At 41.7% G+C, this 58,025-nt stretch overlaps 1 protein-coding gene across 1 annotated transcript; it reads left to right on the plus strand.

The window, feature by feature from the left end:
* The first annotated feature begins 9,359 nt into the window (after nucleotides 1–9,359).
* RGCC (regulator of cell cycle) lies at nucleotides 9,360–23,096 on the plus strand. Its single transcript, XM_079136545.1, is given in 9 exon segments — nucleotides 9,360–9,581; nucleotides 10,113–10,304; nucleotides 18,252–18,277; nucleotides 18,279–18,285; nucleotides 18,288–18,349; nucleotides 18,351–18,354; nucleotides 20,210–20,226; nucleotides 20,228–20,273; nucleotides 22,824–23,096. Coding segments are annotated over 9 exon segments (555 nt in total). The 5' UTR covers nucleotides 9,360–9,538; the 3' UTR covers nucleotides 22,982–23,096.
* The last annotated feature ends 34,929 nt before the right edge of the window (nucleotides 23,097–58,025 follow it).

Here is a 58,025-nt window from a genome sequence, read left to right on the forward strand (position 1 = left end):
CTTTTGGCTTAAAGATGATGATTTTGGGGGTCTGGAAGCAATGGGGGGCATGTGCTTGCTCTTGAAGAGGGAGATTGGTGCTTATGAGTAGAAGATACTAATAACCAAGGAAGGCAAACTGCATAGCTGCTCCTGCTTTTTATAAAAAAAAAAAGAGTTATTATTATGTATATTTTACATAAGCGCCTTCTAGAGGACAGTTCAATGGATTTTGGCAAATGTGTACTCCCATCTATCAATCAATCATCCAAATCAAGACAGAAAACATTTCCTGGAAGTTTCCCTTGTGCTCCTTTTCACTGGGGTGTGCTCTGCTGTACAGGCAGCCCTGAATCTGACCCATATACTTCCTTGGATTAATTTTACATGTTTTTGGACATGCACTTCCATTAGTGTTCTAGCTGCTGCTATAACAAATGACCACAACATAGAGGCTTAAAACAACCATAGATTTGTTTCTTACAGTTTTAGTGTTAGAAGTTCAACAGGATCCAGCTGTTCTAAAGTCAAGGTGTTGGGAGAGCAGTGTTCTTTTCTAGAGTCTCTGGGGGAAAATCTGTCTCCTTGTCTTTTTCAGCTTTTAGAAACCACCCACATTTCTCGACCCATGGCCGCTTTCCTCCATCTTCAAAACTGGCAATGTTAGGTCTCTACTACTTTTCTGTAGTTACATATTCCTGGGGCCATAGCCAGGAAAGGTTCTCCACTACTGAGGACTCAGGTGGTTAGATTGGGCCCTGCTGTGGTTTGGATGTGTTGTCCCCACAAAAGTTCATGTGTGGGACCTTTGTCCCTCATGTGGTGTTGTTGGGAAGTAGTGTTACCTTCAACAGGTGGGACTTAGTGGGATATAGGTCATTGGGGGTATTACCCTCAGAAGGGATTAATACTGCTCTCTGGTGACCCTGGTTTGTTTCTGAGAGAATGAGTGTTACACAAAGAGTAAGGCTGAACCCTGAATTTTTCTGGTTTCCATGTGATCTCTCCTTACCCACACTCCCACTGAAATGCCATCTGCCATGTGTGATATAGCTATGAAGACCCTTACTTGAGGTTAAACTGATGAGGCTGTCTGATCTTGAACTTTCAGCTTCCAAAGTTATGAATTAAATAAATCTCTTTTCTACTACCATTTGACCCAGCTATCTCACTCCTTGTTTTATACCCAAAGGACTTAAAATCAGGATACTACAATGATGCAGCCACATCAACATTTATAGCAGCTCAATTCACAATAGGTAAACTATGGAACTAACTTAGATGCCCTTCAACAGATGAATGGATAAAGAAAATGTGGTATGTACACACAATGGAATATTACTCAGCCTTAAAGAAGAATGAAATTATAGCATTTGCAGGTAAGTGGATGGAGTTGGAGAATATTATGCTAAGCAAAATAAGCCAATCCCAAAAAACCAAAGGCTGAATGTTTTCTCTGATATGCAGATGCTGATCCATAATGGAGGGAGCAGAGATCCATAGTGGAGAAATTTTGAATTGGGCAGAGAGGGGTGAAGGGAGGGGAGGGGGTATGGGGGTGGGAAGGATGGTGGAATGAGAGGGACATTATTACTCTATGTACACGTATGGTTGTATGAATGGCATAACTCTGCATCGTGTACAGCCAGAGAAATGAGAAGTTGTGCTCCATTTGTGTACAATGAGTTGAAATACATTCTGATGCCATGTATAACTAAGGAGAACAAATTTAAAAAGCATTAAAAAACTAATGACAACGAGGACAAAATAAATACTGTGGTTCATTTCTCATCAATAAACAAGGCTTGTTTCACCAAACTAAAAAAAAAACCTCTTTTCTTTATAAAGTACTCTGTGTCATGTATTCTATTACAGCAACAGAAAGTAAACTAATGCAGGTCTATTTGAATAATTCAGAATGATCTTCCCATTTCAAAATCCTTAACGACCACATGAAGTCCCTTTGGCACGTAAAGTAACGTCCACAGACTGCAGGGATTAAGATGTTCATCTTTGAGGAACTGTTATTCTGCCAACAGAAGCACTTCTTGCACCCATGACGTTTCTAAGATTTACCCGTGCTGTTGCGTGTGTCAGTAGCTCTATTGCTAAGCATATTCCATTGTATGAACACACTGCGATTGTATGTTCATTCTTCTGTTGATGAACATTTGGGTTGTTAGCAGTTTTTGGCTCTTTTGGACAAAAATTCATTCATATATTGTTTTTTCATTTTTCTTGGATAAATATGTTGGGGGATTGATAACTTATAGGGCAATTGTATGTTTGACTTTTCATGTGTTATTAGTCACTAATCTATCCTCTTTGGTGAGGTATGTGTTAAAGCTTTTTGCCCATTTTTAATTTGTACCAGGTTATTCGTCTTTTTATTTTTAGCTTGTAGATGATATTTCTATCTTCTAAAAACAAACACTGGGGATTGAAATCTACAAGATTAGGCTATGTCTATGAATGAATATACCACAATGAATCACATATACAGGTATACATATAAAATTGTGATTACAAGGCCCTAATTAAAATAACAATAACAATAGTGGAAGTGAGATCAGTAGAGTAGAGCCAGCAGATTAGGGAAGGAGGAGGGGAGGGAAGGGAAGGTACTGGGGGATGGGATTGATCAAATTATGTTATATGCATGTATAATTATGGCATAATGAATTCACTAGTATATATAATTATAATGCACCAACAAAAAAGGAAAACACCCTAAGACCTTTGTCAGACATATATATTGCAATATTCTCTCCTAGTCTGTGGCTTGTCTTTTCCTATTTAGTAATGGTATCTTTAGTAAACAAAAATTATTAATTTTGTTGAGGTCTAATGTGTCAATTTAAAAAAGTGATTAGTGCCTTTTATATCCTGTCTAGAAACATCCCTCCATTGAGGTCATAAGGAAAATAATTCCTAGATTTTCTCCTGAAAGCTTTATAGTTTAGCTTTTACATTTAGATCTACGATCTGTTTTGTATGCTATAGTAACGTATTTCCTATACAGATATTCAGTTATTCCAGCATCACTTGTTGAAAAGACTTTTCTTTTCTCATGTAATTGCATTGACATTTCTTACAAATCAATTAATCAAGTATATATATATATATATATATATATATTTGGATACTTTTCTGTGCATTTGTCTCTTCTTGACAAACACCACAACTTTAATTATTTAATTATTATAACTTTATATTAAGTCTTGAAATCAGGTAGTGTGACCTTCCTCCTCTTTCCCTTCTTTTTCTTCTCCCTTTACTGGGTGTGAACCCAGGGCATTTTGCCTGCTGATCGAATGCTGTGCCCCTGAGCTCCATCCCCAGTACTTTACTCTATTTCAAGACAGGGTCTCACCAAGTTGCTGAGGCTGGCCTGAACTTGAAATCCTCCTGCCTCAGCTTTCTGAGTAGCTGGGGTTACAGGCATGTCACCATGCCAGGCTATCTGCATGATTTCTTTACTATGATTTTGACTGATATAGGTTAGTTTGGGCTTATGTCACAGTTATGGGTTAGACTGTGTCCCCCCAAAAAGATATGTTCAAGTCCTAATCTCTACTACCTGTGAAAGTGGACCTATTGAAAGTAGGGTATTTGCAGAAGTGATCAAGTTATGATGAGGTCATACTGTGATAGGGTGGGCTTAGTGCAATATGACTGGTCTCCGTAGAAGAAGAGGAGAAGAGACCCAGGCAGAGGCACAGGAGGAAGACCACGTGAAGATAGGCAGAGAACAGGGCAATGCATTTACAAGCTGTGGAGCACCAAAGATTGGCAGCAAACCACGAGAAGCTAAGAGAGAGGCATAGATTCTCTCTTAGAACCTTCAGAAGACACCAACCTTACCAACACTTTGATTTCAAACTTCTAGTCTTCAGATCTCTGTGAGAAAATACATTTCTATGGTTTTAAGCCTCCAGTTTTCATACTTTCTTACCGTTGCCTTAGAAAACTAATACAGTCACTGAAACATGACTTAAACTTGCTTAAGGAATAAGGAAATGATTGTCTCTTAAACTTACAAGTCCAGAGTTGAAGGGTTGCAGATGAGATTTTTTGGAGGGGCTAGGAATTAGGATTAGGTTCAAGGATAAGGACCAGAAACCCTCCAACATTGGCTTATCCAGGCGGACATTTTATTTATTACTTATTAATTGATTTTGGTGGTTCTAGGGATAGAACCCAAGGCCTCACATGTGGTAATCACATGCTCTTACACCTGAGCTAGATCATGGACCCCTGGACATTCTATTTTATTTTTCTTTCATGTAGGTGTTGGTTGGAATAAATGAGAAACCTGGATGACTTCTCATCCAGGGTTGATTGGTATAAATAACTTCCATTTCATGGCATGTAGTCTAGTTTCATGTGTGTCTTTCATCCCGAAAGAGGAAGCACAGATGAGGAATCCTGCCTGCTTCCCTTAGGGCTATATCCCAGTTTCACAGGATACCTCTGCTTATGGCCTGTTGTCCAAAATTCAGTTACATTTGCCACTCCTAACTCAAAATGGGCTGGGAATATATTATTTCAGGAACTTGTGACTCCATCTATTTATTTATTTGTTCTTTTTAGTTATATATGACAGTAGAATGTATTTTGGCATATTATGCATACATAGAGTATAACTTATTCTAACGAGGATCCTATTCTTATGGTTGTACATGATGCGGAGTTACCCTGGTCATGTATTCAAATATGAGACTAGACTAGGAAAGTTATGTTCAACTAATTCTACTGTCCTTCTATTCCCCTCCCCTCTCCTTCCCTTCATTCCCCTTTGCCTAATCTAATTGTCATTAATTTTTAAATCTCTTTATAGAAATGCTTGAAAAATTTAAATCAATACTACATTTGAAATCGGTCATTATAAATTGAAGCACAGACTAGATCTCTTTTTGAGTTTTTCCAAATTTTCTTTCAGAGGAAATGTATGCTTCATTTGCTGGTAAATGGATGGGATCAGGAGACTGCCATACTAAGTGAAATAAGCCATCCCAAAAAACAACAAAGGCTGGAATGTTTCTCTCTGATATGCAGATGCTGGGGTCGGGGTGTTTCACCAGATTGGACAGGGCAGAGTGGAAGGAAGGGGAGGGGTGGATGGGAACAGAGAAATGACAGTAAATGAATCAGATATAACCTTTCCTATGTTCATATATGACTACATGACCAGTGTAAATCACATCATGTACAACCATGAAATGGGAAGTTATACTCCATGTATGCATTATATGTTAAAATATTATCCTCCTATGTATAACTAAGAGAACAAATTTTAAAAATGGATAAAAAAAGCATATAATGTCCAAAAAAAAAAAAAGAAAAAAAAAAGAGAATGTATGCTTCAAATTTGCTGTGGATATGTTTGAAGAAGTACACAACTCCTCAATAGTAATTGGTAATAAATTGAAATTCTATTCTGAGATAGTAAATGTTTTTGATGTCTGTTGACAGTGCCAATTTTCGGTGACATATAGTTACTACTAATGGTTTTGTTCATATAATATGATTTCAGACCTTCACTCTCACCCAACATTTTCCCATAATTTGCTTAGGTTGTAAATAGACAAGATCAAATTTCCATATTTTGTCTTTATCACTTTTTAAAAGAGACCTTTCATGTTCTGCTCTGGTAAAAATTGGTGGCATGTTGAGAAGTCATGGCATTTCCTTGTTTATAACACAAACTGCCTCAAATTTTTCCTTGAAAGAGAGAATCTCAAACTCATTCATGCAGAGCAGAAGCACCCAAAAGATATTCTGCAAGGGAAGGAAATTAAATATTGATAATTAATTAGAAATTCTGAAGGAAAGATATCCTCACCAATGAAGACCAGGTTTCTATAGTTCTCTAACATCATATCTCTAAACAAATTTCACTGAACAGGCTCCAGGTATTCCCATTCCTCTCAGAGAAATCAATGGCCCCATCTCTCCATGACGATAGTTTCAAATGATTTTGAGGAAATATACTCATCTTCTGCAGCCACAGGGAAAAGAGATTTTCCTTTTTTTTTTTTTTTTTTTCCTGTTAGAATTTCCAAAGATAGGGCTGGGATTGTGGCTAAGTGGTAGAACACCTGTCTACCACATGTGAGACACTGGGTTTCTCCATTTTCTGGTGCTCAGGAGCCAGGCCTGCTCTCCAGGGATCTTCAGCACCTGTATAGCAAAGCTTGGGAGAGAAGCCTAGAGCCAGATGGCAGGAATGGTGGATGCAAAGAAAAGGGCCCTGGCCAGATTCAAGTCCACCTATTCATTAAAAAATAGGAAGGGAAATCAATATTATGAACCATCCAGAAGTTTCTTCCAGAGTGGATGTAGAGGAGCATCAAGTACAGAAATCCTTTCAGTGAATGGAAATGGGACCTAAGGGGAAAAAGTAGGTCTAGAAATAAAAATTGAAAGCTAATGAAAATGAGTCACACTCTTGAGAGGGGATGAGATGACCTGGAGACAATGAAGGGTGAGAAGAAAGGATCAAGGGGGGGACCTGTAGGGAACCAGAGTTTAGTGATTAAACAGGAGGCCTCAGCAGGGCAGAGGAAGGATGACTAGACTGTCATATGGATACCTAGCACCAGTTCCAAGGAAGGAGTTGTCAACTATGTTGAAATTTGTATGTTGAAACTTAATTGCGATTGTGACCATATTAAGAGGTGGGGGTCCTTAGGCCGTGAGTGAATCATGAGAGTTCTGGGATTAGTTCTTATCAAAAGACTTGAAGAAGGGGGTTTGTTACCTTTAATCCCTTTTGCCACGAAAGGATGCAGTGTTTATGGTTTGGATATGAGGTGTCCCCCTGAAGCCTCCTGTGCTAATCATGCAGGAATACTCAGAGTTGAAATGAGTTATTATGAAAGTATAATCTAATCAGTGCATCTTGGTTTGAATGTACTGGGTGGTAAACTAACTGTAGGCTGGTAGGATGTGGTTGGAGGAGGCGGGTCACTGGGAGTGTACCCTGTAAGGGATCATCTTCCCTACAGCCTCTCCCCTTGCTCTCTCTGCTTCCCAGTTTGCCATGAGTTTGAAGCAGCCTTTCCCCCAACACGCCCTTCTGCCATCATGTTCTGCCTCCTCAAGAGCCCAGAGCAATGGAGTTCACCAACCATCGACTAAACTTCCTAATCAAGAGCCCAAGTAAACTTTCCCTCCTCTAAGTTGTTCTTGTCAGGTATTTTGAATCACGGTGATGAAAAACTAAACACATGCAACGAGAAGCCTTCACCAGACACTGAGTGCTGGTGCCTTGATCTTAGACTTCCCAGGCTCCAGAACTATGAGAAATAAGTTGCTGTTGTTTATAAATTATAGCCTGTGGTATTTTGGTTACAGCAGTACAGATAAACTGAGACAGATATCAGTTAAGATAAAGAGATGGTTTTGTAAAAAACATAAGTAGGTGTATAGTTTCAAATCAAAGGCTGCCTCAAATCTTTCTGGAAGCAGTTCTGTGTGACCCAATGACCTTTTCAAGTTTGGAATGTGGCTAAATCTAAGTGTAAGCACATTATGGTTTAATTTAGATCCCAGGCTGGCGAAAGATAGAGCTCATACCTATCCTCAGTAAAGGACAAGATTGCACTTGAACAGTGAGGTCAGTCATCATCTCAGTCACTATGATCAGTGGCTGGGGAACACAGAAGGCCCTGGGACAGGAAATGGAACCCAGTGAGAAAGCTCAAGGATTAAGGGTTTAATCTTTGCCTTTTGTATGGTTTTAGGGAAGGAATCAAGATGAACAGATTCAGTAAGAGCAGCACGGGATGTACAGGGATGTTTATTGTAGCATTGCTTGTGATACAGATTGGAAGCAACCCAAGTGTCACCAACTGCAGAGTGGACAAATAATTGTGCTGTAGTCAATCCAGGACTATCTAAGTGGCAGCTCTTCTGGCAGCTTCCAGACTGGCTGTTACTTTGTTTAGCTCTGGGCAATTACCATGGGGTGTCATGAGCAGCAAGTCAAGGGAAAAAAGGAAGGGGTAATAGGGAGAAAAAAATGGATTTACAGGGAAGGGGAATGGGGAAAAGAGGAAAAAAAACAATAAAATGAAAGAAGTAGGTGCCTTACCTGTTGCTTCAAGGACCTAGGTTACTCTGATTTCCTACCTTGGAGCCTCCTCCTGGATGCTCAGTTCTCCACCTTATACACCTGCAGAGCTTCCCAATGTGGAGGGAGGGAGGGAGGGTGTGGTTAAACTGAAAGTGGGTCCTGAAACAGACAGCCCTGCCTTTCTGTCACTAAGAGACTGGCAAACTTCTTTAGCTTGTCTGTCCCTTGGTTTTCCTCCACCTGCAAACCAGGGGCTAGGACTAGTGCATGACAAGTACTGGCATCTAGGAAGGCCCTGCAGAACTGGGATACGATGCCTCTCTTCCCTAGACCAGAGACCCTAGGAACGCTGTCCAACAAAACTTTCTGCACCAATGGCTATTGAATGGCACTTGAAATGTATCTAATGCAACTGAGACTGAAATCTTCACTTTATTCAATTTTAATCTTTATTTTTATGTAATTATTTAAAAATTGAAGTACTGGAACTTGAACACAGGCCCTCAGCATCCAGGGCCTCCCAGCATGCTGTGCAAGCGTTCTGCCACGGAACAAATCCCCAGATCCTTGATTTATTTTTAAATAGCTCTCTGTGGCAAGTGTCTACCATATTGGCCAGCACAACTTCTACGGTGTTTGCTGTTTTGGGAGCAGCACGGTCCCTTGCCAGGCCATCGAGCAGGATGGCTCATTTGTGTGGACACTGCGAGGCACCAGCGTTCACTCTGCCTTTACGCTGTAATTTTTTTCCCTCAATAAACCAACCCTCTCCGAGTAAGGCCGGGTTTGGCGGGACTGCAGTTCAGGTCCCTGCTCTCTGAGACGGCCAGCAGTTAAGAAATCCTCCTACTTGTCTTCCTCGCCTTCCCAACCGTTCCAACACCCGACTGAGCCTCTCATGTCATGGGCTCCCTGATATTGTTTTTTGCAGTGAGAGACTGCTTTCCAGGATCCGTCTTTTCACAGATGAGGAAACTTGAGGCTCGGGGAGGTTGTGGCAGACGGCGGGAAGCAGTGGCGCTCCAGTCTTGGCGTAAACTCTTAGGCGCTCTAGTGACTCCAAAGACTGCCGTGGTCTGGTTGTCAGGGTGCGTGGGGAAAGCGGAGGGTAAATATTTGGGGCTGTAACCCAGGTTCCGGCGACAATTCGTCATTGCGGTTCACAGGCTGGCGCGTGGCGAGGGCGGTGCTTCGGGGACGGAGCGTCCCCGAGGTCGGCGGGACAGACCCTGCGGCCCCGGCTTCCGCGGCCTCGCCCCGCCCCGCCCCGCCTCCGCCCGGGGCTATAAGACAGCGGGGCCCGCGGCGGCGGGAGCTAGAGCGAGCGGACGCGGGCTGGGCTGAGAGCGGCGCCGGACCAAGGGAGAGGCAGGGCGCAAACGCGTAGCAGCTCCGACCTCAGCGCGAGGGTGGGCACAGGCGCGGACCCGCACTTCGCAGGACCTCCGCCGCGCGCGCCTTGCAGAGCCCAGCTGCCCCATGAAGCCGCCCGCAGCTCAGGGCAGCCCCGCGGCTGCCGCAGGTGAGCGTGGGGTCCTGGACTCCCCTCAAAGCCCAGCAGGGGGTGGGGGTGGGCGAGACAAGAGGCGTCCCTTGTGGTCCTTGTGCGCTCGGCTCCCTTCCCTCCTCATCCGCTGGACCCGACCCACTGGGAACCGCGCGCGGGCGGATGCTGCTTAGCCGCCGGCGCAGGACTGGGGATCCGAGCCCGACTCGTAACGGGCACCTCCTGACTCAGTCTTCCCACCGCCACCAGATTCGCACGCGCCCCCGTGGAGCGAGCGTAGGGACAAGCACCCGCCAGCGCGTGGGAAAGAGCGTGACTGGGTCGATGAGCTAGAGGACCTTAGGCTTTCACCTGCGCGGGTGTAGGCTCAGTTTCCTTATCTGTGCAACCGGCTGGATAACTGAAGGCACTCTGGAGGGTGGTTGAGGATTCAAAGTACTGCGTGAATGTCACCTGGAAAAAGCGCAGTAAATGTTATCCTCCGGAGTGGTGGCGGCCCCTCCTGCCTCCAACCCCCTCAGCTGAGCCCACCGTCCCTGCCCGCAGCCCCGGCCTTGGACTCCGCGGCAGCCGCGGACCTGACCGACGCGTTGTGCGAGTTTGACGCGGTGCTGGCTGACTTCACGTCGCCCTTCCATGAGCGCCACTTCCACTACGAGGAGCACCTGGAGCATATGAAGAGGCGCAGTAGCGCCAGCGTTAGTGACAGCAGCGGCTTCAGCGACTCAGAGAGTAAGTGTGACCCCCCTCTAGGACAATGCCCCGTGACCTCAGGCCTACTTGGGCTCTGACCTCAGTTTGTTTATCTGTAAACAGAGACATGGGGTCGGGAAACCGAGACTTAAAGCTCCAGGAGGCCTGGAGAGTTGAGTCCCCAGGGCTGTAAGCCCAGCCTTGGTGGGACCAGTGAAGGTAGTCCCCGAAGACTCTTGGCGGACGTGCTAGTTTACCTACTGCCTGCAGGTGTGTTAGGAGCCTCTGGGTTTATGCAACTTGACCTGTCACAGCTAGGCAGGACTCCTGGGACCGGAGCCAGGCCTTTCCACAGTTTCTCCTCCTATCCCCTCCTTTTCATTTCTGTCCCTTCTAAGTTATAACTTTTTAGAGTATGTGGAACAAGAGCCACCTGAATGGTGGTGTTGGTTGGAGGTGGTTGGGGTGAGGACATGGGAGGACACAGTACTGAAACATTTGTGAAACCAGAAAAGATTTCCTAAGCTGCTGTTCTTGGAATTTTTGAAATAACTTCTTGCCCTTTCTTCTGGCCTCGCGCTCCCAGACTTGTTGCTCCATCTTAAGCAATTTTGAAAGAATCCCTGGCACTGCAGTGTTCAAGTACAAGGGTGTCCCTCTTCTTTCAGGCAGGTCCATCACCCAACCTGGAGGGAGAGCTAGAGAGTAGATGACACAGAGGTGATTCCGGGTGATCTTTCTTACAATGGAGTCTACCTCAGGACCTGTTTGTCCTGTATGATCTTTAAAGAAAAATGACAGCTTCCCCCCACCCCCAGGAATTCAAATGGATATCTGTTTGGATGTCAGCAAATTTGGCAACTTTTTAATATTACTTGTTGATTTTCAAATCCTGGATTACCTTATTGTTTTTCAAAATGAATTTAGAATTCTTCTGTTTATTCTTGAACCTTTAATTCCTAGATGGGTTGCAAGCTTGAATGCCACTACCTTTGCTGCCCTTGATTCTGAGTGTAAAAGGAATGGCCTTATGATTCTCTGTTTTGAAATCTGAAGCTCTTCCTTGTTACTGGGCAAAAGATTCAGCACAGGTACTTGCTCTTGAGCTATTGTCCTGACAAGGGATATGGATCCTTATCACCATGGTCGGGGTCTGAGTCAGAAATCTGAGTTCCAGTTTCCTTGGCAGCCCTGCCAGAGGGTTAGAGCAAGCTGTAACTTTTGAGTAGAAAGGGGATGGAAGAGTGTGCTCTTAATTTTCCCTTAGAATTTTTGGGTTTTATTGCTAATGACCTGACTGCTCATTTTCAATGTCAAAGGGAAGTCATAAAATTTTTGAATTGTCTCAATCTCTATGGTCAAGCTTATACTTGTCTCCATCTTACTGGGGCATGGAGCAAGTTCTTCATCAAATATGAATTCTTTCTGCCATGGGAAAGCAAGCTGGGACAGTCTTGTCACTACTGTTCTGTGGCAAAGAACAGCTCCTTTTTAAGCCACAGCCTCCTTCTGCTAGAATATGGCATGAGTTTGTCCATCATGGCTAAGCGTACTTTTCACTGGGTGGGATTTCGGATCCCAATGTGTTTTCAGGGGTCTCAGAGAATGAACTGGACACACATTCTTAACAGTTTGGGGGGAGATACTTGGGATAGAACTTGTAGTTTTTCTTAGGTATATGTGTGTATTTTCCTTTCTGCATTTATTGTTAACTGTTAACCTAACCCTTAGTTTGGTGGTTAGAGAAGTAATGGGAAGGGTCTAAAGAAGGCTCAAATGACATTCATCTTTGCTATAAATGTGTAGTTTGTTCCCCACAAGACTAGCTAGAAATAGTCTTGGCAGGAGTTGTGTGTATCTAAATAGTAATTTCTTAAGGAAGCATAATGTGTGTATTTTAATTGCCGCCAAGAATTGAGCACAGACATTTGTTATGCTCATTTGTCTGTTTGATGTTTTTCTGTGGAAGAAAATTTGGGAGAGAAGTAGAGCCTTCTGAAAATGAGCTCTCCAGAGAAAGACAACAGGGTAATGAGAGTTACAGCAGCTCAGTTTTACCAAGCCCTTACTATCATTATTCTGATAATTATTTATTAGCTATTGCTATTAGTGATCTCTTTTTTTTTTTTTTTAAGAAAAATACTTGCCCTCTTCAGTGCTTAAAAAAACCCACTTAAATGCACATACTAGCCTATTTCATACAGATCAGATTCATTGGAACCAGTGTCTTGCAAGAAAATGTTATCTTTGAACTCATAACCAGTGTTATCTTGGTTTGTCCTCTACCTTTTATAACTGTTTCTCAGAGGGGGCAACAAAGGTACAAAGCAGATCAAAACAGGATTCCTGTTTTTTTGAAGAATACTTCTTTTTCTCATAAAAAAATTTAGATTGCTTTCATCCACAGGAGAAAAATAAACACTCCTTCCACTCAAAGAAGTAAGTTACTTAGGAAAGAAAAGTAGATATTTAATGAGGAAATACTCTTTCCTGTTCCCACATTCTGGGAGCCCTCTTAAGACATGAAGAGGCCAAAATAAGATTACAAAATAACTTCACATTAGGGATGGGATTCAAACGGTAGTTGGTTAAAACAGGATAATATCTTTCCCACAGATTTGTATCCCAACATATGTCATATATTTTACTGGGGCAACTTTAACTTTAGCAGTAAAAGGGCAATTCATATGGGAGCCAGGGCAGGATTTTTCAAACTTTGACCCTTAGAGGTGCTTTAGAAATTGTGAATATCTTTGGTTTGAATTTATTCTTAAGAATATATATTTTTAGTATTTTTAAAATCATGAAAGTATGATAGCATGATTTCTCCACCGTGTAGAATGAAAATTTCACTCATTAGAGTCCACATTTTAACCAGTATGTATGTTAATTTATGCTATTGCCTGACTTTATAAAAAGTTTATAACATTAGCCTAAACCTTAAAAGATGGTATGAACTTTTGTCCTTGACATTTTGGCATTTTGTCTTTTTCTTTTGAGCAGGGGAAGTGTTTGGGTACTTAATAGGGAAGGTCTGTGGTCTACTGTGTGTATAAGGCTATGATGATATCATAGACCGTTTTTGGGAATGAGGAACTGGTTTCTTCAGCATGAGCAAGATGTACCAAATCTGCATGTCTTTGTCTAGACATTCTGGTCTGACCCTGGGAGAGGGCACCTTTTAGGTCCTAGGGGACCAGCATAACAGCATATCAGTTGATTCAGAAGCCACTGAGACTAGAACCTGGGCTTATTGAAACCCCGAGTGGATAAGGTCAGGTAGGAATTCTCTGGATGTCTGGTACTGTTAGGAATTCTGGGTGAGTGACAGATCTTACTCAGGCCTTGGTGGTGAAACTGAGAACAGGTGCTCTTTCTTACTGTATCCCACTGTAGTGAGGCTGTCAGACTCTAGATTTTGGGGACGAGAGTCCCCACCTCCACCCTGTCCCTGCCATTCCCTGTGGGAGAAGGGAAACAGATCCAAGGCTTTCTTTTTCTCAGTTAATTACTATAGTTTGCTTGCTGTAAACGTGTGGGATTGTTCTATATTTACAGGAGCTCTGGGCAAGGTTTACTGTCTGTGGTTTTACTTCCCTCTAGAGTAGCACATGTCAGTGCTAACCCTAAATTACCTTTCTCTCCACTGCGCTCCCCCCCAACTAAAAAAACACATCTACCTTTTAGACAAGTCTCTGTTTTGCCTGGAGTTTCTTAAGCTCTGTTGGTGTACCTAAAGTTAGATGGTTATATATTTAATATGCTTTTATTTCTTTTGATGCTGTCTTAGAAAACTCAGCCCAGAATTTGAGGTTCCCTGACTTCCGGGCACTAAGAGAACATGGCAAGGATGTTTCCAGTAGGGAGTGAAGATGATTGAAAGCTTCAGAGCAGATTGAAGTAGATCTTATAGCCCCTCAAATATTGAGCCTTATAACCTGCCCAGTTTCCCCAAATCATCCTACTGTGAGTCGCTGGAACCCCTACTAAGAGCAGCTCCTGATACCTGGGTGGGGCAATAATACATGAATATGCTATCAGCCAGGGACACATTGCTGCCATTTTATCAGACTAACTGGTTGTTGTTTTGCAAGGAATAGAGTCCCAGGGAATGGGAAGTCAGGCCTTGCTTACCACACCACCTACCAGGAGATTCCCTTCATTACAGGTGTTTAATAAAAGTCCATGGGAAGAAGTTTTATTGGGTAAAGGATAAAGAGAGGTCTAGAGTTTGAGGTCCCTCTGTGTAGGTTTTTGTTCTTGGGCCCTTCTGAAGAGAAACTTAAGAATTTTGCTACCATCTAAAAAAGAGCAGGAGGCAGGGTCCAGAATTTTGATTTTATTTTTCTTCCTTATGAGGACCTTTTCTCTTGGGCTTGGGGTAGTCTCCATTTTGCTAGGAACTTTAGAATACAATCATTAAAACTGGAGGCATCATTCACAGGGCACCTGGCCCGTTACTGCCTTTCCCTGGCCTCTGTGCTCTGAGACCTTCCATGGTGGCATAGCTTTGGGCTCTTGCGGTTGATCTTTAATGTTTTTATGACTGGCAGGTGTAGACTATTGCCCTAGGTGCCATTTAGATGATCAGTTTTGATTCAAGAAACTGGGCCTTCATTTCCTCTTGATGGTGGAAGGTTGAAAATATCAGAATCTGGAGTTAGGTCAGCCCAGATTGTGTAAGGATATGGAAAGAGGGCAGAATTGTGGTGAGCCAGTGAGTTGTGAAACTATGTGTGTATGTGTGTGTGTGTGTGGTGTTGGTGATGGTGGCAGGGGCAGAGAGAGGGGAGGCCAGCATATGTTAAGATGACATGCCCCTGTGTATATATCTATCTATCTATCTATATATAGATACTGTAACTAGTATTTTTTCTCTCTTTCTCCCTTGTTGCAGGTGTAGCATGAGTTCATTAAGAATAAGAGCCAACTTCTGATCATTATAGTAGTTTGGCTTATGACTGAATTTATCAGTTAAGTAAAAGTCAGGTAGTGTCTATATTTTTTGAGTTAGAGGAAACTATTTGATCAAGGCATTTAGCAGGTGGACCAGGTTCTAAAGGAGCAAAGGCAAGCTAGGGCGTTCCTCCGAGGTTATGGCTCTTTCTGTACTTTCCCAAGCCAACTGGGTTACTTTGGGTTACTTGAACTTTTCCCAAATCCTCACTGGATTTTTTCCTCCCTCCCTTCTCACCCATCCATCCACCTTTCCTTCCTTCCTTCCTTTCTTTCCTTTCTTTCTTTCTTCTTTCTTTTTTATGATACTGGTGATTAAACCCAGGGTCACTTTACCACTGAGCTACATCTGCAACCCTTTTTATTTTTTTATTTTGAGACAGGTTTTCCCTGAGTTGCTGAGGCTGGCCTCAAGCTTGTGATCCTCCTATCTCAGTCTTCCGAGTCTCTGGGATTACAGGCATATACTAATGCATGCAACTTGCATACCCATTTCCCCTACCATCCTTTTACCATGTCCTTTTCCATGTTGAGATTTATTCCTTCTACAGACTTTTGCTAATGTTTGTTCTACTTGTCTGGAAGGCAAAAAAAAAAAAAAAAAAAAAAAAAAAAAAAAAGTGATATTTTTCTCCTACCCCAAAATGTTGAGTATATGGTGGTATAAAATTGCTAATATTTTGGATCTAACAGAGGTGAAGTTCAAAGTCAGAGGAGTAGCCTTTGGTGCATGTGGGGTGGGGTGAGATGTGCGATAAAAGTTGGCTCCCAAATGCCAGCTTTTCGGGAGATAGAGACCAGAGAGGTGCCCTCTGAGCTCTGGGCCAGTAAGTCTTGGAGCTGGAACTTCGCCCAAGGAGCAGGGGATGATGTGCTTGATGTCTTTCAGAGCCAAGGGTCTCATATTCCTTCCTTCGGGTTTGTGACCTAACTCTGGGACCCTCTCTAGTTTTTCTTATGCCTAAAGTCTTACCTATTCCTCCTCCCCCACAAGGTTTCATTAGGCTATAATCTGAGGTATTCCCCTGGTTATTGCACAGTTTATAGGCAGCAATGCTCCCCATAGGTTCCAAAGTTGGCACACTACTTTCCTGTGTGCACAGGATTGCTCGAGAGGTGGCCTCAGCTGACAAACCCATACTGAAGGGTTTCCCAAGTTAAGTTCCAGAGAGTACCAGTGTCCTGAGAAATATTATGGGGGGGGGCACAGAAGATGTCCCCTTGTCAAGTGCACTTGGGAATAAGGCCAAACTGACTTCTTTATCTTGAGACAAATCTCAGGCATGTTAAAAGTGGGAACGTCCAAGGGTGCTTGGTGTTTCTATAACTTAGTTGATCATGCAGCTTCTTTCAAAGGACCAGCATTAGTAGTTTGGGGGGCAAATGTTAGGTATAAGGTGGGGTGTTGAAATCTCAGTAGGTGTTCATCATCAAAGCCCTGAAAATTAATTGTGGTCCTTTTAGGTGACCCAGGCTGGACCCCTGGAAGGAAGAAAAAGATTGTGAGCATTGGTCACAAGGATATTCTGGGCATGTTTAGAAAAAGTGAACTAGATGGGCATGTAGGCCAGAAAGAAGACAAGATGGCATCTGGGAACTGGGAGAAGGTGGGAGGAGAGGGAGCCACAAACCGGGGAAGGTGTAGCAGCCTTTTAGGACTGAAGCTGAATTCTCTTGGAACTAGAAACCTCTTTCTGAAATCTGATTCTTTTAAACTGGGATATCCTTTTAATGTAGTCAAGTTCATATTTTAGTTAAAGGAACCAAAAAAACAAGATGTTTTACCTCCTGAGCTGGAGGGACTGGCTTCAGTGAAGAATCCCAAGGAGCTGTAGGGGCCTGCGAGAACCCTCATTATTCAGCTGCCCTCACTCACCAGAAGAGCTTTCCAGAGCTCATGTCTGCTACCCCTTGGCTGGCTTTGTGTGCTCTTTTACCCAGAAAGGCTGTTCCACTGCCACCTCAGCAGCCACATCCTGCTTCCGCTCTGTGCTCTGCCTTTGCAGCCCTTTCACTTCGTGCTGTTCCCTTTCTCTATCCTACCCCACAGCTGGGTGGCCGTGTTTGATTTCCTCCCCTTGGCAGGACTCAGAGAGGTGGAATCTTAGAACTGTCAGAGCAAGGAGGGACTTTAATGATATCTAGCCCACTTTTCGATTTATTGGTAGGTCAACCGAGGCTACAGCGATACTGCTTTGCTCAAGGGTACTTGAGTGCTCCGTAGCTAAGCTGCTTGGGTCCTTCTGCAGTCCAGCCCTGCTTCTGGGTCCTTGCCTTGGCTGTCCATGCCGGTCTTTAGGGGTATAAAGAATAGCAGGATCTACGAAATCCCTTGCATGTCTGTAGTAGATAGACCACCAGGAACAGAAACCTTTTCTCTCTTCTTTTTTTTTTTTTAAATTACAATAGTGCATTATAATTAACCTAGTAGTAGAGTTGTTGTTACATGTTGTGTACATGCCCACTATATAACACATAATTTGGTCAGTTTCACAGTAAGAGAACAGCCTTACCTTTGACTCTAGCTTGTTCCCAGAGTGCAAATCTTGGGGAAATTCATGACAAAGACTCTCATGAACAGTGGGGAGGATTATTATGGCATTAGGGTCCAACTTATTGTTTGTATTTTTAGGGGTTCAGAGAGCAGAAGATGATTCCTTATTCTAACATCTCAATCCAACCCCCACCTCCATCAGCCAACAGTGGCTTGACCACTGGGTCTGACACCTGGTCAGAGGCTCTTGTGTTGGCCAAGGTCTGGTCCTACTGATCCCTTCACACTTTGATGTGTTGGACTGGAAACACCACACACACACACACACACACACACACACACACCAACACACACACACACACACACACACCACGTGCCCCAAATCGTTTAGGGAGTAAATGTAAAATCTGAAAACCCACCGCTTTCTTTTACTCTAGGCTTTTGGAGCTTAACTGTGTGGTTATGAGTAGTTAACCGATTGGTAAGTCTACAGTTTGAGTACTATTTCTAAAAGAGTATGTTTTCTTTTCTGGAAGGTGCAGATTCACTTTATAGGAATAGCTTCAGCTGTCAGTGATGAAAGCTGAATTCTCCAACAGATGCGACCCCAGCTCTGCTCTCAACCACTGTTGCTCCTCGGAAAGGGTAGCTCATTAGTTGGAGCATGATCTTTCCTGCTTTTGAAATTCTCCTCCCTTCCCATCTGTCTCTTTTCCTCTTGACTTGAACCAATTCTTTTCTAAATGTGAAAACAAATAGATAATACTAATGTCATAATGGTAGAGTGTGAACTGGAAATTTGTTATTCCTCAGGGTTTTGATCTGTGTGGGGATAAAAGCAGATAATTGGGGTAGAAAACCTGCATTCATGGGAAAAGACAACTTAAGTTTCCAGACTCTCTTCGTTCTTATTGTAAACAAGACTGTCCAATGATAGTGCTTCTCCCGGATCTCCTCCCAGACTAGTTGGTTCTAGAATTTAAAAATCAGCAGTTTAACTTGCAGAAAGGATTCTTTTTATTGTATTAAATATTTAACCAAAATTTTCACATTACCAATTTAGTAATTTAAATGGTGTCATCCTTAGAGACAAGCAGTGATCTGACATGATTCAAACTAGCAGCTCTAGCCTGTCTCTACTGTGATATTAATAGACCTAAAAGTTTTTAAAGATGCATGAGCAGTTTCTTAATTTTTGGAACTGACAGAGTGTCTCCAACTGGAGAGCTGAATGTTCTGTTGTATTGGACAAGAGCCCTTTTGAAAACAAAAGAAGTTTTCTTCCCCCCACTAAGGAAACTTAGGCTTGCTGAAAATAGTTACAGAATGTAATAAAAATGGAACATATTTTAAAAGAAATATGAAGATTCCATCACTTTTTCTCAATCTAGCATTGACAGAACTTCTCTCTTTTCTGAAAGAGATATTTTTAAAATTCACTTCTCAACACCGCAACCCTAGCAGCCGCTGGGGATTTAGCCACGGTTCAGCTCTCTGTCTACAACGGATTTGTGGAATTTAGAGACAGAGCAGTCTAGAAAGTAGCTTAAATAGTGTCCAGATTTTGCTACCTGATCCTCTACAGATAGGGTTTAAAGCTGGGAAGGGGGAGCCTTAGTGGTAAATGAACTTGAAAAGTTAAGAACAATAAGCCATTTGTAGCCAGTGGAGGATGAATAATAAAAACACCCAGTAATGAATTTCAGGGAAATCACCAACGATAAACTCTGCAGAAAAAAGTAAAATATACGGAGAAAATATACATTTCAGGCTATAGAGAGAATGCCACCATAGGACGAGGCTGCCTGGGCCCAGCAGCCTCACGTCTCCTTCCGTGGGTCACTGGGAGAAGGAGCAGTGTAGTTCTTCATTCATTTCATGCTGGAGGGGGCTCTAAGGGCCTCAGTATTGCCCTGGAGTGATAGGACAAGCAAGAATGTGGCAGAAGGTGGGAGCTGCAGGAATTACAGAATGTGGGGCTCCATTGGGCACAGCACCATGCTTACTGTTTTTGTTTTTTTTTTTTTGTTTTTTTTTTTTGCGGTGCTGGGGATTTGAACCCAGGGTCTTGTGCTTGAAAGGCAAGTACTCTACCAACCGAGCTAAATCCCCAGCCTGCTAACTGACTGTTTTTGATCCTTAACAAGCAAAAAGTCAAAACATTTGTTTTTCCTTCTCCCCCTCATTTTCCTCCAAACTTTTTAAGGACAACAAAGGGAGAGTTTGCTTCCAGGTTAGGAGGGTACAGAGGTGGGGTGATGGGAGAGCGCTGTGATGGACTACAAAGGAAACTTTGAGACTAGTCTTTAGGACTGGTTCTTCTGAGCTTTCTGAAACTAAAACACTGGAGCAGACACTCAGGACTGGTACAGGACAACGCTTCAGTAAAGTCGCTGAAGTAGATATAAAATGGAAGTAATCCATCGCATAAAACCTGGAAAACCCATGGGGTCATCAGCTGTCTTTGATGGGTAAACTGAACCTTCTCTCCTGTTTATAGCTAAATTAGGTGACACAAAAAGAGCTAGAAGACTTTATTGCTGATCTTGACAGAACATTAGCAAGTAAGGACATGTCTGGTATTAAAAAAAAAAAAATCAAACAGAAAACTAGCCAACACCTCTGATAAAGTGCTGTAATGTCAACCAGCTTGCTGTGGGTGCATGAGGTTACATCATAAGGCGTCTTTAGGTTTAGAAATAGGACCCTAGTGGCTTGGAAAGAATTCGGAGGATAAGCTTGTATTAAAATAGACCACATTCCTTTCCAACTGTGAGAACAGGTCACTGGCAAACAATGGTGACTTGTTCGGAAATAGAGAGTAAGCAAGACTGGAGCTTTACCATCCTGATGACTTGTCAGGTTTCTTAGAGAGGAGAGCTGATGGATCACACAGACATTAAACCAGCAAAACCAGAGGGTTTCTATCCAGGGAACCCTCTGGCTAATTTTCCCAGGTTAGATCCAGGAATTTGGTGAGGTCTGACTTTTAAGACTTAGGTACCAAAGGAGAGAATTGTCTTGGCAGGGGGACCCATACCCAATAACCTGGATTAAGGATACAGTACTTATTTACCCATTTTGGGAATCATACTAATGGTAACCCAATTTGTGTGACAAAGATGTTGGCAACTGAAGATATTAGATCATGACCTACAGTGGTGGGTAGTAGGGTCTAGAGGAAGGATCCTTACCATCTATCCACACATCCTACTTAAGAAGGACAATATTATAAGACCAGGAGGATCAATTCCAACCTCCAGGATGGAACTTGTCTTAGCTCACTTCATTTTTCGGTAAAGGGTTAATTGTCCATAAGAAGAATTCTGTGCTGTACTCTGCTAAATAACCAACGTAAAAATCTGAAAAATTAAATGCCAAACTGGCCATTTAACAATATCTCTGCTCTTAACATTCTTTCAGAAAGATGAAAACATAGGTAGAAGGTCTTTTGCATCATTTCTATTTACTTGATGATTTTATTGCCCCTTTTCCTACCTGCTATGCTGCAACCCTACATCAGACAACCTAGGCCGTTTTGACAGAGATTATTATAACTGCAGCACAAAATTTGTATTCATGACCGATGGAACAAGCCTGTCTACCTCATGGAAATTGCAGTAGCCGCCCAGTCATTCCAGTTAATCAGACACACATTACGTGGGAAAGCCTGCCATTAAGTGTGGTGCTTGATGCCTGTCTGAGACTGTGTGATGTGGTTAAGCACAGGAATCGTGAACGTCTATGAGTGGCCTAAACTTTTTTATCTCCTGTTATAGGTATGTGAAAACAAGGAGTTCCAGGTCCTTTTTTTTTTTTTTTAACAAGAGAGAATGCTTCAGAAAGCTGCTGAGGACTTGGCACAATCAGCTACTAGAATCTGCTGGCCAGAGTGACCAGAGATGAGAGCTCACCTACCACCAAGGCCATTCTTAGACTCATCTAAAATTAGCCCTTGGGCCCATCTCTGAGCAATTTAGACAGGTGAAACGACTTTGTTGGTCTGCCTCCAGCATATTAGAACAGGTCATCTATGCTAATGGTATGTTTGTCTCTTAAGATACATAGCTTTCTTGTAATTTAAAGTGCTTTTATGAAATATTTGTAATTAATTATATATCGTTGAAATAGTAATATGCTTGCCACTTATAATTATTTTTGTATACAATAAAATTTGAACTGGTGTCTATAGTTTTGTGAGCTTTCCTTTCTTTATTTCTTCCGTGTGTTTCCATTCAATAATACTCTTGCAGAAACATGAAGTCAGCAATAAGATTATATATAGTCCATAACACCAGAGGCTAATGATGACTATCACTGGTTTATGTATAGACCATGCTATTCTTTTTATCATTTAGAGTGCACTTATTAAAAAAGTTTACTGCAGAACAGCATGCTGTGTTCCAGCAGCAGCAGTCTCCTGTATCTCATCTTGCAGCTTCTTCTTGATTGCATCAAGAGGGCCATGTTGAGTGATAACCTATGCCATGTAGGTCTGTGTAAGTCTGATGTCCACATAATGATAGAAGTACCTCAACAAGCATCTTTCAAAACATTCCATTGCTAAGAGATGTACATTGTGCTTACAATCTTCTATCTTCAAACTATTGTATTTGATCTCTTTTTTAGGGCATTTGGAAATAAATTGCATTTCTTTTTCTTTTTTGGGGAGTGGGTACTGGAATTGAACTCAGGGGCACTCAATCACGAGCCACATCCCCAGCCCTATGTTGTATTTATTTAGAGACAGGGTCTCACTCAATTGCTTATGCCTTGCTTTTGCTGAGGCTGGCTTTGAACTCATGATCCTCCTTGCCCTCAGCCTTCCAGCCACTGGGATTACAGGTGTGTACCACCACACCTGGCTATAAATTGCATTTTCTTTAGTCTTTTTCCTTTTCCTTCAAGCATCCTGGAAAGCTTTTGTTTTGAATGCAATATTTCTTTCTTTTTAAAATTGAGATATTTTAATGGTTTGGGTAAGAGGTGTCCCTCCAGAGCTCCTGTTTTAATGCAGGAATATTCAGAGTTGAAGTGCTTAGTTTATGAGAGCTGTAACTTAATCTGTCCATCCAAGTTTGGATGGACTAACTGGGTGAGTAACGCTAGGCCAGGTGGGACATGGCTGGAGGAAGTGGGTCCCTGGAAGCGTACCCTGGAAGGTTTCGTCTTCCTGCTTGCCCTCTCTGTGCTGCTATTGCTGCTGCCCTTCCACCACGATGTTCTGCCTCACTTTGGGCCCAGAGAAGTGGAGTTACTGACTATATACTAAACGCTTGAAACTGTGCGCCCTAATAAACTTTTCCTCTTCTAAGTTGTTCTTTTCAAGTATTTTGGTCACAGTGACACAAAGTTGACACAGAAATAATTCACATACTATAACATTCAATTCAATGAGTTTTAGTATATTTAAAGATATTGCAAACATCACCAGTAGCTAAATCTCTGCCTCTATGGATGTGTATAGTCTGGAAATTTCATATAAATGAAATATACTGATGTTTTGTGTGTGGTTTTCTTTCACTTAGCTTAATATTTTTAAGGTTCATCTATGTTGTAGCATGATCACTACTTTAATCCAAATAATATAGCACTGCGTGAATATGCTATCTTTTGTTTATAAATTCATTGGTTAATGGACATTTGAGTTATTTCTACTTTTTGGCTAATGCATATCCATGTGAAAGTATTTGTGTAAATGTATGTTGTCATTTCTTTTTTTTGTACTAGGGTTGAACCTGGGGCACTTAGCCACTGAGCCTTATTCCCAGCCCTTTTGTAATTTTTAATTTTGAGACAGGGTCTTGCTAGGTTGTTTAGACCCTCTCTTAATTGCTGAGACTGACCTTGAACTTGCATCCTCCTGCCTCAGCCTCCTGAGTCCACTGGAATTTCAGGCATGTGCCACCCACGCCTAGCCTTGGCATTTCTCTTGAGTGAATCACTAGAAGTGGAATTCCTGGGTTCATATGTGAACTCTATGTTTAATTTTTGAGAAATGACCACATTTTTTCAAAGTAGCTGCACATTCCCACTGCATTGCATGCAGGTTCCACTTCTCCACATTCTCATCAACACTTGTAATTCTCTTATTGATATATCCATCCTAGTGAGTATAAAGTAGTGTCTCATTATAGCTTGTTTTGCATTTACTGCGTGACTAAAGATGTCTTTTCATGTGCTTATTGGCCATTGTCCTATCCCTTTGGAGAATATCCCTTCAAATCCTTGGTCTATTTTTAAAAATTGGACCATGTTTTTTATGTCAAGTTGTAGGAATTTTCAGTGTATCTGGATACAAGCATCTTATTGGGTATATAACTTACAGATAATTTTCTTCTATTTTGTGTATTATCTGTTCACTTTTCTGTCCTTTGAAACGTAAAGATTTTATATTTTGAAGAAATCCAATTTATTTTATCTTTTGTTTCTTGTGTTATTGATGTCATAGCTAAGAATTTGTTGTCTAATCTAAGATCATAGAAATTACCCCTATGCTTTCTTTTAAGAGTTTTATAGTTTTAGCTTTACATTTATGTCATTGATGTACTTTGAGTTAATTTTAGTACGTGATGTAGGAGATAGGAGTCCAACTTCATTTTTGTGTGTGTGTGGAATATCCAGTTGTCACAAAATAGCACTATTATTGAAAAGTCAATTTTTTCCCTAATGAATTGTGTAGGTACCCTTGTGGAAAATCAATTAACCATAAATATATAGGTCTATTCATGTATCGTCAATTCTATTCCATTGAGCTGCATAACTATCTTATTCTATTTCTACATAGTCTTGATTATACAGCTGTATAGTAAGTTTGAAATGAAATGTGTGAGACTTTGAGTTGTATCCTTCTTTTGGCTGGTATGGGTCCCTTGCATTTCCCTAAATTTTAGTATCAACTTGTCAATTTCTGCAAAAAAACACAGATGGGGTTTTTGTAGATTGCACTGAATCCTATGGATTGCTCTAGGGAGTGTTGACATTAGTTTTCCTTGCAATTTATAAACATGAAATATCTTTAAATTTAGGTTTTCATTAATTTCTTTTGACCCCATTTTGTAGTTTTCAGAGTACAAATCTTTCCTGCCTTTCACTAAATTTGTTTTATTCTTTTGATGCTATTATAAATAGAATGTTTTCTTATATTATTTCTAGACTTTTCATTATTAGCATATAGAAATACCTTTGATTTTTGATATTGATCTTGTGTCTTGAAACTTTGCTGTACTGTCAATTAGATCTAATAGTTTATGTGTGTGTAATTCTTTATTACTTGCAAATAGAAATGTTTTACTTCTTCTTCTACAAGCTGAATGCCTAACCTCTTGGTTAGAACTTTCAGTACAATGTTGAAAAGAAATGGTGAGAAGACGCCTTCCTCATTTTGTCCCTGATCTAAGAGAATAAACTTTCAGTCTTTTACCATTAAGTATAATGCTAGTTGTGGGATCTTTTAAAAAATTAAATGAGCCCTTGACTTGTTTTCTAAACTTGATTTTTCCATTAACCTGAAGCTGGCTCTTATTCCTGCTTGAGAGCCTTTATCCACTTTGGATAAATCTTTTTTTTTTTTTTTTGGTCAGAAATGAGTGGCTGTTATTTTCACTGTAACTTTTTATTACTGGCCTCTTCTGGAATTGAGGATCTGACTTCATTTTGGCAGATCTTCTATATGAACTCTTGGGACCTGGATTCCCAATTTAGATATGTAGTGTGTGAAGCTTTGTGGGGAAAGGAAATGGATCCTTTTATGCAAGTGTGTGGAAAGGGTAGTTCGTGCTCCAGAAACCCCTGTTGGATAATGACTTAGGGACAAGTGAGCTGTGGACAGAGTCACAGTTTGGGGTTCTGGGAATGCTGAAAAAAGCGTTTTAGAGTTTCTCAAGATGTGTTTCAAGGAGCATAGTCCCAACCTGTTTGAAAAATAGGGATTAAGTATTAAGGAATTAAGGTCATATACTTGAAAAATGCTATATGCTACATATTCCATTTAGATATTTACTATGCATATTATGCATAAATTACTTAGGGATCAGTCTAAGTTGCTGGATCAGAGAGCCAAATATGGTGGCTCAAAAAAGATGGAAGTTTCTTTCTCATTAGTATTCCCAAAATGAGCAGTACAGTGTTGGGAGAGGGACTTTCTCATCCAAAGAGACTGCTGCTCATGTTATTATCATATGTACAGCCCAGCAATCAGAAAGGGGGAAATTCAAGTCAAGCTCAGGCCTATTTCTTTCAAAGACATAAATAGAAGACACACATTAGTTCTGCTCACATTCCTGTGTTCAAGTCTTAGTCAAATGATCATTTCCAGCTGTAGGGGAGGCTGGGAAGAGTTCAGCTGAGTAGGTATTTGCTTAGCTAAAATTCAAGTATTCATTATTAAAGAAAGATGAAGAGAATGAGTATTGGAGAGCATCTCGTCATTTTGCTGTGGCATATTGAAACATCCAGGTATCCAGCAGCTAAGAAACCTAGCTTTTGTCTTTTTTCTTTTCTTTTTTGGAAAAACTGTCAGTAATTCACAGCATTTTGGTATTCCTCAGAACACACATTGGAAGTGCCATCACAGGTACCTCATTCCTATGGGGTCTATTGTACCCCACCTCCTCCAAGACCTGAGTGTAGAGAGGATGGCCCTTGCAAGCAGTTCAATTGTTACCTGGAGAATGTGAGCCAACAGCCTTCTGGGGACAGAACAAGACTGGATATCATGCAGGCAAAGCTGACGTGTTTTTGACTGGGAATTTGCAGTTCTAACTTCTAGGAGGAATAACTAAAGCAAAACAAAAAACACCTCACACACCCACAAGTAAGAGAATCTAGCATAGCCCAAATAGTCATATGCCTGCCAGCCTCTGTAGTGGGGCAGAGGAACCAGTGGACACCTCTCCCCCCAGGGACCATGTCTAGGTGAGCTATATCCTATCTACCCCAACGTGTGAGAAGGCACATCTGAGTGGAGGGGCCAGAAGTGGTGATGGTCATCAGTCAAGGTTGGGGATACTGGGAAAGTTTCTCCACAGAAACATTCCTCTTGGTGTGGGATTTACTTTCATGCCAGACCAGCTTCAAATCTCAGCTCTGCAACAACCGTAACTTGGACGAGATTTTTTTAACCTCTTAGCAGCTCTGCTTTTTCATTTGTAAGTGGGGGTGTGATGCTTATCTCCTAGGTCCTAGCAGAAATGAAATATAGAATATGAAAAGTGTTTGGCACTCTTTCTCTTCTTCACATCACAAGAACACTAGGCTCCTGCACCCAAGGCAAAAGGGAGCTTCATCTACGTGGTTGCCCAGGGCAGTCCAACCCCCTGCTCCTTGTCTGACAGAAGAAAGCAGCAGGTCTGGGTCTGATGGGACCAGAGAGAGAACACAGACGAAAGGCCAGGAGACTGACTGAAGCCCCAACCCTCTCCTCTCTGGGTCTCACATTCTTTCGAGGTAAGCACAGGAGTGAGACTAATTGTTCTTCCTCTAGCTTGCCTCTTCTCTGAAAAACAGATGGAATTTTCTTGTTTTTTCGATGTGTGTTTCTTCACACCCATATCCCAAATGTTTTCCTGTGTTAATTTATTTGGCTAAAAAGGCTGGTGGTAAGAGGACACTGAACAGGAAATGGCTGTCATAGCTGCTGTCTGCAAGTTTTGCTTTTTTAAGGTTTTCTCCTGCACAGCTCACCTTTCTCTGGGTGGCTTGGTATTAAGTGCAAGGGTAAGTGGAAGGGGAAAGGGAAAGGGAAGCACATTTTTAGAAGAGAACATTTTCCTTCATTTTCAAAGTTTACTAAAGGTTAAGGATCATGACTCTCCACGATGGCAATGAAGGTGGCTTCTTTCCACCTTAGGGCCTTTGCACTTGAGCTCCCTTTGCTTAGAATGCCCTTTCTGTTCTGTTTTTCTTGTTCATTCTACTTCTCTGGGATCAGCTCCAGTACCACTTCTTTGAAAAGCCTTTCCCACCCCGACCCTCCATTCTAGGTTGGCTCATCAGTACCATGTTCTTGTGGAACTTTCCTTAAGTGTACTTGTCTTGGTTTGTGGTGCAATGCTTGTGCAATTTGCAATAAAATGTTCATTACCAAAATTTTTTGGTTAATGTCTCCCCAGTTTCCTGTAACTGGATCATAAGCTCCATAGGGCAGGGATCTTACCTTCTCTGGCTTGGCTTGACCTCATATCCCAGTGACTACTGTGGTGCTGGGCAAATGTCTACACTTAGTCCATATCCATTGAATGAATGCACAAATTTCCCACCTCTTCCACAGCCCCAGCAGGCTGAAACAACACAGTGCTTGTGAAGTGCTTGTTGGCCTTGTCCCAACCTCACTGGGCCACCCTTCTCATGCAGATCTTTACTGCTTTCCCCTTCCCAGGGCCTTGTTCTCATTCTACCACAGCATAGGAGAAGTTGACCAGGGGCCAATTGTCCTTGACATTCTCTTCCCCAGCTGCTTAAAACTTACTGGGGGAGAAGGGGACTCTGAAGACTGGGAGACTTTTAGGACCAAAAGGAATGAATCCCTAACAGTAGAACTTTAGGCACCCTGAGTAGTTGTGGGGAAAGAGGTGAACCTTGATCCCAGTGCAATTTCAATGGCCTTGTCCCAGGACTGTAAGGCTCTAAAGTCAGAAAAAATTTTCTTAGTCTCATTATAGACAAATATTGTATTAGCACACTGTGTGTATGTGTATGTGTGCCTGCTTTTACAACCACAGGAATGCCCACGAATGTGTGCATGCGTGTGTGTGTGTGATGCAGTAGAAGTAATAGGAGACAAAGTCATGGGCCCTGATTTGGAAGGCCCATAGAGGAAGTCAGGGTCTTGAGAGTCTGGTGTTGGGGCAACTCAACAGACTATGGTGACAGTCCATTCTGCCTCTGGGGGCTGGCTCTGCCCTCCTGCTGCTGACTTGCCCTTGCTTGTCAATGTTACAGAACAGGATTATATTCCTAATTGGGGTTTCATACATCACATGGAAAGGGCCCAGTCCCATGTGCTCCCAGGGGGTGTGTGACCTGTTGTCCTAGGCTCACAGCCAAAGCCTGTTCTGGAACCACAAGAGTCAGGGCTTGGCTGTGAATTTGAGCCAAAGGAGGCCCCCACCCAGCCAAGAACAGGGCTGGGAGGGGCAGGACCAGAATGTGGCTTCTTGTTTGTCGAGGGTGTCCTGAGGGTGAGGTCTGGAGCTGCAGGAAGGAGGACTTGGGAGCACTGGGTGGAGAAGAGAGCAGCAGAGAGTTACCAGCCATTTGGGAAGGGATTCTAAGCCAGGGGCTTGCCCCTGCTGAGGAAGGTGGGAGTGTGGAGAAGTTCCTGGAATTATTCAGCCAGCTAGAGGAAATTTGGGAAACGGGATGAGTTATCCAGTGAGGTTTCAGGGAGGTAAGTAGACTTGAAGAAAAGGAAATTGTCAACCTAAATTTAAAATAATAAGGGTGAGGGAAGAATCAGTCTCCAAAGAACACTGATATTTATTTGGGAATATCAGTGAGATATTCCCAGAGCTTACAATGAGAATGTGCATGTCACAGCAAACTATGTGGGTATTCGAGGAAGTTGACACAAGTGGAAATTTTTCAAGACAAAAATAAGGAGGATTCTATCAGATACTTTGAAACAATAATCCTTGACCACAGTGATCAATAGCAAGAAGGGCATCAATCTGAGGCTAGACAGCTACTGGGCAGATGTCCCTGCAGAGGTACTTTTGTATAAGGTGTGTTGGTCTCGTGCAAGCTTGTGGTCTGGCAGTCTTTTTTTTTAATTTTTTTTATTTTTACAGGCTGCATTTTGATTCATTGTACACTAATAGGGTACAATTTTTCCTTTCTATGGTTGTGCATTCTTTCGTGATAGTTACTATCTGGTAATCATATGTGAGCACCCTTCCTTCAGAACTTCCCACCCTTATTTACTTTTTTTTGGAAAGGTTGACACAAGAAATTTGATTGATTCTGACAACGTTCAGATTTCTTTCACAAAACTTAAGGCAAAATGAAGTCGAGGATCATTCTGGAAGTTGGTTTGATAGCACCTTTTCCAAACGCAAGAGTTGCTGGCATCTGATCCTCCTCTAACTGGCTTTATTTCCTTGAGCTGATACATGAAAAAAGTTCATCTAGTCAAGCTGCCTCATTTTAGAGACAGGAAAACTGAGACTGGGGCCAAAGGATTAAGTGACCAAACATTGTGTCCCTTAGGGAGAAAAAATATTCAGGAAGGTGAAATCAGGGACTTGAGTGTGCCACGGGAGAAATGAGTTCCACAGACCCAAAATATAATTGACCAGAACAATCTCAGTGATCTAGGGCTGACAGACTGGTTAGCTGTGTCCAGAAGGACATTTGCTTGCCAGTGGCTTGGGTGCAGATAAGAGGGGTTGGGTAAGGCGGGAGGCAGGGGAGTGCCAGCCCACAGACAAGAAAAACATTTGGGGAGTGAGGTCACCTTGATCCAAGGAAGCCCATTGTGCTAAGATTAGAACCACCCTAGAGGGGTTACAAAACAGGTCAGGGCCATGACCTCTGGGTCCCAAAGCACAAGGGAAAATGAAATCTGGATCTCCTTGGCAGGCTGCTCAGTGCAGTTTTTCAAACCCAATCAACTGCTGACAGCAGCGTAATCTGTGATCCTGAGATTTTAAAGCAGTGAGCTTTCCTGCATGTGAACTCTGCCTTTTCAATCCACCTTGTCCTGAGATCCAAAATTTGTCTCTTGCTGCATGAAGTCCTGTTTTTAAAGGCAAAACTCTTCCCCTGGGGAGAAAAAAGAGACAGATGCCTTAAGTCTGAAAGGTCACATTAACATTTCCTCCTGATAACTGAGACTCTGCAATTCACAATCACTACTTTGTTTCTCTTAAGATGATAGACACCCAACCTGTGTCTTTCCTTGGAGCTCAGATGCTTGCTTTCTGAGTTTCCTGAACAATGTAGAAGAGACCTGGGGAATATCCAAAGGGCTGGGTTTACACAGTCCAAGGAAAAAAGAACTTAATGGCAATTTAACACAACTCAATGTCACTGGCTTTTTACATTGCTAAGGATGGAGCATGGTTAAGTGACAGCAGGAGACATCTCAGTTGGATACTCTTGTCTGGTGGGGAGTACATGGAGAGCTGAAGTTTCCTTTGTCCTATAGCCGGTTCATTTTTAAAGGTTAGATTATTGTTTGCCTAGATGGGTGTCGGGAAGACCATTTCTGAGGGCAGGGGTTGGCCCTGTAACACCATAAAGTTTTTTCTGTCCTGTGGCTGATCTTTCAGATCTCTGTTCCCCACTGTGGGCTTTTCGAGCTGTTGTACTTTAGTGAATCAAACGCCACCTTTACCATGGAACTGTGCACAGAGTTTGCAGGCTAAAAATGAGCACATGACTCGGGCCCACTAAAGTCACCATTTTGATTACATCCCTTCTGTGCCACAGGATGAAGTGATGGTCACGTGAAATACGCCCTTCTCAGGGCATCACGGAAGCCTCGGAAGTCACTCTGGGGGTTTCCAAGGGCAAAGACATCCTGTTTGGGGATTTAAGTAGACAAGTCTAGCAGTTAAGAGCATAAAGTCATCTTCCGAGGGCAGCTTAAAAGGGTGTGTTTCTGTGAATGGGACACCAAGGGAATCCACTGCAGAGCTTTGACAGAGCCGCTCTGGGGAATCTTATATGGGAATATGATTCCAGTTGCAGTCTGTGGCATTTTACATGGGAGTTCTCATGCTGTTTCCAGAGAAGCCCTGCCAGGCAGGCTCTGTTGTCCCCAAGCTTTGAGGAAGATAAGGCTTTGGGGTAGCAGTGGACAGCAGCAGAGCTGACCCCCTGAGCTCCTGTAGGTCAGGCTCCTGCTCCATCATACCAGACGGCCCCCGAGGAAAGGTCTGGGTCAGCTGAGCTCCGGCCACTCAAGGCTCAGTCCCTCCTTGGGATTTTGATCAGGCAGAAATCTCATCAACTTTACCCCTTGTCAATGAAACCTAGTGTTCTCAGTCACCTTCTAGCTGATGTGTGACAGTCTCAGAAGCGACAGGGGTTGGTTTGTAGCTAAGCAAGTAAAGAGATGCTTTTGAGAGTCGTCTTGGACAAACTGTGACATTACAGATCTATAATTAGTACTGTAAAAAAAAAAGTACAGCTTCCCATTTTAATTTATTTTTATTTTTTTGCAAGACTGGATTTGAACACAGGGCCTTACGTATGCTAGGCAAGTATAGCTCCCCATTTTTAAGACAGCTTGGAATAATAAGAATAAAGCTCCAGCTAAAAGAACTGATTCAAATCCTGTTACTTTTCCAGTTGGGTGATTTGGGACAAGTTATTTAAACCATTTGAGCTTGAGTTGTGGGCATAAACGATGTGTTTTAATTAATCACAGGGTTATTAAAAATAAGTGAGATCACACAGATGAAACTTTTGTATATATGAAATACAAGGTGGAGAATTTTTGTGCTATTGAAAAAATTATAACGAATAAGCCCAGTTATCATAGCAGGCCTAGGATTTTGTTCTAATGTTTTAAATGTACTAACTAACACTCAAGAAGCTCTTTTTCGGGGACCATCACAGTCGATACCCTATAAGGTATTGGTACCCTATTCTGGACTTTTCTGTTCTCTAGACTGGAAATTTGACCTGAAGTCTTCCTAGTTTGGGCTCTTTTCAATGTCCTGGCTCCTACTTCTGCAGGACCCATTGGGATTTCCCTCCCAGGAAAAGTTACACCATGACACAAAGTCAGCCCCAGGTTTCCCAGACTCTGGAGTAAATCCAGACTGGAGACCTTTCTCCCATTCTCAGACTGGATGCCCCGTGCCGGCCTTGGACATTGCATTTCCATAGCCTCTCATGCACCTGCTTCCTATTTATTCTCTCCCACCAACCTGTGAACTTCTTAAGAACAGGGACTGTATTCCTATCCACCTGTATCTCTAGGTCCTGGCCTGCAGTAAGTGGTAGCAAAATCCAGTTGAGTTGTATAGGACAGGATTGCAAATCTGGCATGTGTTAAATTCATTGCCTGAGTCATGAATCTACTGATCACAAAACACCACCTTCTGCTTCAGTGGAGACATTCCAAGGATAGGAAAATGGCTTTCTAATGTGCACAGTTATTTATTAATATTTTTTAAAAATGATCCAAAGTCATGGAGGCCCAAAGCCAGTAGCTGGCATCATATAACCCAGATTGGCAGGGCTGGCACTGCTGCTGCTGTGATGGGCAGGGAGCACTTGGGAAACTGCTCCATGTTTTGGTGCTGAAAAGACAAACTCCCTGGAGGGGAATCCCTGAGCCAGCAGCATGACCCATCTAGCAGCTCCTTAGTGGCATGAAATCGGATTAGAAGCAGGCCTGGAACTTGTGCAGTTTAATAGATGTGGTGTTACAGGCAGAGCTGCTGAGCTGGTTCTATGCCTTCAACAGTTTTTTCCATCCTTTGACCCAGAGTTAACTCACTTGGAGATTTTTTCCCTTCAGCCACTTTCCAGTTCAACTCAACACCATTTGTAACAATCACCATTTGGAGTCAAATCACTCCCATGTCTCCTTGAGGCTACCTCCTGTTCATCTCTCAAGTCCACTCTTCTAACCATGCCAGATGCCACTGCCTTGGTTCAGTTTCTGGTTATGTCTTATTGGGATGGCCAGTGTCCCCTTCTGATTTCTCACTCCTCAGTCCACTCTCAACATTTTCACCAGGGGGGTATCTGACCATGTCAGCATTGCCTGCTCAAAGAGCCATTCTGTGCTTCTCCCAATGGCTTAAGGACTTTTATATGATACCTTCATTGAGTTATAATGCACATACCACAGAGGTTACCCCTTCAAGGTTGTTGTTTTGGGTCGATTCACAGAATTGTGCAACTATCTAATTCCAGAATGTTTCGATCACCACCCCAAAAATGACCCATACCCATTGGCACTCGCTTCTTCCCCATAACCCCTAGCAAACACTCGTCTACTTTTTCTATGGATTTGCCTCTCTTCACATTTTATATAAGTGTAATCATGCAATATGTGACCTTTTGGTCTGGTTTCTTTTACTGGGTTCCTTTATGTTGTAGCATGTATTAGTACTTTATTCCTTTTTATGGCTGAATGCTATCTCATTGTGTGGATTCTGTTTATTCAGTGTCCCTTCATTGATGGACATTTCAGTTGTTTCCACTTTCTGGCAACTACAAATAGTACTTCTATGAACATTTGTGTTCAGGTTTTGTGTGGGCATATGTTTTCATTTGTTTTGTGGAAAAGCACAATTTCTGGGTTTCGTGATATGTCAAGACTGGGTTCAACTCCTTATGGTAAGGCCAGAGTCTTGCCTGTTCTGGGCCTGCATTTGGGCTTCTGACTTGCCCTGGCCCTGCCTCCTCTCCTCTCTCCTGTCAGAGCAGACTATAGCAGCTCTCAGAGCATACACACCCTGATACTTCCTGCCACCCACCCTTGGCATGACCTGCTTCTCTCTAAGCTCTGAACTACATAACGCCTTCAAAGCTCAGCTCAGACATCATAACAGCTGGGGATTTTTCAGTGAACAAAACAAAAGCTCTGCTCTTATGGAGCTTGTATTAGAGTGGGAGAAAATAGGTAAAGAACAATAATATGATTACTGTATTAATAATCATACATGCATGTAGCTAACTCTTAACCAAAAATGTGTGGAATTATTCCTGTCCCAACAGGAACAAGGATTATATTTTCCAGCCTTCTTGTCATCTGTCCAGAGGTGGCCATGTTATCACAGGAAAATAGGGAGATGAAACTCCAAAACTTGGCTCTTGTGTTCCAATAAAAGAAAATTTTAAGTCGGACACCAAAAGCCATGCAAGTGACAGTAGATGGGAGTGTGGTGAAAATAAAGTAAAAGCAAAGTAAAGCTCGAGCAAAGAGCACTCTCAAGAGACAAGTAGACCGTCTTCAAGCAGAGAATGACAAAGGGAAAGTGCTATCTACAAATTTATTGCTGTTTTAAGGTTGTCTTGGGAATTTGGTTCCTCCTTCAGCAACCTTCCCCAATCAGGTGTTCAATTCTGCACATCGGGTGGTGGAGTTTTTGACCCTAATTGATCCCTCCCGAAACTGTCATGGTGGCCAACCTATTAAGGGGGGCTTCTTCATCTACAAATCAAGTTTATGTTAATGGGGGTACTGGGGTCAGTGACTGGTCAGGGGTTACATTACTAAGTCTGCACCACTAAAGAATCTCCCCTTCGAAGATAGTAAGAGACACCTGGTGCTATAACTTCCAGTTTTATCTTGATCTTTGTGGATCCTGTCAAGAGTTAGTCCCATAAATTCTTCTCGCTTGAGGTATCCCCCCATAATCTCTTCTATTTTTGTTTGTTTATCCTCAAGGTTTATGTACCAGTGTTTTTTCATAGGTTATCTGCTACAAATTATTTACTCATATGCCTTGGCAGTAACTTAAAGGAAACTTTTTAAGAGTAACTTAAAGTTAACCTGTGACCTCACTATGCGTTCCACTGCTCATCACTCATTGTTACTACGGAACAATGTAACTAATTCTTGTCAGTAGGGCTTGGGTTTAAAAGTTGTGTATCACTTCTGCAAGGGGGCTTTTAAGAAGTGGTAAGAGTTCTTTGAATATCCCAGAGATTGATGCTCTACCTGAGATGCAAGTGGTAAAGATTTTCTCCCATTCTGTAGGCTCTCTCTTCATGTTCTTGATTGTTACCATTGCAGTAAAGAAATTTTTAGTTTGATGCCATCCCATTTATTGATTCTTGAGTTTACTTCTTGTGCTTTAGGAGTCTTATTGAGGAAGTCTGTTCCTGAGCTGATATGATGGAGAGAGTTGAGCCTATTTTTTCTTCTAGTATGCGCAGGTCTAATGCCTTAGGACCTTGATCCACTTTAGTTGAGTTTTATGGAGAGTGAGATATAGAGGTTCAGTTTCAATCTACTACATATGGGTTTCCATTTTTCCCTGCACCATTTGTTGAAGAGGCTATCTTTTCAATGAATGTTTATGGTGCCTTTGTCTAGTATGAAATAAATGTATTTTTGTGGGTATGTCTCTGTGTCTTCTCTTCTATTGATCTTCATGTCTATTTTGGTGCCAATCCCATGCTGCTGTTGTTGTTGTTGTTCTTCCTCCTCCTCCTCCTCCTCCTCCTCCTCCTCCTCCTCCTCCTCCTCCTCCTCCTCCTCCTCCTCCTCCTCCTCCTCCTCCTCTTCTTCTTCTTCTTCTTCTTCTTCTTCTTCTTCTTCTTCTTCTTCTATTATAGCTCTGTAATATAATTTCAGGTCTGGTATTGTGATGCCTCCTGCATTGCTTTTCTCACTAAGGATTGCTTTGGCTATTCTGTGCCTCTTATTTTTCCAAATGAATTTTATGACTGCTTTTTCTATTTCTATGAAGAACATCATTGGACTTTTAATAGGACTTGCATTAAATCTGTATAGCGCTTTTGGTAGTATGATCATTTTGACAATGTTAATTCTGCCTATCCAAGAACATGAGAGGTCTTTCCATTGTCTGAGGTCTTCTTCAATTGCTTTCTTTAGTGTTCTGTAGTTTTCATTGTAGAGGTCGTTCACCTTTTTTGTTAGATTGATTCCCAATTTTTTTTTTTTTTTTTTTGAGGCTATTGTGAATGGAGTAGTTTTCCTGATTTCTCTTTCAGCTGATTCATCATTGGTGTATAGGAATGCAATTGATTTATGGGTGTTAATTTTATCTCCTACTACTTTGCTGAATTCATTTATAAGTTCAAGAAGCTTTTTGGTGGGGTTTTTTGGGTATTCTAAATATAGAATTATGTGGTTGGCAATCATGTCATCTTATTTGTAAGTTTTGTCTAATTTCTCTGTCTAGAGTTTCAAGGGACTATGTTGAATATAAGTAGTGAAAGGGCATCCCTGTCTTTTTCCAGTTTTTAGAAGGAATGTTTTTCATGTTTCTCCATTTAGAATGATATTGGCCTTGGGCTTAGCATAAATAGCTTTTACAAGTTTAGGTATGTTCCTGCTGTTCTTAGTTTTTCTATGGTTTTGAGCATGAAGGGGTGCTGAATTTTGTCAAATGCTTTTTCTGCATCTATTGAGATAATCATGTGGTTCTTGTCTTTAAGCCTACGGATGTGATGAATTACATTGATTGATTTCTGTATATTGAACCAACCTTGACTCCATGGAATGAACCCACTTGATTATGGTACACTCTCTTTTTATATGTTTTTTGTGCAATTTGCCAGTATTTTATTGAGAATTTTTGCATCTATGTTTATGAGTGATATTGATCTGAAGTTTTCTTTCCTTGATGTGTCTTTGTCTGGTTTTGGTATCAGGGCGATACTAGCTCCATAGAATGACTTTGGAAGGGTTCCCTCCTTTTCTGTTTCATGCAATAGTGTGAGGAGTATGGTGTAAATTCTTCTTTGAAGATCTGGTAGAACTTGACTGAGAATCATCTGGTCCTAGGCTTTTCCTTTTTTGTAGGCTTTTGATGGCACCTTCAATTTCATTGCTTCAAATTGATCTGTTTAAATTTTCTGTCTTCCTGTTTCATTTTGGGTAGGTCCATATGTCTCTAGAAATTTGTTGATGTCATCATGTTTCTCTATTTTATTAGAGTATAGATTTTCAAAATAGTTTCTGATTATCATCTGTATTTGAGTTGTGTCCATGGTGATATTTCCTTTTTCATCATGAATTTCAGTTATTTGAGTTTTCTCTTTCTTTCTCTTCATTAGCTTGGCTAAAGTTTCATTGATTTTATTTATTTTTTCAAATAACCAATTTTTTTTGAATTTTTTTGGTTGTTGTTATCTCAATTTTATTGATTTTGGCTCTGATTTCAATTATTTCCATCTCGTACTGCCTTTAGTGTTGATCTGTTCTTTTTCTAGAGCTTTAGATGTAATATTAGGTTATTTATTTGGTGACTTTCTTTTTTTTTAAAGAATGTGCTCAGTGCAATAAACTTTCCTCTTAGGACTGCCTTTATAGTGTCCCAGAGATTTTGATAAGTTTTGTCATGATTTTCATTTATCTCTAAATTTTTTTAAATTTCATTCTACTATCTATTGGTCATTTAATAACATATTATTTAGTGTTCAGGTATTAGAATAGCTTCTGTTTTTTCTTTTATTGTTGATTTTTCATTTTATTCCATTATGATCAGATAGAATGCAAGGTATTATTTCTAGTTTTTTGTATTTGTTAAGAGTTGTTTTGTGGCCTAAACTATGGTCTATTTTAGAGAAGGATCCATGTGCTACTGAGAAGAAAGTGTATTTAGTCCTTGATGGGATGAAATATTAGTCTGTTAAGTCTAAATTATTAATTGTATTTATTAGTTCTATAACTTCTTTATTCAGATTTTGTTTGGAGAATTTATCTGTTGATGGCAGGCATGTTAAAGTCACCCAGTATGATTGCCTTGTATGTGGTCTATGTGATTCTTGAAATTGATAAGGGTTTGTTTGATGTTCGTAGATGCTCCACTGTTTGGGGGCATAAATATTTACAGTTGTTATGTCTTGTTGATGTGTTATTCCCTTAAGCAGTATGAAATGTCCTTCTTGGTCCCTTCTGATTAACTTTGACTTGAAGTCCACTTTATCTGATATGAGGATAGAAACCCTTGCTTGTTTACAAGATCCAGGTGAATGATATTTTTTCCCCATCCTTTTACTTTTAGTCTGTGGATGTCTTTGCTCATGAGGTGAGTCTCTTGGAGAGAGCATATTGTTGGATCTTGTTTTATAATCCAGTTCTCCAGTCTATATCTTTTTATTGATGAGTTTAGGCTATTTACATTCAGTATTATTATTGACAAATGATTTTTATTCCCTGTCATTTTGATTTATTTCTGGTTTTTAATTTGATTGATTATTCTTCTAGTGTAGTTCCTCCCTTTGCTGGTTTTCACTTTTATTTTTCATTTCTTCTTCACGAAGTATTTTACTGAGTATGTTTTGTAGTGCAGGCTTTCTATTTGTGAATTCTTTAAACTTCTGTTTATCATGGAAAGTTTTCACTTCATCTTCAATTCTGAAGTTTAATTTTGCTGGTTATAATATTCTTGCCTGGCATCTGTTTTCTTTCAGAGCTTGGGATATATTATTCCAAGATCTCCTAGCTTTGAGGGTCTAGGTTGAGAAGTCAGCTGAGATCTGGATTGGTTTCCCTCTAAATGTTATCTGTCACTTTTCTCATGTAGTCTTTAAAATTCTATCCTTATTTAATATAAACAAGTAACCCAATCAACAAATGGGAAAAGGAACTGACTAGGCACTTCACAGAAGAAGAAACACAAATGGTCAAAAAATATATGAAAAAATGTTCAACATCTCTAGCAATTAGAGAAATGCAAATTAAAATGACACCGAGATTCCATCTCACTCTAGTCAGAATGGCAATTATCAAGAATACAAGCAACAATAAATATTGTTGAGGATGTAGGGAAAAATGTTCACTCACACGTTGCTGATGGGACTGCTGATGGAAGTGCAACCACTCTGGAAAGTTGTATGGAGATTCCTTAGAAAGCTTAGAATGGAACCACCATTTGACTCAGTTATCCTACTCCTCAGCTCATACCCAAAGGACTTAAAATAAGCAAATTACAGTCGTGCAGACACATCAATGTTTATAGCAGCTTAATTCATAATAATCAAGCTATGGAACAAATCTTGGTGCCCTTCAATGGATGAATGGATTAAGAAAACATGGCATATATACACAATGTAATGTTAGTCAGCTATAAAGAAAAATGAAATTACAGCATTTATAGTAAATGGATGGAAATTGAGGATATCATTCTAGGCAAAATAAACCAATCCCCAAAAAACCAAAGGTCGAATGTTCTCTCTGATATGTGGATGCTAACCCATGACAAGAGAGGGTAGGGAGGGGAAGTATAGATATTCATTGGATTAGACAAAGGGGAATAAAGGAAGGGAGGAGGCTTGGAGCTAGGAAAGATAGTAGAATGAATCAGACATAACTTTCCCATGCTTATATATGAATACATGACCAGTGTAACTCCACATCAGGTTCAACCAAAAGAATGGGGTCAAAATTGTAATGGGTTGTACCCCATATATGTATTATCAAAATACACTCTACACAAACAACAACAACAACAAAAGAAGTGGGTAGATTTTCTTTCTGCTTTTTCCTCTGCAGTTTGGGTGTAGGGGGCTTTGAGGCCATTTGGGATGCCAGGTCCACAAGATAGAAGGAGCCTGGGGCCTGAGTCACCATGTGGAAGAATACCATATACTCACTAAGTGCACCATAGTAAGGCAGACAGAAGTAAAAAATGAACTTCTGTTGTCTGAGGCCACTAAAATGTTAGGTTCATTTATTAAAGCAGTTAGTGTTTTCCTAATAAAATTGAAAGTTAAAGGATTTTCCCATCAGTTATAGTCAAATATACCCCATATTTTCCAGAAACAATTTCATGTTTCCTTCCATTTGCTTCCTGCTTAGTACCTTTTGTTAAGGGTCCTCTAAGTCAATCCTGAAAATTTTCTACTCTTCAAAAGTGTTCCCAAAGTATGCTCAGCAGAATTGACCACTGAGAAGAAATAAGGATGGTTAGTTAGTGGGGAGGGATGGGTTATCTGCACGCCACATTAATAATCCTCTCTCATCACTTCCCAAGTCTTCCCACCCAAACACATACTATATCTTGTCTGTTATCAGGCAGAGCACATTTCCTATTCTGGAGTTTTTTCAAACACTGTCTAGCAGAAACCTCAGTAAGCGAATGCATAACCTGTCACCCTGGGCCATCTGTTTTTCTTTCGAAGCCCAACTCTCTGCTTTGGATACACTCAGATTCCTGAGCATGGAAAAATGATGAAGGTTTCATGAGAAGACACAGGAGGCAATTACATCTCACCTAGAAGAACAGAGCTTCCCAGTTCTTACTTTCATGGGCTCTACTCTTGGTCCACTCTTTCTCTTTACAGCAGCTTTTTCAGGCTCTGCTCTTTTTTCCCTACTCCCCCGCTTCCCTGGCACTCTGTTCACTTCTGCCTCTTGCCTCTTCAGGGAGTCCTCCCGCCTTCTCCCCAGTTTGGGGTCCTCTCTTCTAGATCTCACTCATTTTTCTTATATGCAGCACCAGTATTTCCCATTTTACTCCCTAATCCTCAGAACACATTCCCTGGATCTACTCTCCTTAAATAAAGTAGGATAGGGGGTTATAAATAACCATAGGTCATTTATTATACCAGAAATCCAAAACATGCTTATTTTCTTCCTTTCTGCCTTTCCATCTAAAACATCTGGCATAGCATAAACCCTCAACACAGCCTTATCACATCAAGGATGCCTGGAAATGTATTGAAAACATATTGAATTTACCTAAAGGAAGCACAATTTATTTTGAAAGTGGAGTTGTGATGGCAACTAGAATCTTCACCAGTCACACAAAAGGGTTTAAGTCATTTCACCAGGCAATGCAGAAGGAAAGGGCAGCTTTATGCCCTGTGGCACTTCTAACAGATACCAGCAGGTGTTCCTGGCTTATCCTTTGGTGAGCTGGGTTTCACAATTAAGTCACTGGCTATCGACACCTGCATTTTTGCATATTTTTGCACAGATCACAACAATCTTCATTATAATGCCTCAGCATTCAAAAGTGGTTGATTCTAAACTGGCCTAAATATGTTCCTTATACCTCCAAAGTGGGATCAGTCTTTTAATTGTTTCTGTAGACATGATATTTGTGGTTCAGGTTCCTGCTTCTCAGAGTTCTTCTAACTAGTTTTATAGTTTCTCCATAAATTTACTATGGTTATACTTTATTGAGCTTTTACCATGTGGCAGGCAGTATAATAAGCACTTTCATACGTTATGTCACAATATCCACACAATAGTTCTAAGAGGTATCTACTATCATCACTCCCTTTTTACTTAGGAAGAAACAGAGGGGTTAAGCAATTTGCCTAAAACCACATGGTAAGTAAGAGGTGGATGATGGGTTTCCATCCAGATCTGTCCAACTCCAAAGGCATACTCTCTTGATCATGTTATACAGGGGTAGGTGGAACTCCTGACTTTGATGAGTTATACAGTACAGTGTCAGAATGCAAATCATTACTCTGCTGCATCTCTGAGCCCCCTTGCATGTAGTGGGCTTCAGGGCCCTTGTTGAAAGTTCAGATCTGTTTTGCAAGTGGATTTGGGAAAAAGGAGGATTATCAAACTGCATATAGGATATTCTAATGCCATAATGAACGATCTTTTTGTGTTTCAGATGAATGCTGGTCCCTGCAATGATAATGGAAAGCTTGCCTGTCCCCCTCAGAAGGAATCTAACAGCATGCGGCTCGGGCTTCTGCCTCTAGGAAAGAATTGACCCTTTGAACTTTTTTCATCTGCACCTAATCCAAGATCATGAATACTTGCACACATATGTGGATTTTTTTTTTTTCTGAGAGCTTCATAGTTTTAACCCTTACATTTGGATCTTTGATCTCTTTTGAGTTAATTTTTGCATTAGGAAAGGAGATAAATTCTTTACTGTTATGGTTTGGATATGAAGTGTCCCCCAAAAGCTCATGTGTGAGACAATACAAGAAGGTTCAGAGGAGAAATGATTGGGTTGTAAGAGTCTTAAGCTGATCAGTGATTTAATCCCCTGATAGGGATTAAGTGAGTGGTAAATGAAGTGGTAGGGTGTGGCTGGAGGAGGTGGGAACTGAGGTGTGGCTTTGGGGTATATATTTTGTATCTGGAGGGTGGAGACTCTCTCTCTCTCTCTGTTTCCTGATGATGTGAGCTGCTTCCCTCTGCCACACTCTTCTGCCATGATGTTCAGCTTCACCTCAGCCTTCCATGGAGTAGGACCTCTGAAACTGTGAGCCCTCAAATAAACCTTTCCTTCTAAAATTGTTCTGGTCAGAGCCTTTAATCACAGAAGTAAAAAAAAAATAACTGACTAAAACATTTACCTTGAGAATGAGGATGATTTCACTGGTATACTTTGGAATTAAGGCTTATCAAATAAACATAAATATGTGCAGGTGATTGTGTGACAATTGTAATTTAACAATTAGCTTAAAAGAGTGTACTACTACATATAGCAGAAACTTCAGAAAAAATAGAAAGGTAGAGGTAGTAAGAAAGCTTAATTTGTAGTTCCATTATCAACTATTAGCATTTTGCTGCTTTTCTATTTTATTTCAGTGTTTTATCAGTTTTTTATCAATATATTTTTGATTTGTTCTTTTTAGATATACATGACAGTAGAATGTATTTTGACATATTATACATACGTGGAGATGAACTTATTCTAATTAGGGTCCTGTTCTTGTGGTTGTGCATGATGTGGACTTAAACACTGGTTGTGTAGTCATATATGAACTCAGGAAATTTAAGTCAGATCTGTGCTACCATCTTTCCTCTCCCTTCCCTTCATTCTCCTTTGTCTAATCCAATGAACTTCTATGCTTCCCCTCCCCGCCTTGTTGTGTGTTAGCATCTACATATCAGAGAACATTCAACCTTTGTTTTTTTGTAGTTGGCTTATTTCACTTAGCACAATAGTCTCCAGATCCATTCATATTTGTCAGTTTTATTTAAAAAGAATTTTTTTTTTTTTTTTTTGGTGGTGCTGGGGATTGAACTCAGGGCTTTGTGCATACTAGGCAACCACTCTACCAACTGAACTATATTCCCAACTTAAAAAAATTTATCATGTTTTTATATTTCTCAAGAATATAGCCAGGCATGGTGGCTCACACCTGTAATCCCAGCTACCCGGGAGGCTGACGGGCATCATCAAACGGCACTGCAGATGAGACGAGACCAGACCAGTAATGGCAGTGGTGAGCGTGGGTTGGCCTGGGGCTTGGCCCTGAATAAATAAGTAAAGCTTATTGATTGTCAATGTGCTAGAATCCATCCTGAGTGCTTCACATCGATGGGCGGGGGGCGGGCAGGGGAGTCCATCATTACACTCCATGATGACACAAAGAAACCGAGGAACAAAAGGGTTAAGCAACTCGCCTAACGTGCAGTCAGCAGCAGGGCCAGGATTGGCACTCAAGTTACCTGGTGCTATCCGCCTCTGCGTGATGCGATGGAAGGTGATGGTGGTGTTCACCTGTTTAATATTAATTTATCATGCTGCAGCCTGACACTCTACTCAGGCTGAATGACACAGAGTGTTGTTCTGGGCTCTGGAGTTTCAGCTGTACGTGAGTAAGACCAATAAAGTCCTGCTCTCAAAGGACTGATGTTCGAGTGGAGAAACATAAGAAAATAATCAAAGAGATAAGAAATGATTTCAGGGAGTAACATGTGCTATGAAAAAAAAAGTCAAATGGGAGGATGTGACAGAACGAGGAGGAAAGGAGGTCAGAGAATGAGTGACTGCATGATGAGCCACTGTGGTGAGGTTGGCAGGAACCTAAACACCTGTCATTCAAAACATTTGCACCTTGAGGACACTTCCCTCGGCTCCACAGGTGCTGTCAGATCAGTCACACTGAATTCCTCCAAGCAGTTTTTATTTCTAGAGACAGAGGAGCCACCAGAAAGTTGTGGCAGTCCTAGAACTTAATGTTTAAAATATAAAAAAGTAGCCAGATGCAGAGGTACAAGCCTATAGTCCCAGTAACTGGGGAGGCTGAGGCAGGAGGATCACAAATTTGAGGCCAGCCTCAGCAACTTAGCAAGGCCCTAAGCAACTTAGTGAGATTCTTTCTCAAAAATAAAATAAAGAGTGCTTTTCACAATTATTTCTCCATTTGTCCAGTGACGTTAGGCTTTTAGTTGGGCTATTCCTTATGCATTTATTTTAACATTAAATGTGTTACTACTTATACTTGAAAAGAGATCCCTCAGGAACAAAGACATAACATTTGAAACTTTCTTCTGCTGATCATCCTAAAGCTACTGCTTTTATTGAAGTGTTTATCCTTCCGGGACATGCTGAGAACAGAAAGGGAAAATACCACAATTCTGATGCAAGTCAGAGTAAATATCAGAGAAAGGTCAATGCTTTTGCGCCGGACCTTCCTTTTCAAAAATAAACACTGGAGCATAAAAGCTCTTTGGGAGTTTTATGGGATCAGTGCCACTGGCTCTCACCTTGGCCCACTGAATTGTATAATGTCACCGTGGGGCCCCACCTGAGAGCCCTAGGAGCCTGAAAATCTGCAGGACAAGGTTCTGACATAACTCATGGTTAACAGCTGGGCCACCTGAAGGAGAGTGGGAAATAAGGAAGGCTGGCCGGCTGAGCGTAATGAACACCTCTGTGCCTGTGACAGTCCCTGGCAACTAGGTGAGGGGTCAGTGCACTGAGGCCTGGATGCTGAATGGGCACAGGGTTCACTACTTTTCACTCTGCCCTGGGCCCATACAGGGACCTTCTTTCTGTTCCTCCACTCTCATTCAGCCTCTTCCTCTTCCCTTCTTCCTCCTGAGCTACCTTTGCTCATGCCCATCATGGGAAGAGGACAGTTTAACTGCAGAGAGTGATGTGCCCAGCCAGGAATAGCCAGGACCCTTGGGGTAGAACAGATCTGGCCACAAGTGTGGGAAGAGGAGGGACAAAGGCTGCAGTGGCAGCAGTCAGCAAAACCATTAAGTTACCGTGGGTCCTGGCCGGTGCATTTTCTGGCCAGCAGAAGGGTGATGGTGGTGATCAGGTGATGACTACGGATGCCCAGGTGGGGAAGTGTGTTGGGAGGACTTCCTCAGGAAGCAGGTGAGAAGGTTTGGAGAGTGGAGAGTGGTGGCTATGGCATAGCCTCACTTGCAGATAGCTGGGTGATCTTGGGCAAAGGATTAAAATCTCTCTGGGTCTCAGTTTCCTTGCCTGTCAAACATGATAAGGCTTGTGACTTAAATGAGGCAATAATTAGAATAATGGAGGCTGGGGCTCCAGCCAGGTTGTTAATACAGCATGATGAAGATCCAGCTTTCAACTGAGCTGCCGGGCCTGGCTTGAGGCTGGAAGATTCTGTGGTCAGAAGAATTATTATTATACATCAGTAGAAGCTGATGCAGAGGATCTGAGGATAAGGCCAGGGATCAAGGACCCCATGGAGTGTGTGGAACTAGTTCTGCAAAACAACTTGGTAAGAAAAGTACTCAATTAAAAGGTTTTGGGAAAACACAACCTGATTTAGCCCCTGGTTGGACAGTTACAAAACATTGTTTCTATTGGTGGTTTTGAAAGCTTCTGCCATTAAGAAACCAAACCCCACTGCTTCTCATTCTCAATTTCCCCCCTTTTCTGAATATTTATTAACATCCCCAGGAACTGCATGTACCTGAAACCCCTTGGTTATGAATCTCTTTAGAGTCCTTCTTCCTCTTGTTAGATTGGGGCCAGGGCAGAGGGTTCTTAAGTGTCTCCAGCTCCAGATGGTGATTAGGGAGCAGATTGGGACCCTAGCAGGCAGGGTCTGAAATGATTTTCTTTTCTTTCTCTTTTAAAAATTATCTTGGAATAATTGTAGATTTATAGGAACATTGCAAAGAGAGAAAAGAGAATTCCCATATACCCTTCACCCAACTTCTCCTAAAGTTAGCCTATTAACATAATCAGAGCCATTTGTCAAAGCTCAGAAGTTAACCCTGAGATGACAGTAATTGTGTCAGACTTGACTGAGATTGCACTAGTTCTTCCACCCAGAGCTCTTCCTGGATCCAGTCAAGATGTATTACATTTGGGTCATCTTCCTTCCTTATCCCTCTCACTCCCAGTTTGTTTTCCTGTATTACCTCCTCCTCTCTCACCTCATGGATGGGACAGCAGACTGAGGCAAGGGGGCAGTGACGGGGGTGCAGGAGTCCTGGGAACAGGGAACAGACTCTGTGATGCCCTCATGAGACCCGCAGTGACTGCAGGGAGATGCTCCCAGCGTGGTCAGTCAAAGGGGCCTCTGGACGATCACCCACTACCCAAAGCTGAGGAAGCTGAGGCTGTGGGCTGAGAGGGCAGACCACCTGCCCTGGGGGAATAATGGGATGGGTCAATGAGAAATCCATGAAGCCCAAGGGGGCTGCCATACTTAGAGCTGCTTTCTGAGGAAAGTGGCCCCAACTGTTCCCCATCTTGACTGTGGGTTGCAGAAGTGGGGGAATGGAGCCCTGCCCTGAGACCCTGATGACTCCATCAGGCTCCATACTGTGGATCCAGGTGATGGGCCGGGTGAGGGAGAGCTCAGGCATCAAGGTGGCTCGGTGGAACTGCCACTCAGAGGCATGCTTCATGGTGACTGAAACAAGCCAACCAACTCCCTCCTTACACGAAGGGTGGGCTACCTCAGCTCCAGAGCTATGGGATGCACAAGGGAGAGACATTCTGGGTCTCTGGGAAGCCCAGCCATGCACCTGTGGGCAGACACTTTGGGATGCCTACTCAACATGGATTTATCTCTTTTTTTTTTTTTTTGCTAAAACAATCTGATTTAGTTCTGGTCTCTACCCTCTGCCCAAAGCCCAAATGCTTCAGGGAAGTTGACTTCTGGGGGCAGGTTCTTGTTCATCTAAACCCCTCAAAGTGCTACCATTTTGCTTTCCAGTTATTGGTTTTAGCATGGACATGTGGAATAATTGTGGCCTGTGAGGTAGATGGGAGGAGAGATCCTCTGGCCTGGTATGTGAACAGAGGAAGAAGAAAGAGTGTTCTGAAAAAGTTTTTCTCATTCTCAACAAGAAACCCAAGAGAGCTGCGTGCAGTGGTGGACGCCTGTAATCCCAACAGCTCAGGAGACTGAGGCAGGAAGATCATGAGTTCAAAGCCAGCCTCAGCAAAGTGAGGTCCTAAGCAAATCAGTGAGAGTCTTTCTCTAAATAAAATACAAAAAGGGTTGGGGATGTTGCTCAGTGGTTAAGCACCCTGGGTTCAATCCCTGGTAAGAAAGAAAGAAAGAGAGAGAGAGAGAGAGGGGGGAAAAAAAAAAAAAAAAAAGAGGAAATGACTTCTTTCCCGAGCCTGAGCAATGGGTACCTGGATGTGACATCTGGAACTTTGGCAGTCATCTTGTGACAGCAGTGAGACTAGTTCAAGGGGATGATGTGAAGAACCAAATCCCCAGTGACATCACTGAGTCACCTGTCAACTAAGTGTGAAGCAACCTGCATTTGGGCTTCTTGTATACAAGACAACTGACTAGGTTTTTTCCATTACTTGAGGTCACTAAGTCACCCAGTGCTAGAAGATATGTGACTATGGGACTGCTCCCCATGGGGACACTCCCAGTTCTCCCTCCCGGTCCTGTGAGTCCTCACCCAAGATTTCTGTAGTAGTTTCTTGTTACTACTGCAACAACTTACCAAAAACTTAATGGCTGAAACCAAAACACACCCTCTTATTATTTTGGAGGTCAGAAGTCTAAAAAGCGAGGTGTTGGCAGGGCCACATTCCTTCTGGAGGCTTCTGGATAATCTGGTTCCTTGACTTTTACAGTTCTAGAGGCCCCTGTATTCCTTTGTCCTCTTATATAAGGACCCTTGTGATTGCTTTGGGTCCACCTGATAGTTCAATATAATCCTCTTCTCTCAAAATCTAACTCAGTCCGTCTGCAGAGTGCCTTTTACCATGTAAGCAACAGAGTTGCAGGCTTGAGGGTTTAGGGTATGGAGTTCTTCTGTAGGGCCTTATTTAGCCTAACATCTCCCTCACCCAATGTGATCTGTGTGTCCCCTTCCTGGCCTGGCACAGACTGATGTTTTTCATGGTGTCCCTTCAGGGCACAATCTGCAAGGACCCCGGCCTGACACAGCCTACCTAGCATTTTCCACCAGCCAGCTATGGAGGCTCTGTTCCCTGTGGGAGAGGGGAGCTTAAGGGTTAGAGAAAGATGAGGATTTTGGATGCAGAATGAACTCTAGCCACTTCAAAGTGGAAAGAAATAAGGGCCTTGTGTTTTTTCAGTAGAAGGGAAGCTGAAAAAGATGTTGTCTACAGAGGTCTACCAGATGGTTTAAATGGGATTCAGCCTTCACTTACAACTCTGCTTTTGAGGACCCTCATCGACGTCAGAGCCCGGCAACTCTGAGTAGATCAAGGTGCTTGGGCATCTCTCAGGGAGGTTGAGCATTGGAGTTGGGTTCCAAGACCAACAGGCCACAGATCTGTTTCTCATCCATTCTGGATACTTGGCTAGTTTTGTGCCAGGGAGAACTCAGAATTGCAGGGTCAGCCACTTTCTTCCTTCCTGTCACATGCTGGGCTTTTGGCTGGACCACAGAGTCTCATATACAAATCCCAAGTGTATTCTCTATATGGTGGAACATATCTCTGCTTGATTTTCTGCCTTCTTTGCATTAGGTGTGAAATAGGGTCACCCTGACTGTGAAATGAGGGATTGGGACCAGTCTCTAAACCCCAAAGACTTCCAAATGTCAGCTTGTGGTTGGGAAAAGGACATGGAAAAGAAATTTCTGGAGTCAGACACAATGAGGCCCAAACATTCAGAGATTCCCATTATCACTCCCAACCCAGAGCAGGATATGGTGGAAGGTGGGCTAGGTTGACTTTGGGCATCCATCTCCCATACCCAGGCAAGTCTGTGTTGTTCTGTCCTCTGAGGACTCGTGGTGACTCTGCCTTGCTCTCATTCCTATGCCTCCCCTCTTGCAGCCTCCTTTAAGGCTGCCCCAGGGATGGAAGGATGTCCAAGGCCCACCAGCACCAGGAGAGGCAGATCTGTGACCCAGGAGATGAGGAACACAGCAACACAAATCTTGTTTGGAGAATAAGCCACTTTTAGAAGGCAAGGCTACGACCTCCATCTGTTGGTCTTAATTTCAGTGATCATAATGTCTCACTCTTTGCCTTGGTGAATCCATAGAGAACCGTACACTTTTAAAGAACTTTTCATTTAATGACTGAAAGAGGGAGAATGGAAGGGAGACACATGGGAACCTCTCTCCATTAATGACTAAGCCAAATGCATGATGACATCAGCAGCTGATGCGGACACATTATCAAAGCTGGTGCCAGCAGCCATGACTGGGCACATCTCTGGTTTCCTGTGAGCCATCTACCACTTTGGAAGTCCCTTGTGTCCTTGCTAGTCCTCATTTCTTTGCAGCTGGGTCCTCTCCTCCTCAGAGGAACTTATAGCACCTAATGGGAGAGGCATGTGACAAAAGAGCTTCTTGGAGAAGATGAGAACAGGGAGCTGAGAGCTTTTTGCTCCCGGGAACATGTCCAGCTCAGTCTCTTGTTGTCTAGCACTCGCTGCTTCCAACATTGGAAGCCAGAAAGTCTCTTCACTGGACCACACATGTAGGTGCATGTGTGGGGGGGTTTGGGCTCTAGGAAGGTATCAGGATTTTCAGATACATTTAGTATGAAGGAAAAGACATGCAATCTAGAGACCTGGGGAACTGAGGAGGTAGTCCTAAAACATGATTTGAACATTTGCCAATGTCATACTTAGAAATCAACTCAGGGCTTGTCTGTCAGTTGTGTTGGTGTCTATGCTAAGGGTGGCTGGGAAGACTGCTGATGATTCCCTAAACCTGTAGGGTCTGATTCATCTAGTGTCAGCCCAGGACAATGATAATTCATCTGATTGCAGGCAGAAAACAGCAAAGAAGTATGAACACTAGACAAGCCTTCTAGAAACTTCAGGAAACTTTCAATGTCATATTCCTTTCTTTATCTCCTTTGCCACACTCCGCAGCAAAAAGCTAAAAAAACCACATACTTCAAGGAATCCCTGGAGAAAGGGGCCATGTTAAAGGGAAGCTGGACTCTCACAGAGCCAAGATCAAGTGAGGAGTAGGGAATGTATCTGCAGTGGATGTATCAGTCACGATAACTGGAGAGGTGGCCGAATTCTAGGGACCTAAAAAGGATTGCTGGGAATATCAGGTATCAGGGTTCAAAGTATGACCACTGGGAGACCATTCTGTCCACAATGGCCATTGGCCAAGGACATTGAATATTTATATACTTGCAAGAGGCAGAATGTAGCATATGGAGACATAAAGGAATCTCCTCTTTAGCCAAGAAATGCAAGATTCTTTTATCGGTCAGTTGAAAGCAAAAGCACCTGACTCTGGCTAATGAGGTAGAGGAGGCTTTATTAACAAACTGTTGGGCAGCTCACAGGGTCCTAAATACTGTGGGACACCACGTTTGGAAATGGCATAGCCAGGTGGAGCAATCCAACTCCTGCCATAGAACACATTTTCTCTGCTGCAGGGCCCACTGTGACACCCCAACATTGGGTATGGAGCACTGGCTGGAAATAGAGCCTCTCTAGAAACTGGGTTAGTGCCACCATGACTATGATTGCCTTTTGTCAGAATTGTCATGCTGTGCAGGGAGACCTGCTTTTGTTTCTAAGGGACAGAGGCCAGTCCACAGTCCCTCCCCATCAAGGGGTCTGGAGAAGCCAGAGTCTAGCACTCTTACATTCTATGGTGGAAGGTAGGCCTCACAGGTGTGTGCATGAGGGGGAGCACGGCACAGAAAGAGTAACAGGTCTTTGGTGACCAAACAGATGACACTTGTCCCCTACAAAGCATAAGGTTATATGAACTGACTATAGGGCACTTGACTGATTCTTCTTGGACAGGACCCCTGTTTGATGCCTTGATTCCTCTGGGGTGGGGGACAAGATCCCAATTCTCTCTCAGATATTTTACACGTACAGTCATTCATGTGTTCCTGAATATCAGAACTTCTCTGTAAAAATGCTCACCAGGAAACAAATCTCGCTATTTAATAATTTCCAGATTTATTGAGGTATAATTAAATATATTCAGTAGATACAATTGAATATATAAAATAAAAATGTATCTATTAAATGTATATAATATGATAATTCATATATATGTATGCATTGTGAAATGGCTGCTATAATCATATTAGTTAACATCCATCACCACCTCACTCAGTAACTATGTGTATGTGTATATGTGTGTGTGTTGAAGACACTGAAGATCTATTCTTAAAGAATTTGCTTAAAGCAAATCTCATGTGAACAATACAGTATTCACTATAGTCACCATGCTGTAGGTTAGCCTCTAATGGTTCTGTTAACATAATGTTCTTGTTAAAATAATGATCCTGTTATTCTAAATAAAAAAACTCTAATGTACACACTCAGTAATCAATTTCCTAAATGTAATAAAAATGATAAGGGGCTGGGGTTGTGGCTCAGTGGTAGAGTGCTTGCCTACCATGTGTGAGGCACTGAGTTCAATTCTCAGCATCACATAAAATAAATAAATGAATAAAACAAAGTTTAAGGGGCTGAGGTTGTGGCTTAGTGGTGGTGTGTTTGCCTAGTGCACATGAGGCATTGGGTTCGATCCTCAGCACTGCATAAAAATAAATAAATAAAATAACAGTATCGTGTCAATCTACAACTAAAATAAATTTAAAAAAATAAAGTTTAAAAAAATAAAAAATTTAAAAAATTAAAATGATAAAACATCTCTTCTCTATATAATTATTAACTACTATATAAGGATGTAAAATGCTTTAAACAGATTAAAACAACAATAATCAATGTGGTTGTTAATGGTAGCCTCGTAGGAAGTGACACTGTAACACCTTTCGGTGCCAGCAACATCAGAATGTTCACCTCATTTGGCAAGCTTTACAAAAACCTCTGCATGAAAGTTTGATGTCCTATTAATTATAATTGCAATGCTTTTCAAGACTTTATTGGCATGTTGTTTTGTTTAAAATGTAGTGTGTTGTGTTTCAGAATTGTAAATATTCATGTACCCTAGATAATTCTGGCAAAAAACATTACTGGGAGAAATATTTATTTTTCTTGAAGTTTGGATGGTAAAAACCTAGAGGCATCCTGTGGGAGGTGGGTGGGATGTTAACCGGGAAGATGTTTTGTGGGGAATTTTTTTATTTGAAGAATATCTTCCAAGTGTCAAGGGCTTTCCACACATTGATACTAATGTTTACAATAGCCCTAACTCTATTTTCTAAGTTGGAGTATCAAGAGCCTCCTGGGACTGGGACTTAAACTCAGGTCTGTTTGGCTTCATGGTCTTCCTACAATACAATTCCACTTCTTATTGCTCCCTCTTAACACAGGTGGACCAAAACGAAATGTTAAGAGGAGCTTTACAAAAGTTAGGGAAATAGATGAAAAAAATTGAAGTTAATAAAATCAGTCAAATGTGTGAGGCATCGATTTTTTTAACCTTACGTTTCTATTGCTTCATTCCTACTTTGAATGTTTCATGCCATATTCTGTCTAGGATGGTTGAGTGGAAAGGGTGTGAGCTTTGAAAGCAAACCCATTTGGCTGTGTGAATTCTATCAGTGATCATCTCTGTGGCCTAGGCCACATTATCCCCTGGCCTAATATTGCAGTGAGAATTTAATAACATAGTGGATTAAGTAGCATAGATATCTGGTTCAAGATGGTGGAATAAGGACACTTGCTTGGTTCTCCTTCTTCCCAGAATCCCACAGAAATTACAGAAAAGCCATTAAGAATAATAAAATGAAAATAATAAAACAATAACAGTAACAAATTCATGACTGCTGGAAGACTAAAAATTGAGGAAGTCACTGGAAAATAGCTAGTGGAGAGTGTTGGTGTGATGTAGAAAGTGGTCTGTTTCCTTTTCCTTATTTCACAGCCACATTTCTTGAAAATACTTATATTTATACTTCTTTGCCTTATGTTGACTCTGAGAACCACTCCTTCTCTCACTATGATTCCATTGAAATTGGTCTTGTTAAGCTCTCTCACAATCTCCACTTTGCTAAATCCAGTTTTATCTCTGCATCTTAGCAGCATTTATCATGAGTTAGCCACTTCTTGAAACATCATCCTTTCTTTGTCTCCATGACATCTCACCCCTCTGGTTTTCTTCCACCTCTCTGGTGGCTCCTGCTCTGTCTTCTTGGCTGGCTCCACTTCCTCTGCCTAATTCCTGAACATCACTATCCTGTCCCCTTCTCTTCATCTCCAGCGTTCTCACTGAATGAGCTACTGAGCTCATTCATTCTTCTGACCGTAACGACATCTGTGTTCAGATGACCTCTGCACTTCTGTCTTCAGTCTAGGTCTCTCCTTGGAGCTCCAGACTTGTAGGTTCAATGCATTTAAAAAAAAAAAAATTATTTAGAGACAATGTCAAACTTACAGAAAGTTTTGCAAAAATAAAAATAGCACAAAAATATCTGTATACCCTTTACCTAGATTCATGCATTATTAACATTTTGCTTTATTTGTTTTCTTTCTCTCTCCTTTTCTGTGGGTGTGTATTACATACCTGGAGTATGTAATATTATGTTCTCCTACCAATGTTTTGAGGGCAAGTTACATTGTCGCTTTTCTTCCTAAACATTCAGTGTTTTCAGAGGTGAAGAGTATTCTCTTATATAACCACAACAGTTACCAACCTCAGTAAATTTGACATTGCTGCAAGCCTTTAATCTACCATTCATATTTCAATTGTCAGTAAACTCAAATGTGTTTTATATGGCTTTTTTTTTTTTTTTCAGCATAAGTACCAATTAGGGTCAGATACTGTATTTAATGGTCATGTCTCTTTGGTTTCCTTTAGTCTGCAGCATTTCCACAGCTTTTCTTTGTCATTTATGATGTTTACATTTTTGGAGAATACTATCCCCCCTCCTTTCCCCTCCTTTAATAGGCACTTGTTTATTGTAGATTTGTCTGATGGTTTTTCTTGATTAAGGTCAGACTATCTTCAGTCTACTAGAGACAACAAAAGTTGGGTTGTCCTTCTCAGAGTATCACATCAGAGGCCCACAAAATTCACTGTGCCTCAGTGGTACTGTTAGTTATGATCACCTTGTTGATGAGCTGTTTAATTTCTCTACTGCATGATTACTGCTTCCCCCGCCCCTTCTCTTTCTTGTAACTAACACATGATCTGTGGGGAGACACTTGAAGACCATGCAATATCCTGCTCCTTACCAAAATTTACCTCTAGATTTAGCATCCATCAGTAATTTTCCCGGTGGTTGGAAAGGGAAGCTTGTCTGACTCCAGCACTCCCTCCAGGCTGACCTGAGACCTCGGTGCTGTGCTGTAAGGAAGAGCCCAACGTCTCCTCATCTGCCTCCTGACTGACTGGTATATCTAGTTGTTCTTGGTATGCTTCTAGTGGCTGGCACCTGGTACTTCTTTGGGTACTCAGACTGAATTATTGTCATTCTCAGGTGTCTCAGAGATGGTTCAAACTTAACTTGTCCAAAATAAAATTCTTAATTTCTCACCCCAAACTCACCCCGCATCTCATCTAAGTCTTTCTCATTCTGGAAAGTGTCATTCCTGCCACCCAGTTGCTCAAATCAGAAACCTAGAGGTCCTCCTGGATTCCTCCCCTCTCTCATGACCCATTCCTAATTCCTAAGCGAGTTCTGTTAACTGTTCTCTGCAATGTGTCTCGAACCTTCCCACCTCTCTCCATTTCTTCCCCATGGTCTGCAAACCCAACCATTGTCATCTCTTGCCTGGACCATGTTATACCCTTTCCTGGTCTCCTTCTGTCTCTTTCCAAACAAACAAAACTATACTTGAGTCATCCTTCCCCTGCTGAAAACCTTCTAATGGTTGTAAGTAGGCTTTTCCATTATAACTGGCTATTGGAAGAAACAAAAGAAGGCTTGTTAAAGATGTAAACACATATTCTGTTTCTAGTTACGATTATCACAAAGATGGTAATTCTCCATGAGCACATCCATAAATTTAACACGATCTTAGTAAACACACTAACAGAAAAGATTTTGAACTATAGTTCTATGGAAAAGCAGACATGAAATAATAGCCTGGACTTTTCTGAAAAAGAGAGACATAATAGGGGTAGCGAGTGGGATGGAGATGCACAGAATACTTTTACCATAATTGAAAATTATCTTTAGCATTATAGTAATCAAACAGTGTCATAATGGGGCATGAAGAAGCACATTAATGGAATTAGAATGAAGAGTCTGAAAAAAGACACAAACATTTAAATATATATGACAGCATTTCATATTAATGAAGGAAGTTAGGCTATTAAAAATAACGTCCTGGGTAGCCATCTGGGAAAGTGCTATGGACCCTTGAATTCAACCCTTCAATGTGTGAATCCCAGGTTCACACATTGAAATCCTAACTCCTGATGTGTTGGTGTTAGGAGGTGAGGCCTCTGGGAGGTGATTAAGTCTTGAGGGGGAAGGCTTATGAATGGGATTAATGTTCTTATTAAGAAGAGAAGGGAGAGAGCTTGCTCTCTCTGTCTCTCTCTCACTCCTTCTCTCTCTCCACTCTCTTCCATATAAGGATTTAATAAGAACATGGTGGCTTCTGCTTACAGATCATAAAGAGGACACTCACCAAGCACCAGATCTGCAAGCACCTTGATTGTGGACTTACTGCCTCTAGAACTGTGAAAAATAAATGTCTGTTGTTTAAGCCACCATCTAGGGTGTTTGTGATAGCAGCCCAAACTGACTAAGACAGACAAAAGACTTGTACTCTTCCCCACTTATGTGAGCAAATTCTAGATGGACCCAAGATTTAACCTTATAGAATGAAACCAGGGAAACTTAAAATTCCAGGGAACTTAAATAATACCTGAGTAAGGAAACCTTTCTAAGTATGACACAAAACTCAGAAGCTGTAGAAAACATTAAGAAGTTCAACAAAATACAAATAAATTCTGTGTAGCAATCAGACAAAAAAACCCACTGTAAACAAAGTTAAAAGACAAATGACGAACTAAGGAAAATATTTGCAAGAGCAATTAAATTATTGAATATAAAAATGTTCTCTCTCAAGTCAATAAAAAGACCAACCATCAAAGGAAAAAAAAAAAAAAAAAAAAAAGCAAAGGACAAGAACAGATGATCCATAGAAAAGGAAATACAGCCGTTCTTAAAGCACTTCAAATTTCAAATCCACCCAGACCCCATCCCTGCTCAGATTGGAACTTGGGGATGCTCTTATTGCAACATCAGGGAAGGAAAAGATTTCCTTTAGAGAATAGGTCATTATAAATCTTTAGCATGAAGTGACCAGATACTATGAACAACATTAAATGTGAAAGAACAAATTGGAAAAATAGTTGGAATGTAAATGATCCAGTGTTAATATCACAAAAATATTTATTATTTCACAGAGTTCAATCCTGACTGCAATTTGCTGGCCAGCATGATTCATTGCATTATTACTGATAATGATCTCATGCTATGGGATGTGAAAGGTGATCTGCTCCAGAGTCAGGACGATAGGTTTGCCACAGAATCCTTGTTTTCCAGTCTTCTCCACCGGGGATGTCATCCTTAAACTGCAAGGGCAGGGGACAGGTGTGGTTGTGAGGAAGGCCCAGGATGGTCAGTAAGACTGGCTGGTTGCTTATCATTCAACCTGCTGCTCAGCACAGGTCGGTGCTTCAGAGTTCATCCTTGGTTCAAACCCTTCTTTTCCTGCTTTTCTCCCTGCAGTGCTGAGAATTGAACCCAGGGCCTTGTGCATGCTACGCAAGAGTTCTGTCACTCCCTATCCTGCTTGACTGCCTATCTGGATTTTGGTGACAATCTCTGGAATAAAGGGGAATGGACTCTGGAAGCTGCCCCACCTGGCCCTGCTTTCCCCTTGTCTTTAATTCTGGCTTGTCACTTCACTAGAAATGTTGACCTGGGTGGACTGGTTTTCTTTCTTAAGTTCCACAGGCCAGAGGCATCAGTGTGGTCTCTCTGCAGTGACCTGCTGGAAAAGTTTCCTCCTGCTACTCTTGACCAGAAGCATAAGATACAGTGGCCCTTGAGCCATGTGATCTTGATGCCTTGGCTATACTCTCTGAAGATTTGCTGGAGTCAAGTGGAAGAAGAGCAACAATCTTACCCTGCCCCACAGAGCAGCTGAAATATTTTGTCATTGTCCAAAGTCAGCATCCCAGAGCATAAGCATAAGCATTTTTACCTAAAGAGCAAGTGGGAGACAGAACATTAACCTGCAAATCTCACTTAGTTCTGTGATAATTTCAGAAGGTCAACCCAAGGTCATTATTCTTGCTAAAACCTTGTGCCTCCTGGAGGTGGTTGAGGGGCTGTCCACTTCCAGAACGAACCCACTTGTTTTTGGAGCCAATCACTAAGATCCTTGAAGTCAATGACGCTGTATTTCTATTTTGCATTGTCTATATAGTGTCTGCCTTTGGGGGTTAGCTGGTTCTTTATCCCTCAAGCAATTCCAAAAATTTTCTTCCTTAAATGGGCGTGTCACAATGTAACACAATGTAATATGTCACAATGTAACACAACATTCTTTTTAAAGTAAGACAGAGTCCTGAGCACTACCTTGTGGGGAAGAGCACACACAGCCAGCCATATACACCAGGCCTCCTGTGCACAGCC

The sequence above is a fragment of the Sciurus vulgaris genome, assembly GCF_902686455.1.
Source record: "Sciurus vulgaris genome assembly, chromosome: 4".
NCBI classification, from domain to species: Eukaryota; Metazoa; Chordata; class Mammalia; order Rodentia; family Sciuridae; genus Sciurus; species Sciurus vulgaris.